The 70000-nt window shown below is 45.0% G+C and overlaps 3 protein-coding genes across 8 annotated transcripts; 1 reads left to right on the top strand and 2 right to left on the bottom strand.

The window, feature by feature from the left end:
- Positions 1-7624: 7624 nt before the first annotated feature.
- On the bottom strand, positions 7625-11666 carry LOC115171631 (WAP, Kazal, immunoglobulin, Kunitz and NTR domain-containing protein 2-like). Its single transcript, XM_029728624.1, has 3 exons — positions 11182-11666; positions 10242-10558; positions 7625-9907 (listed from the first exon to the last, which is right to left on the bottom strand). Exons 1-3 carry the CDS (start codon positions 11398-11400, stop codon positions 8698-8700), a joined length of 1746 nt encoding a protein of 581 aa, XP_029584484.1. The 5' UTR covers positions 11401-11666; the 3' UTR covers positions 7625-8697.
- An 8620-nt stretch (positions 11667-20286) lies between these two features.
- Positions 20287-26850, bottom strand: LOC115171630 (ankyrin repeat domain-containing protein 40-like). The gene is made up of 5 exons (XM_029728622.1): positions 26247-26850; positions 25591-25739; positions 24654-25262; positions 24165-24346; positions 20287-23220 (listed from the first exon to the last, which is right to left on the bottom strand). Exons 1-5 carry the CDS (start codon positions 26378-26380, stop codon positions 23077-23079), a joined length of 1218 nt encoding a protein of 405 aa, XP_029584482.1. The 5' UTR covers positions 26381-26850; the 3' UTR covers positions 20287-23076.
- A 13714-nt stretch (positions 26851-40564) lies between these two features.
- luc7l3 (LUC7-like 3 pre-mRNA splicing factor) lies at positions 40565-57418 on the top strand. Of its 6 annotated transcripts, XR_003871227.1 has the most exons (11): positions 40566-40812; positions 46785-46891; positions 47288-47432; positions 47591-47671; positions 49654-49758; positions 49928-50089; positions 50329-50666; positions 53955-54115; positions 54855-55090; positions 55251-55957; positions 56784-57418. XR_003871227.1 is itself a non-coding variant. In XM_029728621.1 (10 exons), the coding sequence occupies exons 1-9, from the start codon at positions 40714-40716 to the stop codon at positions 55055-55057; spliced, it is 1398 nt and encodes a 465-aa protein (XP_029584481.1). In that variant the 5' UTR covers positions 40565-40713; the 3' UTR covers positions 55058-55090; positions 55251-57418. The 6 variants fall into 6 exon arrangements, 5 of the variants coding, with proteins under 5 accessions (XP_029584481.1, XP_029584480.1, XP_029584479.1 ...); XM_029728621.1 differs by having other exon boundaries at positions 40565-40812; positions 47594-47671; positions 55251-57418; XM_029728620.1 differs by having other exon boundaries at positions 40565-40812; positions 53958-54115; positions 55251-57418.
- The last annotated feature ends 12582 nt before the right edge of the window (positions 57419-70000 follow it).

Genomic DNA, 70000 nt, shown 5'->3' with positions numbered 1-70000 from the left:
TCTCTCTCTCTCTCTCTCTCTCTCTCTCTCTCTCTCTCTCTCTCTCTCTCTCTCTCTCTCTCTCTCTCTGGGTATTACATCTTGACCTGGGCTGCATTACTGAAGTTGCCTTCTGTTAGATCTACTGTGTAGATGTGCATGCGTGTTCATATGAACAGATTAAACATTGACAGTGCTGCGTGTGTAGTTGGCTTCCATCAGACATGAAAGATCTTCACAGATGGGCTGTGACTGGAGTTCTATCTAAATGCAAAAGCCCAAATGAATCCCTGCCCAATCTCTGCCAGCAATATCAATCAAACACATGCATATATATCTGGTGTGGGCGATCTGACACGGCGTATCTGTGTGACAGTGTGTGGGAGAGAGACAGAGATATTACCTGTATTTGAATATGAGTATTGAGTATTCCATCTCCCTTTATTATACGTTAACATTCTATATATTACTATTATCCCTGTCTTTCCCCTTCTCCTTTTATATCCCCTCTCGCTTCTCTTGTTACCCTTTATCTCTTTTACCACAACTTCTCTCCATCACCCTCTCTCTGTTCCTCTCAGTGAGCGAGAGATAGATGGTACAGATGGGTTGTGGAGTGTGATATGCAGAGAGAGGAGGGTGGAGGGAGAGAGAGGAGGGTGGAGGTTGGACAGTGGCGGAAGGAGAGAGAGGAGGGTGGAGGGAGAAGGGAGAGAGAAGAGGGTGGAGAGAGGAGGGTGGAGGGAGGAGGGAGAGAGAGAGGAGGGAGAGAGATGAGGGAGGAGGAGGGAGAGAGAGGAGGGTGAGAGAGGAGGGTGGAGAGAGGAGGGTGGAGGGAGGAGAGAGAAGGGTAGAGAGAGGAGGGAGGAGGGAGGAGGGAGGAGGGAGAGAGGAGGGAGGAGGGAGAGAGGAGGGTGGAGGGAGGAGGGAGAGAGAGGAGGGTGGAGGGAGGAGGGAGAGAGAGGAGGGAGGAGGGAGGAGGGAGAAGGGAGGAGGGAGAGAGAGGAGGGTGAGAGGAGGGTGGAGAGAGGAGGGTGGAGGGTGGAGGGAGGAGAGAGTAGGGCAGAGAGAGGAGGGTAGGAGGGAGAGAGAGGAGGGAGGAGGGAGGAGAGAGGAGGGTGGAGGGAGGAGGGTGTAAAGAGGAGGGAGGAGAGAGGAAGGAGGAGGGAGGAGAGAGGAAGGAGAGAGGACAGTAGTAACCTGTGAGGGATAAAGTAATCAATGGAATAGTCAAGTGTAACAGTGTAGGTTCCGTCCCTCTCTTCGCCCCAACCTGGGCTCGAACCAGGGACCCTTGCACACATCAACAACTGAGACCCACGAAGCAACGTTACCCATCACGCCACAAAAGCCACGGCCCTTGCAACGCAAGGGGAAACCCTACTTCAAGTCTCAGAGCGAGTGACGTCACTGATTGAAATGCTATTAGCGCGCACCACCGCTAACTAACAAGCCATTTCAAATCGGTTACACTCACCCCCCCTTTGACCTCCTCCTTTTCCGCAGCAACCAATTATCCGGGTCAACAGCATCAATGTAACAGTGTAGGTTCCGTCCCTCTCTTCGCCCCAACCTGGGCTCGAACCAGGGACCCTTGCACACATCAACAACTGACACCCCACGAAGCAACGTTACCCATCGCGCCACAAAAGCCACGGCCCTTGCAATGCAAGGGGAAACCCTACTTCAAGTCTCAGAGCGAGTGACGTCACTGATTGAAATGCTATTAGCGCGCACCACCGCTAACTAACTAGCCATTTCACATCGGTTACACAAGCAAATAAATCACCCAGCTCATTTGATCTTTGGTGTAAGATGTGACTCTGCGGTGAAGAGACTACACACACACACATTCTGCTTGTACACACTATCAGAAGTACATAATAATATCATATCACAACTGATCAAGTTATAGAGAACATTAGATGTTGCCTGTCAGTGTAAATACTTAGTTGATTTGATACATGACTACTAGCATCACTACTATAACCTGCCACATTCTCTCTATACATGTTTAAATGAGCCACACACCTTCAAAGCAGTTGTATATCTCTGACAGTGACCCCAGGGGACTTTTCACTGTCTCGTCTGTGATGCTGCCACACCCTTTCAATCTCCCTAGGAATACCTTCACAAGCCACCAGCCAGATGATCCCACAAATGGCACCCATAGGAATCAATGTGCCAGTGCCACTCATAAACACACACAGGCACATATACGTGTGCGCACACACACACACACACACACACACACACACACACACACACACACACACACACACACACACACACACATGCACACATTCAAGTGTCTGTAAGTGTCCATAACAGTTTCTTTCACTGGGTTAGAGTATGATGGAGTGACACCAGATGGAGACAGAGAGAGGGAGGAAGAGAGAGAGAGAGAGAGAGAGAGAGAGAGAGAGAGGGTGAGAGAGAGAGGGAGAGAGACAGATAGGCAGAGAGAGGCCTATGACAACAGAGTGAGATTGCGAGAAAGAGAGAGAGAGAGAGAGAGAGAGAGAGAGAGAGGCCTATGGCAACAGAGAGAGAGATAAAGAGATACAGAGATAAGTTAGAGATAGACCAATGCCTACGGCAGCACAGAGAAAGACCTAAACAGATTGACATTCAGTATTACATTGCAGTTCTGATCCCACAGTGAATCCTGGCTCATACACCCATCTGACCCTGAATCCCCACGGCAGCCTGATGCTCAACCCACATGTTCCACAGCCATGGACAGTCACAAAGATCCACGTAGAGCCCTAGAATCAGACACATTACTGGCAGGTGTGTCATTTTAACCCACAGCCAATCAGAGACAACAATACTCCCTGTATTAGACAGAAACAAAGGACCTGATTGGAAGATGCCGCCTTATGCAGCTTAGGAAAAGAGAGGAGAGGACAGGAAGGGAACGGAAGGGAAGGGCAGAAGGAGAAAGGATGCTTTTTGGTATTGATGCGAGTGGAGCTTTCTGCAATAGCTGTTGCTATAATTCATGCTATATCAAAAGGTCCAAAATGCTTGATCTAGTTAGCTCATCCTGGCATTACAAGGCCTTCTTATAATGCTAAAAGATAGAACATTTCTGCCTGTGATTTAAACATGTAAAGAGTCCCCAACAACCGGATGTTCTGGGTTTCAGCTGATAGGAAAGAGAGCTGAGTGACTCCACTTCCTCTTTTGGAAGGTAACAAGGTGACACTCCATCTAAACTCCCCCTCCACATTTACTGGATTGGTTGAACATTGCAGAAGAGAACCTCCCCCGGCAGTTTTTTTTCTTCTAGTCAAGACCAGTATGTAGGGGATGTAATTTCAGGCGTTTATTTTCCACCTGCTACGTTAGGTTAGCAGCACATAGACAATAAATAAATAAGAGAAACAATCGTGTCCAGGACAGTATTCCTAAGCATAGTTCAGGACAGGTAAATAAATAACATACCGGTAGATGGACTGCTTGCATATTGTATGTTGTGATAATATAGTAAATATCTGAGGAGAACACGATGTTCAGTAAAAGTGATGCAGCTGTTTTGACTTTTGGTCCTGTGTGTGAGGACAGTATTTAGTAGCCTAAGGAAAGATTACATTATACTGCCATCAAGTGGACAAGAGGACTCATTACCAGTTGGCATGGCTGTATCACAGTTCACAATGTCCGGATCGCAATGCAAGAAAACATTCCATGTAGAAAGAGGCACCAAACCGAAAGGACATAGATTTACTCAAAGTCCAACTAGCTATCTAGAGTATTTCTATTGCCACATCCATTAATAAGAGTGAAGGTCTCAGACTCAGAAGTACCTTGCAACAGAACTCCTCTCATCTTCGACGGGTGACTCACGCTATGACATCAACACTATTCCCCAAATGGAACGGTGTGTGTGTTATGGACTAACTGCAACGGCAACAAATGGAACATCCAAACCTGATGAGCTGAACACTATCTACATTAGGCTGGAGTCTGCTAGGGGGATCTAGAGCAGGGTTTCTACTATCTACATTAGGCTGGAGTCTGCTAGGGGGATCCAGAGCAGGTTTTCTACTATCTACATTGGGCTGGAGTCTGCTAGGGGGATCTAGCTATCTACATTAGGCTGGAGTCTGCTAGGGGGATCTAGCTATCTACATTAGGCTGTAGTCTGCTAGGGGGATCTAGCTATCTACATTAGGCTGGACTCTGCTAGGGGGATCTAGCTATCTACATTAGGCTGGACTCTGCTAGGGGGATCTAGCTGTCTACATTAGGCTGGAGTCTGCTAGGGGGATCTAGCTATCTACATTAGGCTGGACTCTGCTAGGGGGATCTAGCTATCTACATTAGGCTGGACTCTGCTAGGGGGATCTAGCTATCTACATTAGGCTGGAGTCTGCTAGTGGGATCTAGCTATCTACATTAGGCTGGAGTCTGCTAGGGGGATCTAGCTATCTACATTAGGCTGGACTCTGCTAGGGGGATCTAGCTATCTACATTAGGCTGGACTCTGCTAGGGGGATCTAGCTATCTACATTAGGCTGGAGTCTGCTAGTGGGATCTAGCTATCTACATTATGCTGGAGTCTGCTAGGGGGATCTAGCTATCTACATTAGGCTGGAGTCTGCTAGGGGGATCTAGCTATCTACATTAGGCTGGTGTCTGCTAGGGGGATCTAGCTATCTACATTATGCTGGAGTCTGCTAGGGGGATCCAGAGCAGGTTTTCTACTATCATTGTCATTATTATGATGTTGCCAAGATTTCAGAGATCCATTGCGTCATATCATTGCTATGACATCATTGCATGATACCTCGCTGATTCTTCTGGCTGAGCAATTATGACAGAAGGATCAATTTGAATATCCTTTGATAGCATGAGTCATGGTCGAAATCCATGGGATGTAAATATTCCTACACTCGTTATGTACTTTTTCAGAATCAGTCAGTTTAAGAATCACCAGCTGATCCAGGTTGGATGTGATTGGTAACAGATGAGCGAACCACATTGTAACACCTGTAGCAGTTGTGTCTTGTGGCCCTGACATGTAACTCCTCTAAGTCATCAACAGAGGTCAGTGTTTCTACCTAGAATATAGGAGAGAAGAAAACTGCATTCCAGTGTTTATGTTTTTAAAACTGTAGCCTATACCCAAACACAATAAATATGATCTTTATATTAAGGAATGAGTCAAATAATGTGTAAACCATATCCAGGCTGAAAGCAGAGATGTTCTCATCAGAGCATATAAGACTAGACTAGTTTGAATGCATCCATCTTGAAAATAATCTATTGCCAGAAATGTGTTTTCAAAGTTGCCATGATTTTGTTTCCATGGCTACCAAGAGATGTGTGTGCTTCTAAGCAGAGCTTGTGTTATTATGGTCTGTTTGGTCTGTGGGTTCAAGGTGAACTTGAGCCTGACATCTATGTCTAGGTCCTGACTAGTTCCGTACGTAACACTTGTCAACAGCCCTTAATGAAAGTGGTCTTTTCCTCCTGGCCTCTTTTTCATTAGCAGCTTAGGGGGTCAGAGGTCGGCCCTATGCTGTGTGTGGGCCCTAGGGGGCAGACGGTTGAGGGGCCCACCCTGGGAAAACCTTGTTGACTCTTTATCCTTTATTTCCCTGTCCCTCTTTCTGATCTAGTCCCAGTCACAGTGTCAGCCCCGGATCAAGGCCAAGCCCCAATACGACTACTACCTACCTACCCCAGTCCCAACACTAACCCCAACTCCAGCCCCAGCCCTAACCCCAACTCCAGCCCCTAGCCGTAACCCCAACTCCAGCCCCCAGCCGTAACCCCAACTCCAGCCCCCAGCCCTAACCCCAACTCCAGCCCCCAGTCCCCAGCCGTAACCCCAACTCCAGCCCCCAGCCGTAACCCCAACTCCAGCCCCCAGCCGTAACCCCAACTCCAGCCCCCAGCCGTAACCCAAACTCCAGCCCCCAGCCGTAACCCCAACTCCAGACCCCAGCCGTAACCCCAACTCCAGACCCCAGCCGTAACCCCAACTCCAGACCCCAGCCATAACCCCAACTCCAGACCCCAGCCGTAACCCCAACCCCAGCCACCAGCCATAACCCCAACTCCAGCCCCCAGCCATAACCCCAACTCCAGCCCCCAGCCACCAGCCATAACCCCAACTCCAGACCCCAGCCACCAGCCATAACCCCAACTCCAGCCCACAGCCGTAACCCCAACTCCAGCCCCCAGCCCTAACCCCAACTCCAGCCCCCAGCCGTAACCCCGACTCCAGCCCCCAGCCGTAACCCCAACTCCAGCCCCCAGCCCTAACCCCAACTCCAGCCGTAACCCCAACTCCAGCCCCCAGCCGTAACCCCAACTCCAGCCCCCAGCCGTAACCCCAACTCCAGCCCCCAGCCCTAACCCCAACTCCAGCCCCCAGCCGTAACCCCAACTCCAGCCCTAACCCCAACTCCAGACCCCAGCCCTAACCCCAACTCCAGACCCCAGCCGAAACCCCAACTCCAGCCCCCAGCCGTAACCCCAACTCCAGCCCTAACCCCAACTCCAGACCCCAGCCCTAACCCCAACTCCAGCCCCAGCCGTAACCCCAACTCCAGCCCCTAACCCCAGATCACTACCTACCCCAGCAACAACCCCAGCTCCAGCCCCTAACCCCAGACTACTAGCTTTATACCCTAGCCCAGGGACCAGCCCCAGCTTCAGCCTTTTACCCCAACTTAAGCCCCATCTCCAGCACTACATCCTAGCTCTAGCCCTTTCCCTTTACCCCAGTCCCAACCCCCAGCCTCCAGCCCTGGCTTCAGCCCAGCCAACCAGCCAAGTCAAAAGTTCAAATTCTACCTTAAACACAGCCCAGTCTGTGGGCCTACCACCTCCCCCCGCGTCGGGTCAGAGCGTGGCTGGAGAGAGAGCGCTGAGATGACAGAGAGACAGACTGCAGGGTGCCCATCTGATGGAGAGAGAGAGAGAGAGAGAGAGAGAGAGAGCATGCATCACTCCATCCCAACTCCACTTTGCTTTCCCGTCACCGCCCCTTTATCTAACCCCTCACTTCCCCCTCTCCCCCCTCCGCATAGCTCCTTTACACAGATGTGTCCAGCCGAGGGTGAGAGAGAGATGGCCTACATCCATTCCTCCCCCTCTCCTCCCCCCTTCCGTCAGCCCCTCACACATGAAAGATCTGAGGGCCAGTGGGTGATGGGTGGAGGATGGAGGGCCCAGCCAGACCCAGACACAACACAGGGCCGGCCAGGCTGCTCTCTTCTCCGTCCCCCTGGGCTCAGCAGCCCTTCACAGCTGGGCTGGAATGTGACCTGCTCCAGATTTAATGCCAAACTTGGCCCTTCATGTGAAGGGGGGATGAGGAAAGGGGGTGGAGGAAGATAGGGGGCTGGTATAAACTAGAAAATGACACGCACACATGCACAATTACACTTGCATGTGAACATACAAATACACACAGACACAGACAGACAGACAGACAGACAGACAGACAGACAGACAGACAGACAGACAGACAGACAGACAGACAGACAGACAGACAGACAGACAGACAGACAGACAGACAGACAGACAGACAGACAGACAGACAGACAGACAGACAGACAGACCACCTGCTGTCAGTCATTTTACAGGTATAGAAGCATAGTGCAACACAGAGATAAGAAGTGGATATTCTTTCAAAGTGTCATTTTTATTTCTTTACCATTGTGTTACGAACATCTTTATCATTTGGATTTACAAAATAACATAAAATAAGTCTGTCCATTATTGAATTGGATGTATCTCTAAAAGGAGAGGATCAAAAATAAATATGATGTTAAGAACAGAAGTTCATATACTGTGTAAGCAATCATGAACTACAAAGTGGTTTCTAGTGAAATCAAAAGAGTTGTTTGATTCCACGAGCTTTACATTACATTATCGTGAGCTCAAGCACTCAGAATATATATTACAAAACGTCTCTTTCAGGATACCATAGATACTTTAAGTCAACATAATATAACATTCATATTAACCAAGGCACAGAGTAGCTATCTGACAGGCATTAGTACATTCATGCCAAGATAATATATTTGAATTTAAAATATTATTCAAAGAGACATTTTAGTTTAACTAAAATATTTCCAAGGTAAGCGCTTGATATAAGTCACCACTAAGAGCTATATACGGACAATTAACTCTCCTTTCAGAAAGTGAATCCACACAAAGTATAAATATGTTGTTGTTTTAAATATACCTCCAGCCATTTCCATAGTACATAGGAGCCCCAACACTTAATGTCCAAACTTCAGAGTAAAGGAGAGAGAGAGAGAATCTGGAATCAGCTAACAGCAGCCGTCAGCTGAGGAAATCATGGATCTTCTAGATATCCACTGTATATGGGGAACATCAGAGTGAAGGAGATAGCCAGTGGAAAATATGACAAAATACATACAAAATGTGACTTCTGTGGAAACTAAAGAGAAAGTCATGGGTAGGGAAACAGCTTGTCGGATCAGTGTTAAGGTTTTGGTTCAGTCCCCACCTTCAGGAGAAGGAGAAAGCAATAATCAACAAAAGCCATCATCCGGCTACTGAATGGTAAGAAACTTTGAAAAGGTCCCAGTCTACTCTTCTAGATATCTTCCCTACTGGATAGTGGGGAAATCTCAGACAATAGCTACTACTGGATGCTACAACCAGTTTGCTCTTCTTGATATAGACAGCTCTTGTACAGGATAGTGGGGATCTCTCAGAGAGTAACTACTGGTTCGTTGGGAACTCTTTGAGAAAGTCACAGGTCTTCTTGTGAATGACCTCTCGGAGCTTCCTGACCCTGCGTGCGGTGGAGCTCCCCACGAAGCTGTCGGGCTGCAGCACGGCCATGCCGTTGTGGACGTCTCCCATGATGATGAGCTGCCCGTTGGCCGTGGTGATGTTGGGGCACGGGCAGTTCCAGTCCATGTTCATCAAGGTCACCTCCAAGGGTTCCTGGCCGAAGAACTTGAGGCCCATTTTCTCGTCCTTTAGGATCTCCTCCACGGTGATCAGGGCGTGGCCCGAGTCCTGTTCTTCAGGCAACTCTGTCACTCGCCCCAGGATGATGAAGTCGCTCTTGCAGAAGCTGGTCACCATCTTTCCCCGTGGTTTACACATCTTACAGTTATGGTTCTTCAGAAAAGGACACATCTCCTCACAGGCCTCTTTGGATTCAAAGTTGTTTTCATTGCCTCCACAGCCGCCCCAGATGAAGGACTGGCACTGTTTGAGGGTGCTGCTGTAGGCCCAGCGGGGCTCGTAGGCCTTACAGGGTCCCTGCAGGCTGGGGAGGGAGCAGGGAGCCGACAGCTCTGCCCCGCACGACAACATGCATGTCTCATAGCTGTCAAAGTGGTTGCGGTTCTTGTTGCACTGGCTGTAGGTGAAGGTGAAGCAATTGTTCCTCTTGGCTTCGTAGTACCAGCTCATGCTCTCCTCCCCACAGTCGTCACTGTCCGGCCCCTTCAGGCACTCTTCGGCGGGGAACGGGAACGGGTTGGTGGCATTCCCTACCTCACCCTCCTTCCGGCCCGTGTCTCTCTGGATCACCGACAGGGGGTAGTGGGAGGTCACAGCCCCCCCCAGGTTCTTGGCCGTGCAGGTGTAGATGCCGGCGTCCTGTTGCTGGGCATTGTAGATGACCAGCTGGCCGATGTTGGTGACCACTACGTTCCCCTGCATGTGATTGGGCCTCATCACTGTGTTCTCCTTGCCCTCCAGCTGCTTCTCCCAGGTCACTTCCGGACTGGGCTTACCTGACACTTCGCACAGGAAGCTGGCTGTCTCGCCCACGAACACAGCCTGCTGAGTGGGGTTGCTGAGCATCATTGGAGGATGGATGTCGGCCGGGGGAGTGGTCTCCAGGAGGGCAGTGGTTGGCCGCAGGGTGGTCTCCATGGGCAGCGGGCTGGTGTTTGGCCAGGTGAGGTGGTACCTGCAGAGGTGATGTCAGAAAGAGAAGAATAGATTAGTTACCACAGTAATGTAATCCGCCTTGAGCTGGGTGTGTGATAGACAAAGGTTGGTACAAGAAACTGAAATGCAGAGGAATACATCTCATACAAATGCAGAAATATAGGGTTATTATGTCTACAGTTATAATTCAGAATCCCATCTATTAATTTTCAGTTCCCGTTACCATAGAGATGGATATCAACATAACAAAGCAGTCATAGTACAACAAAACAGTAAACACCGCAGTCTATTCATAACTTTTCTATTAACATGTGATTAATATGGGAGTCTATACATAGATGTTTCCTGTTTACCTGCAGGTGACCACAGAGATAGAGATGCCCTTGGAGCAGGCCTCTGCGTCCATGTAACACTTATTGTAGTAGGTCATACCATCTGAGGCGCATGTGAAGTGGGGCTCTCTCTCACACCGGTCCCGGCACTTACACACGGGCTGGCCCTCCCAGATGTCACACTCGGAGCCCTGCTGCGTACACATGAACTTGTCACACTTGACCCCTTTTGGCATGCCAACCGGCCCCTTCTTGCCCTTAATGTCCATGTAGCGCGCCGCCACACAGCTCTTGTTCCCACACACGTTGTTGCAGCATTTCTCAAAGTTTTCACAGTCCTTGGGGGTGATAGGGGATACATGGGAGGTGTTCTGTTAGCATGTTTCACTTCATTATGCACTCAGGGAACATATAGGATGATAAGGAACTTGAGAGTGATGCATTTTCTAATGTAATGAAACAATACTATGCAATGTGAGGTTGGTATTGTAGGCTACACATTTTACTTGCTTACTTCTCAATATCTCATAATGCAGAGTAATAAAAGTTATTAGAGTCAATAGTCATAGGTGGCAGGTAGCCTAGCAGTTAAGAGTGTTGGGTCAGTAACTGAAAGGTTTCTGGTTCGAATTACTGAGCTGACTAGGTGAACAATCTGTTGACAGCAAATGTAATATCGTGGGCATATACACCAGTGTCTGCTATTTCCAAAAACTGTGGTCGATGAACAAATATCTGATTGACGGAGATATTCAATCTAATTCAAAGATAAATGCAGAAATAAACAACAGAGGCAATGTGGTCACAATTGAATTTTAATGACCAAAAACAGTGCGCCTTTCATTCCACCTTTCATTCCATTAATTAAATTGCAGAAACTTTATGTAGAGAAACTTTTGACAGAATAAAGTGTCCCCTATTTGTCTCCAGCCCGCGAGGAAAACTGATCCCAGAAACTCACCCGGTCCAACTCGCACTCGCGCATACAGGTGCTCATGGCGTCCACCCACAGGTTGGGGTTCATCTCGTTGGGGCACATGCCCGCGTGAGAGTACACCACTTTGTTGGGCATGGACATTGGCATCGCTTTCACCCTCACACAGCTGTCTATGATCAGGAGCAAGACGTAGCACTGTCCAAAGAGAAACCAGATCCATCGAGGAAACAACATCCACCACATATCCAGCGCGTAACGGGACTTTCACAAGGATCCCGAAGAAATGAAACAAGATCCGAGGAGCGTCGAAGTTAGCTAAGTTTTCCCGATGAGTGCAACAATATTAAATGGTCATAAATAACAAAGCCAAAGGGTGAAATTAAGTTGATGTAAAATGTGATAAAACGGTCAGGAGGACGTGTGGTGAGTGCGGAGTGTTGCTGCAGTGAAGAACTCCGTCAGTCCGCTGGTCAATGTTTATTAGTCTGGAGAGATTAGGTGGTATTTGAACCCTATTACTTAAGATCTAACTACATGAATTACAGTGGCTAGTCTACCCCGACAGCAAATTCCAGGCGATTTACAGTTCTGATGAACATATTAAAAAGTCCACAACAGCAGCAGCAGCAGGCTCGAGCAGGGACCGCCGGCAAAATACCTGTGCTGTGCGCGTCTGGTGCGCAAGGCGCGTGTGACACCTTTTCCCCCTTTGTGTAAATAGTTGGAACACCTTCATTGTAGCCCACTATGCAGTACTGTAAATGTGGAAAACATACTGTGGTAACATGAAAACAAATTATATTCATACTGATATAAGTATTTTTATATTAACACAATATTTACTCTTATGTTGATACACATTTAGATATTTGGATAATAATATCTAAACCGTTAACTATCTGGATCAATATGGCCTTATTGAACACCATTGCATAGTGCTGTTTTCAACCATTCCCAGGAGTGGGTTTACATCTTCAGAGATGAATCAGTAAAACTATGTGGAATAAGCTTAATACATCCGTAATACTTGTCTGGGGAAGGCAAAGGGTTGAATTCTTGGAGATCTTTGCTCTGAGACTTCTCTCCTGCTACTGTAGGTTATATGATACTCGGTGGCATGTAGCCTAGCAGTTAACGCATTGGGCCACTAACTGAAAGGTCGCTAGTTCAAATCCCAGAGCTGACAAGGGATGTGCCCTTGAACAAGGGACTTAACCCTAAAATGCTCCAGGGTCGCCATAGACAATGGTTTACACCACTCTCCAAGGGTGTCTCAGGGAGAGTTGCGATATGCAAAACACATTTCCTGTTCACAGAGTTGTGATATGCAAAACACATTTCCTATTCACACATGCATATAATACACACTTGTACATGTGTGAAATAGGACAAATATAAGCACTGACCAAATTATGATGACTATTGTAGGTCATACTATACTGCATGTACAGTGTGAATGGGTCACACTATTGGTCTCCTGGTGATGGCACCATACCCAGTGATATTCTTCACAGACACAGTATTTTGTCACCAAGCTTGGGTAGGTTACTTTCTAAATGTAATCAGTTACTAGTTACCTGTCCAACATTCTTAATCAGTAATTTAGCTTTTGGATTACCCAAACTCAGTAATGTAATCTCAATACTTTCAGTTACTTTTGGATTACTTCCCCCTTAAGAGACATTAGAAGAAGACAAAAAGGATACATCAAATGTATTTGGTGTGTCATCATAGTGGTCTCTGACGTGTGGTCAGACTCCCTCAGCTGCAACAAACTTAAACTTGCTCCTTTTTTAATGCTGAATTGAATGTCATTGAGAAAACAGATAGATGGCATAATGTATTTTTTTCACAAACACCCTCTCTGAATTTTAAAGTAATCCAAGAAGAAATCATCTAGTTTTTGTTTAAAGTATCTGTAATCTGATTACAATATGTTTGCTGGTAACGTATTTTAAAAAAGTTTAAAAAATTGAAATCAGATTACAAGTAATTTACATGTAACCAGTTACTCCCCAACCCTGTTTGTTATCCTAGGGTCAAAGGTTTGTATTGAACTCTGGAGAATGCTCACACATCTCCCTACTCGGCCACTGATGAATATGCCTCATGATTATGGAAACATCAGCAACACTTTGATCCTCTGTCATAAGACCTGTATAACACTGACAGAACATTGGCATGACACGTTATAAACAGTCAACAGAGGACTCTATGAAAAAATGAGTACACAATGTTTGGAAGTGTTGCAAAAGAACAGCCTACCTTAAAAACAACTCACTTTCTGCCTAATTTCCATTTTCCGAGACCTCTCAGTCCATCTACTATCACTGTTCTGAGCATTACTTCCACAGGATGTGCTGAGGGGAGGACGACACATAACAATGGCTGGAATGGAGTAAATGGAATGGTATCAAACACATGGAAACCATGGAAACCATATGTTTGATGTGTTCGATACCATTCCATTTATTCCTTTCCAGCCATTACTATGAGCCTGTCCTGTGGTTAGTTCTGAAAGAAAGAGGGTCCATGATGTTCACACTTAGAGAGGTACAATAGGATCTTTCCCATAGCTGTCAACCCAACATTTTATGGGACATGGATTGAGTGGTCTGTATGCATGTGTAAATCTACATCAGTCTCTCTCCATCCAGTCTCCTTCCAAGTGGAGCCCCTGCTGTGTCTAAGAGGCCCAGGCCCCTGCAGCTCTAACTTCAGTCAGAGCCCTCACTGACCCACTGACCAGGCACACTGGCAGACTAGCAACCTGCTGCTCACACACACAAACACACACATACAGACTCCACACATGTATGCACACACATTCATATATTCCACAAACACACCCATACATGTGCATATACAAAGCACACACACACACACACACACACACACACACACACACACACACACACACACACACACACACACACACACACACACACACACACACACACACACACACACACACACACACACACACACACACACACACACACACACACACACACACACACACTAAAACACAAGCTAACACACTAACGCGTGCAAGTGCACATATAGACACACAAACACACACACTACCATAATCCGAGCAACAGTACAAAGTGATCCCTTTTCTCACAACATGCATTCAGACATCTTGGGTTTGATGCCTCCTCACCCCCAGTCTCCCCCTTCAGCCCTCACCCCTGGGAGGTGGAGACCCCAACATTCCCACCAACGCCGACACACGAAGGCTTGAAAACATGTCACATATTGAATAACGATTTCCAGAGAACCCCTCCAAGCACTCTGACACCCTCCCTGCATTCAGCCTATATGTCTTGTCTGCAAACAGTCCTTTTGACCTTCTGTGAGGACTTTGCAGCCTCTCTGAACCTTGTCCAAAACAAGCACAATGTTTTTTCGATCACTTATTTAATCTTATCCAAACCCACGCAATTTCACAGTATGGAGACATGATAATAAAACAGTCACATACATATTCTATAAGTTCCTGTGTGTTTTGGTGTTCTTACAAAGGATTCCATTTCCTGTTTAAATAAACAGGGGTGTGAGGTGTTTTCTCGTACTGTCTTTCCCTTGTGCTGGCAGTACTCCATCAATCTAAAAGCAAAAAAGCTGAAATCCATAAACATAATGAAATATATCTCACTGAAAACCAGCGAAGTAAACTAGACAATATTTCAAAATTCCCCAAATTGCGTTATTTAACAGCTTGATATAGTGTGATTTGTAACCAGCAATACAATCACAACCACCACACAAAGCCACAAGTCCCTCACGCCTTGGTCAACTCAAGCCAATAAGGTCCAGATGGGGTGATGTGTGATGTGACCTCCTGTCATTCTGAGAAAACACCTACATCTGATACAGAATCTGTTCTTAACCTGTTCCTACCTAGGTTCCCTTCTCGCCACCCTGACCTCTCATATACGGGAACATTTTACACATTTGCCAGGACAAGATTAGATAGTTAATCGTAAATGACATAATAGTGCAGAGGCTGCCAGAGCCATAATAACGCTCTATAGGGTTATTATAGAATACAGAGTCACGGGACAAAGGATAGATTAGCATCCAATCAAGAACAATTAGTTCAGTTTAACCAAACCTCCAATAATTGGCATCTTTGAGTTGCAGTCTGACAGATGGGGATATGGGGATGTTAGTGAGAGCTTTATGAGGGATGTGAGGGAACATTGCTTTGTCCTGTAAAAGCATGAGAGCCAACTGCTAAGTCAGGGTTTGATTGGAGTTTAACTGGAATGGGACTATCCTCTGGAAGTTTCAGTTGTCTCTTGGTCAGACTCACCAGTGTACTACCACAAACTGTCCATTTCAAGGTAGCAGAACCACCCACCAACCCCCTCCACTCATGCCCGACTCCATCTCTGATGGGTGTTGAGGGTGACTTCCACACAGGGTGTTTGGCAGGGTAGACGTTGCCTGGTCCGGGGGCAGTTGAGCTGGGTCTGTTTGGGACCCCCCCTGCCTGTCACCCCCACATACACATACTTGACAGGCTCAGGGGAGGCTGGGCTGTTGCTGCTGATCTGATAAGGCAAGGTCAACATCTAAGCTGTCTCACACACTCTCCCTAATCAATGTAACTAAGCGTGTTTAGCAGTAGCACCAGCACAGTCAACCACAGCAGACCAGACTTGGACCAGACCAGGGCTCAAAACTCAACATCTTCCTTCTTCAAATCAGCATCATTATCTGGACCTGATTAAACATAGCAGATCAAATGTCACAGACGTGACACAATCTGTTATTTGAGCCTAGATATCTGGGACATTGTTTGTAGTGAATGGGAACAACTTACAAGGAAAAAATGTTGATTGTGAATTGGGTAAAAATTATGCACCAATGAAATACCATAGCAATGTTCTGTAGGGTTGCCATGTACAAATGAGGATAGGTTGGCATCAGACTAACTTCCACTGCTACTGATTGACTCTAGGTCATCTGGGGCAGCATCTAAGCTGTCTCATACTCCCTTATAAATGTTGTTAATCAAAATGAACCTGGTCAAGGACTGCCTCGGTCAAGGCTGGTCAAGGGCTTCACTATCTACACTAACTTTTGAATCAGCACCTAATTCTGTGATTTTTATCTACCATCAACCAGAAAATGACCTGTGACCAAGCTATACAAAAGGGTTCTTCGGCTGTCCCCATAGGAGAACCCTTTTTGGTTCCAGGTAGAACCCTCTGTGTAAAGGGTTCTACCTGGAACCAAAATGGTTCTTCAAAGGGTTCTCCTATGGGTAAAGCCAAAGAACCCTTTAAGGTTCTAGATAGCACCTTTTTTTCTAAGAGTTTAGCGATGCAATGCAGTAATACCTGATTATCTCCTTGAAGCTGTGACCAGTATAGCACCTGTTTCCCACAGTGATGTACCAGTCCTCAGAAATACACAGCTGGCTTAGAATGTGCCCGAAATGTTTTTCCATTCCTGCCTTTTTTCTTTTTACAGTGGGTTTACAATGTTGTATGTGCATTTGTGCAACAGCTAAGTAGCTCTGTGCTTTATCCCCCGGTGAATGGCACGAATTGCATGAAAACCATGGTGCAGGGCCACAGTCCAAACCCATTGCTTGAGGTACCTGCGAGTAACGTCGCCCTTTTCCTCCGTTCCTGCGGGGAACTTATCCAAAGTTTCTGACCCTAAAAGCTCTTAGGAGCCTTGGCCATGGAAGAGCTAGCCACTGGCTTTGCAGATGGTTCTGTCTGGGTAGGGACTGAGGGCTGTTAAAAAACAATGAAGGTTGCTGGTTCTAATCTTATTAATGTGTCTGACACCAAGACAAAGGACAGGAACGCGTCCAGCCTCAGCAGCAGCCTAAGCTGATTCCTAGACCCTGACCCAGGGAGGAGGCCAGACACATGGTGGCTAGTCACGGCAACGTGTGTACACACACACACACACACACACACACACACACACACACACACACACACACACACACACACACACACACACACACACACACACACACACACACACACACACACACACACACAGAACATGTATGAAGGTCAAACACCCAGGTACATAGACTTAACTACATGCGTGCACACACATATCCGCCCGCCCTGACCAAACAGGCAGAGGCTAGACATGTAGCAAACAAACACACATACAGAGACCTACTTACCTACGCACATACACACACCTACAAGCACGTCAGCACACAAATATCACTCCGTTAAGTGTCACTTTCCAGCCGGTTGGTATTACGCAACTAGTGCCTTGCTCTTGTGTCAGTTGAACAGGCCTTAAAACATCTGCTGACCACATGAGGAATATTTTCATTCCTTTTCCAACCAGCTTCGCACATATTTGGGGGCAGTGTGGCGATAGCTTACTCACTGTTTGTGTTCTTTAAATTAGGAAGAGAACATAATAACATTCTTGCACTCTTGAACATGGGCTTTTATAGTACATGTCAACACTTATACAGACAGGGTACAGCGTGTGCAGGGTCAAGAGTGTGTGGACCGGCTGAAAACAAAGCTGTACACAACTAGCTGTATCAGGAACAGCCAGTAAAGACATCTGCTCCTGTCACCTAAAGGATTTCTGCTCCTGTCACCTAAAGGATCTGATCCTGTCACCTAAAGGATTTCTGATCCTGTCACCTAAAGAATTTCTGCTCCTGTCACCTAAAGGATTTCTGCTCCTGTCACCTAAAGGATTTCTGATCCTGTCACCTAAAGGATTTCTGATCCTGTCACCTAAAGGATTTCTGATCCTGTCACCTAAAGAATTTCTGCTCCTGTCACCTAAAGGATTTCTGATCCTGTCACCTAAAGGATTTCTGATCCTGTCATCTAAAGGATTTCTGATCCTGTCACCTAAAGGATTTCTGCTCCTGTCACCTAAAGAATTTCTGATCCTGTCACCTGTAGGATTTCTGATCCTGTCACCTAAAGGATTTCTGATCCTGTCACCTAAAGGATTTCTGCTCCTGTCACCTAAAGGCTTTCTGATCCTGTCACCTGTAGGATTTCTGATCCTGTCACCTAAAGAATTTCTGCTCCTGTCACCTAAAGGTTTTCTGATCCTGTCACCTAAAGGATTTCTGATCCTGTCACCTAAAGGATTTCTGCTCTTGTCACCTGTAGGATTTCTGTCCTAGTCACTTGTAGGATTTCTGTCCTAGTCACCTGTAGGATTTCTGCCCTAGTCACCTGTAGGATTTCTGTCCTAGTCACCTGTAGGATTTCTGTCCTAGTCACCTGTAGGATTTCTGTCCTAGTCACCTGTAGGATTTCTGTCCTAGTCACCTGTAGGATTTCTGTTCTAGTCACCTGTAGGATTTCTGCCCTAGTCACCTGTAGGATTTCTGTCCTAGTCACCTGTAGGATTTCTGTCCTAGTCACCTATAGGATTTCTGTCCTAGTCACCTAGGGCTGTTCAGTTCTAGCTTTCTGTTATGAGATTCTACTCCGACTAAAGCAGCTGTGTTATTTTGAGACCCCACTCCCACCTGTACTAGGGGAAGCAGCTGTGTTGTGTCAAAGTCCCTGAGGTCAATCTACACATCAATCTACACATCCAATCATTCTCTTGGAGCTTCACCAGTGAGACTGGAGAGAGGAATAAGGTATGTCTGCCACTGAGCCACGGTAGGAAGGAAAACAATTCCCATGCTTGTTTCTGGTTACCAAGGTCACCAAAAGCCACGTTTCTAGATAAAGGGACCTTGAAAAAACTTTCAGCAGCGTTAGTGAAGCATCACTTTGATTACGGATGCACTACCTAGTACAGTAGCTCCCCCAAGTTCATCAAGAACAAGTTAGACAGCTCCAAATAAAATGTCAAGGGTAGTTCTGAATCTTAGTCATCGGGCTCATGTTGGTCCGTCTCAGCTCAGTGAACTACAGTGGCTATCAGTTGATAAAAGGATCCCGCAGGGTAAGCTGGCATTGGCCCATAACATCGTGCATGGTCATGTATCCCAGTATCTAAAAAACTATTTTACTGATGTTATGTATTATTCAATTGTTAAAGAAAATAGTATTTTTTTGTTGTTGAGCAAACTGCCACTGTCAATGGGCTGGAAGAAATAAAGAGATTTAGAGTGGTTGATGACTAGGCTGTTTAAAGTTGAACAAATGAATGACTTTTCGACTCCTAAATTGTGTGTGAACTAAAGTGATGTATGTGCTTCTGTAGGTTTTCTACCTTCGTCTGACACCACACTGAACTAGTCTTCTTCTCAAACCATCTGCATAAAATCTTAAACCAGGCAGAATCATGTTTTCAGAGGTATCTAGACTATGTACAAAACATTAGGAACACCTGCTATTTCCATGACATAAACTGACCAGGTGAATCCAGTCGAAAGCTATGATCCCTTATTGATGTCACCTGTTAAATCCACTACCGTCAGTGAAGATGAATGGGGTTGAGACAGGTTAAAGAAGGATTGTTAAGACTTAAAACAATTGAGACATGGATTGTGTGTGTGCCATTCAGAGGGTGAACAGGCAAGACAAAAGATTTAAGTGCCTTTGAATGGGGTATGGTAGTAGGTGCCAGGCACACCGATTTGAGTGTGTCAAGAACTGTAACCTTGCTGGGTTTTTCACAGACAACAGTTTCCCGTGTGTATCAAGAATGATCTACCACCCAAAGGACATCCAGCCAACTTGACAACATGGGCCAGCAGCATGTGTGGAAAGCTTTTCACCTTGTAGAGTCCATGTCCCGACAAATTGAGGCTGTCCTGAGCACAAAAGGGGGTGAAACTCTACAGTATATTAGGACGGTGTTCCTAATGTTTTGTACACTGTGTATCCTATTGTAATAACACCCCCCGACTCCCAAATCAATCTAGTTAAACAGTTTTAAAGCTTCATATAATCATGCTTTTTGGATGAAATTTAAGCATGTTTCATTTGAAATAATTTACTTTGGGAGGAGAGCAAGGCAGTGAACAGTTGCACCACTGCATTGGCATGGTTGATTCATGTCAACACTGACTTATCTACACCCTCTGGTGGATCTTAGCAGAAACAGATGAGGTTTCATTTCAGTTCTCTGCCATATTCAGAATTACCATCTCATCCTTTGATATAACCACCAATTTCAGACAAAAGGAAAGATTGATCAAGTTATCCACCATGCTTTATCAAAGAACAGGTACAGGTCTTCACAATCAAACAAGTTAAACAGTGCCTATAAGGAATTTATCAAAGGTACACAGGACATATAAAAATATCAGACTCTGAATGCATAGGTTAAGTTACTGTATTCTTCCTCTAGAACATAAGCAATCAATCAGTACAATGTTAGTCATCCATTTGCACATAACTAGTATTCATTCTGGAACACTGGTGCTCTTTCACTGGGCACAAAATGGCCATAGGCATTTCAAACATCATCGTTCAGCTTCTTCAACCAGGTACCTCTCGGTCTCGTGGCACAAGTTAGGAATACAAAATTCTCTGGAGAGTCCATTTGACATGTTCAAGTTAGTCTTGTATTTCTTCAACATTTACACTCAACTCAACCCATTCAACACAGTAGATACTGTGGCTTTACACTTGGTTTCATCCTAGCTGCAACCTACCTTCACTTTCACCCCCATTGATAAACACTTTCCATACTTGTAGGCATCGATACAAACTAAAGACATTTCTCATTAAAAAAGGAAATGACAAATTAATAAAAATATATCATATTTAAACATACTAAGACAGTCAGAGCTTAAGGAATACATTTGAACGGTAAACAATGAACGGTTTTGTTAGTAACTGACTGTTGATTGTTTATAAACTTCTGTAGTGGGGCACTGACTGTACCGTTGAACTGAATGTAATGTTAACCAGCATAAAGAACTGGTAGGACATGTTAGGGTCTTAGTCTTCCTCTGTGAGCAAATGTGTTTGTCACAAAGCATTTTAAGCAGTAATCTCTTCAATCAATGCACTCTCATTCAGCTTCAATACTAACGTTTGCATTCTCGTGTATGAATCGTCATTTATACTCAAACAAATAAGCAGCAAACACCACAACTTGACAAAAGTAAAATGTCAGTAGGTTAAACCCAGGAACCCCTCAAGAACTAACATTTGATCTCTAGCTAGCTTACATGTTAATGTAGGTTATATGTTTAAAACGTTCTCACAGAGCAGTATGAATTTGTGTATTATGACAAATGCACTGTATGATAGAAGCAACAGCTTGGGAAGAATTGCTGGGAAAAGTGTTATGGAAGCACTCAAACATAACAGCTGTGTCAAACTTTTGAAACGGAAACAATCCTTTCAATCTGTCCTTTGCCCACGTCATTCAGTTTGCTCCGAAAAACTAAAAACACATTTCATACAGCAATTCAAAAATAGGACATTTATGATTGATAATCTATTGTGGAGAACCAGACAATGTTTCTGGCTAGGTTTGTATTTGGTTTTGATCTAATCACAGTAAATGGAAGTATCTTAAGTGAAGCGATCCAGAAACGGTTTAACATACTCATTTTAGGGGAACCTCTACTTGAGCTGGAATATACTTCCCCTAATGTGAACCTAGCGGATTCTGCTTAAATCAATACCTGAACTCTATAGGAACGGTCTACCATTCAATTCATTCACAGCTGAAAGTGTCAGTTGAATATTATACCAAATAACTGTTACATTGAAAAGAACCCCTCACAAACAAACATTCAACCAAACTGTAGAACATTTAAATATTGCCCCTTAACCAAATACATGTTCATCTAAATGAGTTTTGTTTCAGCAAGTAAACGTTAAAACAATAAAACTAAATTCATAGAGCAGGCGCGATGAAGAATCTTCCCACATTGGGTGTTTGATTGAAATCCAGACGGTGTTTGTGGAGCTAGCTAACCGTAGCATCTGTTAGAAGGCTGTTATCTTCCAACTGACCAAGAGAGTTCTTTAAGAAACAGACCCACTGTCTTAACAATACGGATGAAACTTGAAGCATCTGTTTCCTTACTAAGCACATAACAACAAACAGTTCTACGAAACTAACAAAAACTTCTCAATTGGCAAGAGACAACACTCACACCCACTCCCTCTTAGATGATCAAACCTCAGTAGCACACAGCAACATCTCTGGAAATAGCTCCATCAGGCATCCACTTAAGAACAAATAAACAGGGTAGTGTGATAACATGGGCAACCACTGAAGGAAAAACTGGAAATATCACTGAAGTGTGGGAATATGACAGAGTGTGTGTGTGTACAGTCTGCAGCATGTGTGTGGATGCCAGTTGGAACGTCGGCAGCCACCTGTCATGTCCACTAAGCAAGCGGCAGTACTGCATGTCGCTGTGTGCAAGTCAGCTGTGTCGCAACAATGTACTAAGCCGCCCATGTTGGACTAATAAGAGCCATAGCTCTATACCAGAAGAGCTGTTCAAATGGCCTCTACTCTTCTCAACCCCCTCATCATCCAGGAGCCAGGTCCACAGTACATGTATGACTAATGCCCAGTACAAAGGGATCCATGTACAGCCATCTAGGAAGACTGTCACTGTCCCTCAACGCCAATGTTCCACTGTAGCCCGACAACACAAACTAGAGGGAGGAGAGAGAGTGGGACAGAGGGAAGAGAAGAGGGGAGAGAGAGGGAAGGAGGCCCAAATTCTTCAGTATAGAACTGAGGACATGATGCATGAGTAATTGGTTAGCGAGCGCTGCATGGGGACAGACTGGCAGGGAGCAAGGCAAGGACAGGCAGGGCGACCACGTTACCTAGCTAACACAACAGGATTTTTAAACAAACCCCAATAACGCTGGCTGAACGACACCGGATCATAATGCAATGAAATTGACTAATAACGATAGTGGCTATTACGGCCAATAGAGAGCTAGTAGGGTCCACATGGACATCAGGGTCTGTCTGGGTGTCTGTCAGTCCTGTTGGTCTTTAGTAGGTGAGTCTGGAGGCCTTCATGTTGTAGCAGGGTCTGTCAGTGAGGCCTCCTGCCCCAGAGAGGAGTGCCAGGCCCTCAGCCTTCTCCAGCACCACCTCTAACTCCTGGAAGTCCTGCAGCCGAGCCACGTCTTTGTCCTGGGAATAATAAAGTTACATTCAATAAAACATCTTTATTGTCCACAAAATGGCCAATTGTTTGAAGTGATTATGGTAAAAAAAATCAGGGGCATAAACGGTTCATCACACACAGGACTTACAGACATTAGGTGGGAGGATAGAAGAGACGTAAGTGTGTGTGTGTGTTTCACAGTCTTAGTCAACAGTTGTTCTGGGATTACATAATGTGACAACAGCTCCCTTCATAACTGGATGGGTGACATTGTTTTCATATCAAAACCACCCATGCAGTGCAAGATGGGACTACCGTGTGCCATGGAACACAATGTAGCTCATATCAATTAACTTGCAAACATTATAAATCAACCCAAAAGTTTGTAACCATTGTGACAATGTACATTTTCTGTGGCCCAAACTCATAAGAAAAGAATAGAGCTGTACACACTCTCTCTCTCATGCAAATGATTTATTAAAATGGTAATAATGGGTGACCATCATTCCATCATCAAGCAGCCGTCATGATCAGGGTTCCAACCTAACAGAACAGCGTGGTGCTCCAACCTAACAGAACAGCGTGGTGCTCCAACCTAACAGAACAGCGTGGTGCTCCAACCTAACAGAACAGCGTGGTGCTCCAACCTAACAGAACAGCGTGGTGCTCCAACCTAACAGAACAGCGTGGTGCTCCAACCTAACAGAGCAGTGAACTGTTGGGCCTACGAGGTGTGTCTAGGAGTGTTCCTGCCTGCCCTGCATCTTTTATTAGTGGTGTCTGGCCCTGCCCTACCCCGGCCTGCTCGCTCCATTGAGCTGGTTAGTGGAGTGGAAAGGTAGCTGCAGCCTCAGGGTTCACAGTGCTAGTGCTCAGCCACTAGTGTTATAACCAGCCAGTTTGAGTACCAGAGCCACCCGAAACATCACCCTTCCGATGCATGTGTGTGTGTGTCCCTGCCATTAAATACCTTTCGTAGCATGGTGTTGGGCAGCTTGCGGATCTTCTCCACGTGTTCGGCGCTGATGTCCAGCTCGCGGCAGCACACCCGGAGCAGCGAGCGGTAGGTCAGCTCCTGTCTGTCCAGCTCCACCTCGATGAAGTCGTTCTCCCGCGCGTTGGGGTTCTGGATGCGCACCTTTAGGACCAGCTCTGGGAGAGACACACAGATACACCAATGAGATTACGCTAGCTACTTCAGTGTGTGAGATGCAGTAGAGAGAACATTCAGTATCTGGGCACATTCAGGCACACACACGGGAAGAAAGCATTGGATAATGGGTCTGAAAGTGCAGAGTGGTGATAAAACAGGCTCAACATGCAATGGGATTAGCTCCAAAAAAGCTCTGCTGTTGACTCAAATCAATGCTTGAACACCACAACATTAGAGACAAACAGACGTCACACAACATCAACAGCACAACATCAACAGCAAACGCGGTGTGGCGACCGTCCTTACCTTGCACATTGACAGGGAATGTACTGGTAAAGAAGAAAGGCTGGAAGGCAGGCATGTTACCCCCAGCACCCTGGCCACAGTTGAGCTGCTGAGGGAGGGACTGCTGCCGGGTCATAGATGGGTTAGCGTTAGCCACCTGGGCTTGGCTGCTACTGCTAGTGGTGCTGGTGCTGGGGGAGGGCAGGGGAGGAGAGCACACAGGCCCATTATGGGCCACCGAGTGTGGGTACTCCCCATGGTTGACCAGGTGGGGCTCCATGGAGAGGTCCATAGGCAGGCCTCCATTGACAGTGAGAGACGAGGTGGGGCTCAGCGACACTCCGTTCTGCTGCTCCAATGGAATGAAGGCCCCCTCCCTCGGGCTCGGGGTGTCAGAGAGTAGGCTCTGCGGTTGCTGAGGCAGCTGTTGCTCGTGGGTGGGCGACAGGGAAGCTGAGTCGCTGTGTGGGTCATCTGATGAGTGGTCTCCATTGCCATTTTGGGTCAACTGTGCCAATATGAGCTCAGCCTTGTTGTCCATCTTACTGTACATGAATGGTGGGTTGGACAGGTAGTTTGGGATGATTGGCAACTCAGGCTCCTTGATTTCAGGCACTTCCTCCTCCTCAACTGTGAAAAAAATACATAAGACTCTACATTGAACTGGGGGAGCCTTGAACATTGACATGCTCAGAGCATGCTGTGAAAACCAAAACATAGCAGGTCCTGGCAGGAGCCTCCATCTATGATCATTACCCAAACTGTGACCCCTAACTATGAGCAGGTAAAACAATTAACTGGCAATGAACTAGTGCTTAGGGGTGTCATTAGTGCTTCTAATAGTCATTATACCCAAAATACAGCTATTATACAGATATTACATGAACATGTTTAAGAGAATTTTAACACAAAAACAGTAATAACTGGGAGAGTGGTGATGTGATGATGGGACATTTACCTCCTAACAGTCTTCTGATTTCAGGCTTAGAGGTCAGCTGGACAGCCAGCTCATCTTTAGCAGTGAGGATCTCTTGGTCAGCGCCAGAGTTCAGCAGGTACGACACAACCGGTTTGTGGTTTCTCTTGCATGCCCAATGCAAGCATGTCCTGAATAGGAGACAATGAATAAAGTAAGTCTCTGATCTGCTCTGGAATGATTCATAATGTTGATGAAAGATTGATTGAGTCATCATCCTGCAATGTCAAACAGCCAATGTGGGAACAGTCATTGTGAATGATAAAGTAGTTACTGGAGGTAGATCCAGATGAAGTACAGTGTTCACCGACTTTACCTACGCAAATACTTGCACCCTGCAGCCAACATTTACTAGTTCATTTTTATTGTCATCATAGTCAAACTTGAGAACCCACGCAGGGGTATATTTGCATCACTTGCAGTTAAAGGAGATTCCCATCTAGGCATAATTGGATAACACACTATTCTTCTTAGGCCAGCATGAAATGGTGACATTTGACATGCCATTGCATAGAGCACGTTGCCAACATTGCGCAGGCAGCATTTTAACAATCAATCGATAAATAACATGTAAGGACAGGTGATTATAGATCAACTTAGATTTAAGTTCGATATATATATGTATTAGACACACTTACCATCCGTTTATTTCGTTTTGAGAGTTGACATTTACTCCGCTTTCCACTAAAATCCGCACCTCGTCGATGTCTCCAATCGCAGACGCCTCTCTCAAGCGCTCTTGCAATTCCTTATCCAACGATGTCGTTGACATTTTGTACAAATGATTAGCTAACTTAACGAGATCATGGGAGACAATAATGACTTTACAGGTCGTAAGAGGGTGACGCCTTGGTCTGAAAATAGCTGCTTAATTGCACTAAAAATAGCCGGCGACTAGGGGAGTGTTGTTAGCTAAAAAGCTAACGTTAACTGACTAGATAGCTAGCTTTACAGCTACTAGGCTCGCGCAAGATTGTTGATGTCCGTAACGTTAAGCTTGTCAGGAACAATATGTATCAAAGGACACCATGAATGGTCAGCGGTTAGTTTAATGTAATATGTTGTTGCTGCACCGGCTTGTCAACTCTTTTAAATTAGTTTTGAAATTAAAAGTCCATTACATTGTAGCTGTGCCGCGCAAAGGCTCCGACGTGCGCTGTCAACTATTCCTCCCATATCGGGGACAGATTTGAACGTAACAACAGTGAGAAGAAAGTTGTATGTTCCTCCTTGCAAAATACGATTTATTTTAATTAGCTCTCGTAATAATGAATGTTACAATAACCCATGTGTTGTGTTGACATTTATTTACCTTGCACATTCATGTTTGAATGTTCAACGTACACTGTTTTGTGCAATATGTCCATGTATGCTACTTTTGGAGTCAACGAGTAAACTGTCCAACAGGTCTAGTTACAGATTTTCTGGACGATATTCCGAAAATATTTGGTGTGTGTGTTTAAAAGTACACAAATTGTGGACACAGTACTTACTGAGAGCACCTACAGCATCCTTGCTTTGTTCATTCCCACAAATAAGCAATTTTCTTCCCCCTTGAAATCGTCTATATTGTCTTCAACCAAAATCATCATTCTAATTTTTCAGACTCAAAACTTTATAGCTTGACACCACAGTAGACTTTGACCTCATCGACTTAGTAGCATTATAATCAAGGGTGAGAGACAATGATTTACAGTTATACCTTTTTCAAAGTTGTGGTCAATCAACTTTATTTGATTTCAGACTGATTTTGTGTATCAGAAAGTATGTAATGTGGGGGACCTAGCCCAATCATGGACTAAAGCAGCCTAACATCACTCCTTATAGTCCAAGGACATTACATGTTCTGTTTAAAGGCTCATTTGGCTCTGGAAGTTAAAGCAGCCAAATACTCCCATCTAAATGTGAATCGATACTCAATTGCAGAACAGTTCTATAAACATAAATCCCTGTACTTTCATATCACATAAAAATAATTTCACTACATGAAAAATACACATCTACTGTAAACTTGTTTTAACTAGGTATAACACAGTTGCAGCTAACAGTATTTTTCAGTGACAACATGTTTGTGGAATCTGTCTTCTGTTTACACACAGGCGTCCAGAGATGCAGATAGCTAATTAACACAAGTCCACCCGGGCCTTGTTCGAAAGGATCAAAACCGCAACGTATCAAGGGTAAATTGTGACTGACTGACACAGAAATAATAATGAGTCTATATTTATGATGCGAGGTGATTTGTATTTTTTTATTTTTTATTATTATAAATGTATTTTTTATTAACAACAAATCATTACAGGAAGTACAAGTATATATAAATACTATACAAAGGACCTTTGGGCTAGGGGGTACAATATCACATTACAATTACACAAGGACCTTAAGGGACATACATGCACTTATTATTCTAACAGCTTTTTTGTTAGTAGAGTATTTAATTGTCTTAAAATACAGTTCAATTTATTTTTGTAAGGTAAGAAAATGTGTTTTGTTTGTAAATTTACATTTGTGAATATGAAATTTGGCCAAAAGAATAATGAAATGAATTACATAAAATTGTTTCAGCTTATTTCTATCATAGGTAAAGAATCCAAGCAGTTCATCTCTCCACAATAGTGTAAACTCTTCATAAATGTGTTCAATTGTAAATCTACTGATGTCTTGCCACAGATTCCTTACATGAACACAATGACAAAAAAGATGCAACACAGTTGATGTTTTCCTTAAACTTCTTCATATAGTGGTTGGCAGGATAATATTTATGAATAATTTTAAAGGAAACTTCCTTAATTTTGTTAACAAGTAGGTATGTGTGTGGCAACATCCAAACTTTTTTCCAACAGATATTATCAATAAATCCATTCCAATAAGGCATGACATAAGGTATAGATACAACATCCTGCTGAAACAAGGTTCGTATCGCTCTGTTGTTGAATGGACCAAAAGAGAAACAAATCTTTCCTACTGATGAGTCAACAGGGTCAACGGAAGGTAGGCTCTGAGGGTCAGGTCTTGACACGTTCCTGAATAATGAAGCAACACGTGTGGGAATGGCATTTAAAGCAATTGCAAAATCTTTAGGTGTTACAGGGACCTTGTAAAGTGATAAGAATTCCTTATAACTGAGTAAAGGACCCTCTGCATTTACCAGTTGGCTCACCAATAGGATATTATTTACCAGTTGGCTCACCAATAGGATATTATTTACCAGTTGGCTCACCAATAGGATATTATTTACCAGTTGGCTCACCAATAGGATATTATTTACCAGTTGGCTCACCAATAGGATATTATTTACCAGTTGGCTCACCAATAGGATATTATTTACCAGTTGGCTCACCAATAGGATATTATTTACCAGTTGGCTCACCAATAGGATATTATTTACCAGTTGGCTCACCAATAGGATACTATTTACCAGTTGGCTCACCAATAGGATATTATTTACCAGTTGGCTCACCAATAGGATATTATTTACCAGTTGGCTCACCAATAGGATATTATTTCGGAACCAATGTTCTAAAAACAAAGAAGCATTTTTATACAATATGTCCCGATTATTCCATACATAATATCTGTGTGGAGAAAAATTATGCTTATAAATTAAGGACCATGACAAGATGAAAAGCTGAAAGTTTCACTGGAACTTTGTCAATATTATAATTGCAAAACAACATGAAGTTAAGGCCACCAAAAGTAGAGAAGACATGATGAGGAATAAAATTCCACATAGAAGTGGGTCTTCTTAGGATTTGTTTTATCCAATTGATCTTAAAATTATTATTTAAGTTAGTAAAGTCCAGAAAATTCAGCCCACCATATTCATAAGTGTTCATTTCAACAGTTTTCCTAACGTAATGGGTACGGTTTTTCCACAGAAAGTTGAAAAGCATCTGGTCTATCTCCTTCCTTATTTTACCGTCAAGATATAAAGATAGAATGCCATATATTAATCTAGAGATACCTTCAGCCTTGGTTATTAGGACTCTTCCTTTTAAAGATAAGTCCCTCTGTAGCCATTGATTTAGCTTCTTCTTGGGTTTTTTAATAAGAGGGTTAAAGTTTAGTAAGCCTCTAGACTTCTTATCCTTTGTAATGGTTATGCCTAAATATGTAAGTTATTTTACTGGAATACCATAATATGAAGGTGTCACACAATCTTTGACAGCCATGAGTTCGCATTTATTAAGGATTGCATCACATTGATTGATATGGGAAATGGTTAGCATCTTTCAGAAAAAGTGTAGTATCATTTTCTTTACCAGCTATGGGAATAGCTTGTACAGGACTTTTATTTAAAGAATTTGTAAGAAGTTGGGTGATAAAAACAGGTACAGAGAGATAGGACAAATTTGCCTAATTCCTCTCTTTAACTCAACTCTAGGTGAGGTGCCATATTTCAATTTGATAGAGCTGTTACCATTTGTATGGAGAGTCTTAATAGCCTTACAGAAACCCCACCCACAACTACATTTCTCAAGGGAGTGGAAGAAGAACTGATGCTCTACTGTGTCAAATGCTTTATAAAAATCTAAAAATAATATGAAGCTATCCTCAGTTATTAGGTCTGAGTAGTCAAGTATGTCTAATACTCGTCTGATATTGTTAGAAATATGTCTGTTCCTTATAAAGTGTCACGATTCCCACCGACGGTGGCGCCCCCTCCTGCTCGGGTGGCGCTCGGCGGTCGTCGTCACCGGCCTATTAGCTGCCACCGATTCCCTTTTGCTTTTCCCTTTTTTTAAATTTATACACCTGTGGTCAATTAGCCATTAGAGGGGCTATTTAGTTTAGCTGGCCCGCTCCTTGTCGTGCGGGATTAATTGTTGTAATCGAGTTCGTGTCGGCTTGGCATTGTCATACCTTATATTTATTCCCCTGTGTTTGGGAACTTTGTTTTTCTCTCAAAGTGTTATTAAAAAACAACACTCCCTGTGCTTGTTGCTTCCTGCGCCTCATTCCTCACACCACGACTACCAACGCTGTTACAGAATCCCGCACCACTATAAAGGCATGGAATCAGTGAAAGCAGCGGGCACTCCTCTGCCCTCGATGGAGGAACGCGTGCTCCACCACACGACAGTCCTACATCGCATCGGATCGGCAATGGACCAGATGATGGAGAGGATGGACCGATGGGAGAGAAGTGGTATCCTCTCTCCACCTCCACCTCCCCCGATACAGCCATCTTCGCCTCCCATGACGTCTGGCTCTGGCGCGCTTCGTTTGGCGCTCCCGAGGGAGTACGATGGTGCGGCGGCTGGGTGCCAGGGGTTTTTGCTCCAGCTTGAGCTGTACCTGGCCACCGTCAGACCTGCTCCCACAGGAGAGGAGAGCGTGAGTGCCCTCGTTTCCTGCCTGACGGGCCGAGCTCTGGAGTGGGCTAATGCGGTCTGGAACGGTCCAGACTCGGCGAGGGACCACTACCCAGAGTTCACCCGCTGCTTTCGGGCCGTGTTCGATCACCCTCCGGAAGGAAGAGCGGCGGGTGAACGGCTGTTCCACCTCAGGCAGGAGACGAGGAGTGCTCAGGACTTCGCGCTGGAGTTCAGGACCTTGGCTGCTGGGGCGGGGTGGAACAACAGGGCCCTCATAAACCACTACCGCTGCAGTCTGCGGGCGGACGTCCGCAGGGAGCTGGCCTGTCGGGACACAGCTCTGTCCCTGGACGAGCTGATAGATATGTCCATACGTCTGGACAATTTGCTGGCTGCCCGCAGGCGTTCGGAGAGGGTCCTGCCCGTTCCACCCCCGTGCACCCCCGCCCCTACCCCTATGGAGGTGGGGGGGCCGTGCCAAGGGGTACCGGAGGAGGTGGCTCCTCCTGCACCAGCTGTGGTTGGAGAGGACACACGGCCGACCGGTGCTGGAGGAGCCAGTCTGGGAGTCGAGATGGCAGGCAGAACACTTCTCGGTCATCTCAGGTGAGTCAGCACCAGACTCACCCAGAACCCCCTGTTGGTCACGTGTTTTTACCTGTTTTGTTTACTAAATTTTTTCCCTCTTCCCAGCATAGGGCGCTAGTCGATTCAGGCGCAGCTGGGAATTTTATGGACCGTGGACTTGCCATTAAGCTGGGCAATCCGCGGGTGCCGTTAGATTCCCCCTTCCCCGTGCACTCCCTAGATAGCCGACCATTAGGGTCAGGGCTGGTCAGGGAGTCTACGGTGCCACTGGACATGGTAACGCAGGGGAATCATATGGAACGCATTAGTTTTTTCCTTATTGATTCGCCTGCGTTTCCGGTGGTGCTGGGGGTCCCCTGGCTAGCTGGTCACAATCCCCGTATTTCGTGGAAACAGGGGGTTCTCCAGGGGTGGTCAGAGGAGTGTTCAGGGAGGTGTCTAGGAGTTTCCATAGGTGCCACGTCGGTGGAAAGTCCAGACCAGGTGTCCACCGTGCGCATTCCCCCTGAATACGCCGATTTGGCGATCGCTTTTTGTAAAAAGAGGGCGACTAAATTACCACCCCATCGACAGGGGGATTGTGCGATAGATCTCCAGGTTAACTCTGCGCTTCCCAGGAGTCACGTGTACCCCTTGTCACAGGAGGAGACAGCGGCTATGGAGACATATGTCACGGAATCCCTGGGACAGGGGTACATTCGGCCCTCCATCTCACCCGCTTCCTCGAGTTTCTTTTTTGTGAAGAAGAAGGAGGGAGGTCTGCGTCCGTGCATTGATTACCGAGGTCTAAACGCTATCACGGTGGGGTTTAGTTATCCACTACCTCTCATCGCTACGGCGGTGGAATCATTTCACGGAGCACAGTTCTTCACAAAACTGGATCTCAGAAGCGCGTATAATCTGGTGCGTATCAAGAAGGGAGACGAGTGGAAAAGGCCATTATGAGTACCTCGTCATGCCGTATGTGTTGAAAAATGCTCCAGCTGTCTTTCAATCCTTTGTTGACGAGATTCTCAGGGACCTGCACGGGTAGGGTGTGATTGTCTATATCGATGGCATTCTGATATATTCCGCCACCCGCTCCGCGCATGTGTCCCTGGTGCGCAAGGTGCTTGGTAGACTGCTGGAGCATGACCTCTACGTTAAGGCTGAGAAGTGTGAGTTTTCCAAACGAGTCGTCTCCTTTCTGGGTTATCGCATTTCCACCACGGGGGTGGTGATGGAGTGTGACCGCGTTAAGGCCGTGCGTAATTGGCCGACTCCAACCACGGTGAAGGAGGTGCAACGGTTCTTAGGCTTTGCCAATTACTACCGGAGGTTTATCCGGGGTTTTGGCCAGGTAGCGGCTCCCATTACCTCACTGTTGAAGGGGGGGCCGGTGCGTTTGCGATGGTCGACGGAGGCGGACGGAGCCTTCAAAAAGTTGAAGACGCTGTTCACCGACGCACCCGTGTTGGCGCATCCGGACCCGTCTTTAGCGTTCGTAGTGGAGGTGGACGCATCCGAGGCTGGGGTGGGTGCCGTGCTATCACAGCGCTCGGGTACGCCATCGAAACTCCGCCCCTGCACTTTCTTTTCGAAGAAGCTCAGTTCGGCGGAGCGTAACTACGATGTGGGGGACAGGGAGTTGCTAGCGGTGGTCAAAGCTCTGAGGGTGTGGCGGCACTGGCTTGAGGGGGCTAAGCACCCCTTTCTCATCTGGACCGACCACCGAAACCTGGAGTACATCCGGGCAGCGAGGAGACTGAATCCGCGTCAGGCGAGGTGGGCCATGTTCTTCGCCCGGTTTAGGTTTACCATCTCCTATAGACCGGGTTCCCTGAATACTAAGGCCGACGCGCTGTCCCGTCTCTATGACACGGAGGACCGGCCCATCGATCCAACTCCCATCATTCCAGCGTCTAGGCTGGTGGCACCAGTGGTATGGGAGGTGGACGCGGACATCGAGCGGGCATTGGTGTTGGAACCTGCGCCTGTGCAGGTGCCCGTGGGGCGCATGTATGTGCCGCTCGGTGTTCGTGATCGTTTGATTTGGTGGGCGCACACGCTACCTACTGTGGGTCATCCTGGTGAGGCGAGGACAGTGCGGAGTCTAAGGGGGAAGTACTGGTGGCCCACCTTGGCTAAGGACGTGAGGTCCTATGTCTCTTCCTGTTCGGTGTGTGCCCAGAGTAAGACTCCTAGGCATCTACCGAGAGGGAAGTTACAGCCCCTCCCCGTTCCACAACGACCATGGTCGCACCTGTCCATCGACTTCTTGACAGATCTTCTCAGGGGAACACGGCAATTCTGGTGGTTGTGGATTGGTTCTCTAAGTCCTGCCGTCTCCTTCCATTGCCCGGTCTCCCTACGGCCCTGCAGACTGCGGAGGCCCTATTTACCCACGTCTTCCGGCACTACGGGGTGCCGGAGGACATTGTCTCTGTTCGAGGTTCCCAGTTCACATCCAGGGTCTGGAGAGCATTTATGGAGCGGCTGGGGGTCTCGGTCAGTTTGACCTCCGGTTATCACCCCGAGAGCAATGGGCAGGCGGAGAGGGTGAACCAGGAGGTGGGCAGGTTCCTGAGGTCGTATTGCCAGGACCGGCCAGGGGAGTGGGCGAGGTATATTCCCTGGGCTGAATTAGCCCAGAACTCACTTCGCCACTCCTCTACTAACATATATATATATCACCCTTTCAGTGTGTGTTAGGTTACCAGCCGGTCCTGGCACCATGGCACCGGAGCCAGACCGAGGCTCCTGCGGTGGAGGACTGTGTTCAGCACTCCAAGGAGACCTGGAGAGCCGTCCAGGACTCATTAAAGGAGGCCAGTGCGCGGCAGAAGAGGAGTGCTGATCGCCACCGCAGTGAGGCGCCCGTGTTCGCACCGGGAGACAGGGTCTGGCTCTCGACCCGGAACCTGCCCCTCCGCGTGCCCTGCCGGAAGCTGGGACCGCAGTGTGTGGGGCCCTTCAAAGTCCTGAGGAGGATAAACGAGGTGTGTTATCGGTTGCAACTCCCTTCCTATTACTGTATTAACCCCTCGTTTCATGTGTCTCTCCTCAGGCCGGTGGTAGCTGGTCCCCTTCACGAAGACATCGGGGGTCCCCGGCGTACAGCATACGGGCCATTCTGGACTCGAGACGCCGGGCGAGGGGCCTGCAGTACCTCGTGGACTGGGAGGGGTACGGCCCGGAGGAGAGGTGCTGGGTGCCGGCGGAGGACGTCCTGGACCCATCCATGTTGAGGGATTTCCACCACCTCCGTCCGGATCGCCCTGCACCTCGCCCTCCGGGTCGACCTCGAGGCCGGTGTCGGCGCGCTGCGGGAGCCGCGCGTCAGGAGGGGGGTACTGTCACGATTCCCACCGACGGTGGCGCCCCCTCCTGCTCGGGTGGCACTCGGCGGTCGTCGTCACCGGCCTATTAGCTGCCACCGATTCCCTTTTGCTTTTCCCTTTTTTTAAATTTATACACCTGTGGTCAATTAGCCATTAGAGGGGCTATTTAGTTTAGCTGGCCCGCTCCTTGTCGTGCGGGATTAATTGTTGTAATCGACTGTCTGGTTCGTGTCGGCTTGGCATTGTCGTACCTTATATTTATTCCCCTGTGTTTGGGAACTTTGTTTTTCTCTCAAAGTGTTATTAAAAAACAACACTCCCTGTGCTTGTTGCTTCCTGCGCCTCATTCCTCACACCACGACTACCAACACCGTTACATAAAGCTAGACTGTGTTTCATCGATGATTGCATCCATGACTTCTTTAATTATTTTTGCAAGTAGTAAGGCTAATATCTTATAGTCATTATTAAGAAGACAAATTGGACACCAGTTATCGATGAGCAGCACTTCTTTTTTAGGCTTAGGTATCAGTGTTATTAACCCATGACTCATTGTAGGAGGGAGAACATTGTTTTTAATACTCTCTAAAAAGACTTCAAATAGGAATGGAGCTACTTGTTCAGAAAATAATTTGTACAATTCTGATGTAATTCCATCAACACCTGGTGATTTATTGTTTTTTAGATATTTGATAGACTCCATAATCTCTTCAACTTTGATGGGTTCATCACACTGTTTAGATTCTATATCACTGATAGAGTGAACATTATTCAGTGAGTCAAAAAACATATATATGGATTCCTGACAGTACGTAGGCTATACAATTTCCTGTAAAAGTGGCGAGGCTATAAAAGTAGCGAGGCTACATACAGACACCGGTTAGTCAGGCTGATTGAGGTAGTATGTACATGTAGATATGGTTAAAGTGACTATGCATATATGATGAACAGAGAGTAGCAGTAGCGTAAAAGAGGGGTTGGCGGGTGGTGGGACACAATGCAGATAGCCTGGTTAGCCAATGTGCGGGAGCACTGGTTGGTCGGCCCAATTGAGGTAGTATGTACATGAATGTATAGTTAAAGTGACTATGTGTAGATGATAAACAGAGGTTGGGGGGGGGGGGGGGGTAGACAATACAAATAGTCCGGGAGCCTTCTGGCTTGGCGGTAAAAACTGTTGAGAAGATGTTTTGTCCTAGACTTGGCACTCCGGTACCGCTTGCCATGTGGTAATAGAGAGAACAGTCTATGACAGGGGTGGCTGGGGTCTTTGACAATTTTTAGGGCCTTCCTCTGACAACGCCTGGTGTAGAGGTCCTGGATGGCAGGCAGCTTAGGCCCAGTGATCTACTGGGCCGTACGCATTACCCTCTGTAGTGCCTTGCGGTCAGAGGCCGAGCAATTGCCGTACCAGGCAGTGAGGCAGTGATGCAACCAGTCAGGATGCTCTCGATGTTGCAGCTGTTGAACCTTTTGAGGATCTTAGGACCCATGCCAAATCTTTTTAGTTTCCTTAGGGGGAATAGGCTTTGTTGTGCCCTCTTCACGACTGTCTTGGTGTGTTTGGACCATTCTAGTTTGTTGTTGATGTGGACACCAAGGAACTTGAAGTTCTCAACCTGCTCCACTACAGCCCCATCGATGAGAATGGGGGTGTGCTCGGTCCTCCTTTTCCTGTCATCCACAATCATCTCCTTTGTCACGTTGAGGGATAGGTTATTATTCTGGCACCACCCGGCCAGGTCTCTGACCTCGTCCCTATAGGCTGTCTCGTCGTTGTCAGTGATCAGGCCTACCACTGTTGTGTCGTCTGCAAACTTAATGATGGTGTTGGAGTCGTGCCTGGCCATGCAGTCGTGGGTGAACAGGGAGTACAGGAGGGGACTGAGCATGCTCCAGTGTTGAAGATCAGCTTTTCAGATGTGTTGCTACCTACATTTTTTTTACATTTTTACATTTTAGTCATTTAGCAGACGGTCTTATCCAGAGCAACTTACAGTAGTGAATGCATACATTTCATTTCATTTCATTTCATTTCATGCATTTTTTATTTTTTTTGTACTGGCCCCCCGTGGGAATCGAACCCACAACCCTGGCGTTGCACACACCATGCTGGCGTTGCAAACACCATACTCTACCAACTGAGCCACAGGGAAGACCCTACCCCGACTACCTGCGGGCGGCCCGTCAGGAAGTGCAGGATCCAGTTGCAGAGGGAGGTGTTTAGGCCCAGGATCCTTAGCTTAGTGATGAGCTTTGAGGGTACCATGGTGGTGAACGCTGAGCTGTAGTCAATGAATAACATTCTCACATAAGTGTTCCTTTTGTCCAGGTGGGAAAGGGCAGTGTGGAGTGCAATAGAGAATGCATCATCTGTGGATCTGTTTGGGCGGTATGCAAATTGGGGTGGGTCTAGGGTTTCTGGGATAATGGTGTTGATGTTGGTGTGAGCCATTACCAACCTTTCACAGCACTTCGTGGCTACAGACGTGAGTGCTACGGGTCTGTAGTCATTTAGGCAGGTTGCCTTTGTGTTATTGGGCACAGGGACTATGGTGGTCTGCTTGAAACATGTTGCTATTACAGACTTAGTCAGGGACATGTTGAAAATGTCAGTGAAGACACCTGCCAGTTGGTCAGCACATGCCCAGAGCACACGTCCTGGTAATCCGTCTGGCTCTGCAGCCTTGTGTATGTTGACCTGTTTAATGGTCTTACTCACGTCGGCTACGGAGAGCGTGATCACACAGTCGTCCAGAACAGCTGATGCTCTCATGCATACCTCAGTGTTGCTTGCCTCAAAGCGAGCATAGAAGTGATTTAGCTCTTCTGGTAGGCTCGTGTCACTGGGCAGCTCGTGGCTGTGCTTCCCTTTGTAGTCTGTAATAGTTTGTAAGCCCTGCCACATAAGACGAGCATCGGAGCCAGTGTAGTATGATTCAATCTTAGCCCCATATTGACGCTTTGCCTGTTTGATGGTTCGTCGCAAGGCATAGCAGGACTTCTTGTAAGCTTCCGGGTCAGAGTCCCGCACCTTGAAAGCGGCAGCTCTACCCTTTAGCTCAGTGCGAATGTTGCCTGTAATCCATGGCTTCTGGTTGGGGTATGTACGTACAGTCACTGTGGGGACGACGTCCTCAATGCACTTATTGATAAAGCCAGTGACTGATGTGGTGTATTCCTCAATGCCATCGGAAGAATCCCAGAACATGTTCCAGTCTGTGATAGCAAAACAGTCCAGTAGTTTAGCATCTGCTTCATCTGAACACTTTTTTAGAGACCGAGTCACTAGTGCTTCCTGCTTTCATTATTGCTTGTAAGCAGGAATGAGGAGGATCAGGAGGCAGAGCTTTGTACGTGTTTCTGTGTGTGGAGTACAGGTGATCTAGAATTTTTTTCCCTCTGGTTGCACGTTTAACATGTCGATAGAAATTTGGTAGAACTGATTTAAGTTTCCCTGCATTAAAGTCTCCGGCCACTAGGAGCGCCACTTCTGGGTGAGTGGTTTCCTGTTTGCTTATTTCCTTATACAGCTGACTGAGTGCGGTCTTAGTGCCAGCATCTGTCTGTGGTGGTAAATAAACAGCCACGAAAAGTATAGCTGAAAACTCTCTAGGCAAGTAGTGTGGCCTGCAATTTATCACAATATACTCTACTTAAGGCGAGCAAAATCTAGAGACTTCCTTAGATTTCGTGCACCAGCTGTTGTTTAAAAATATGCACAGACCGCCACCCCTCGTTTTACCGGAGTGTGCTGTTCTATCTTGCCGGTGCAGCGTATATCCCGCTAGCTGAATATCCATGTCGTCATTCAGCCACGATTCCGTGAAACATAGGATATTACAGTTTTTGATGTCCCGTTGGTAGGATATTCGTGATCGTACCTCGTCTAATTTATTGTCCAATGATTGCATGTTGGCGAGTAGTATTGACTGTCACGGCAGCTTTCCCAGTCGCCTTCTCCGGGTCCTGACCAGGCATCCGGCTCTTTGTCCTCTGTACCTGCGTCGCTTCCTCTTGCAAATAACGGGGATGTCGGCTCTGTGGGGTGTTTGGAGAATGTCTTGTGCGTCGCCCTTGTTGTAGAAATAGTGTTATTTGGATAGTGTTATTTGTAGAGTGAAATTTCTCAAGTCTAAAGGAATAGGATGAATTCTGTTCTCCCTCCTCAATCCATTTTTTCCTAGATCTAATAAAGGCTCCTTCTGCTTTTAATCTATATATATTATCCAGTTTATTTAATCTCTATATATATTATCCAGTTTACTTAATCTCTATATATTATCCAGTTTATTTAATCTCTATATATATTATCCAGTTTATTTAATCTATATATGTTATCCAGTTTATTTAATCTATATATGTTATGCAGTTTATTTAATCTCTATATATTATCCAGTTTATTTAATCTATATATATTATCCAGTTTATTTAATCTATATATATTATCCAGTTTATTTAATCTATATATGTTATCCAGTTTATTTAATCTATATATGTTATCCAGTTTATTTAATCTCTATATATTATCCAGTTTATTTAATCTATATATGTTATCCAGTTTATTTAATCTCTATATATTATCCAGTTTATTTAATCTATATATATTATCCAGTTTATTTAATCTCTATATATTATCCAGTTTATTTAATCTATATATATTATCCAGTTTATTTAATCTCTATATATTATCCAGTTTATTTAATCTCTATATATTATCCAGTTGATTTAATCTCTATATATTATCCAGTTGATTTAATCTATATATATTATCCAGTTTATTTAATCTACATATATTATCCAGTTTATTTAATCTATATATATATTATCCAGTTTATTTAATCTATATATGTTATCCAGTTTATTTAATCTATATATGTTATCCAGTTTATTTAATCTCTATATATTATCTAGTTGATTTAATCTATATATATTATCCAGTTTATTTTGTAACTCAATCAGTTCCATCTTCTCCTCCCACTGAGAGGCCGACTGGGGACCTCTGAAAAAGGTAAGTTATCTTAATGATCACCTTTTCCTCCTCAGCTCTTCTGGTTTTAGCAAGATTACTACCATATTTTCTAAGGTATTTGGACACCTCAAATTTAAAGAGCTCCCAGATGTTTCAATAAGATTTTTCTTCACAAGCCCTTTCCCAAAAGTGTGAAAGCAGATCTTTAACCTCAATTTTAACTATATCATTATTTAATAACGAGCTATTTAGCTTCCAGTATGAAGCTCTACCAAGGTTAGTATAAGGGCTAAATATTTTGATATCAATGTGCGAGGTGATTTGTAGATCAGTCAGTCGGCAGTCCTGCAGTCATTTTGATGCTCTCCAACACGGCCTGTCTTCCATCTGCTCTTGTAAACAATCACTGAAATATGGCGGTGTGGGAACCTTAACCCTGACAAAGGTTAAATTGATACACACCTTTATAGGGTTAGGGTTAAGGTTCCCACACAGCCATATTTCAGTATATATAATTTATCGGTGATATGAAAGATAAGATTCTTATGCTTCTAAAACCTTACTGCAAGCGATGCTAGTTAATGTTCAGACCAAGCGTCAGGGCTCTTAATAAACCCCACACAGAATACGCCTTCGCCCAATAACTCTTATGTGGGAGTCATGATGATCAAGGGCTTGTGGGGGACCGTGAGTGGATGCTACAGGACATCCTAGCAGAGGGTGGCGTAATTTCTCACACGGTTTCAGGTTCTGCAGACGGCTGCGCAGTGGGTAGCGACTGTTGCTGAATGCGAACGGCTGCCATTTTGATCTGAAATAACTAGGATCTGTATTTCTTTGGCGCAATAATAAATGGTTTAACTTAGTAGATACAATAGGTTTTTGCTTTCAGTTTTGAGGCAAAATGCTTTCCGCAGCCCAGTTACTCGATGAGTTGATGGGTCGAGACAGAAACTTGGCCCCCGACGAGAAACGATGCAACGTACGCTGGGACCACGAGACCGTAAGTTAGCCACTTTGTTAGCTGTAGCCAGCTCGCTGGAAACAATTTCGTCCGGTTCTTGTTTTCAGTGAGTCGTTTTATAGGTAGGTAGCTAGCAAACTGACGTATATATTGTTGTGTTTGCTTAAACGCAATAGCTGGCAACCTACATGATGCTCGCTAGTTAACAGCATCCTAACTAGATATAAACCAACGACCGCTAGGGTCGGGTGTTAGCTAGCTAGTTAGGTAAGTTAACGCGTTAGCTACAATTGAGGACAGCATGTTCCTCCCAGGCCCAACCCCCTGACCCACGAATCCGCATTAAACTAACGACCAACACTTCCCCTGTACTATAACTAGGTAGATCATGTTATATAGTAGTTAATGAGTAACTTCGCCAACGACAACATACGAGTTTGCTAATGACGGCTAGTTACAGGTCCACTGACAACTGGGCTAGCTAGCTTGCTAAATAAAAACAAGTGGGTACTTTTAACGTTATTTGCAGACATCAACAGAATGTGAAACCGTAATGGAGACAAACTAACGTTGGCTAGCTGCGAATTTCAGTCGATATTGACATTTGTATTGGCTCAAAGTTAGACATTAGCTAGCTTAGTAACCTTATGCTATGTCGTTGTCAATGTAACGTTAGCTAGTTAATCAAGTTGCATGAGTTTTGAGTCAAATCACATTTTATTGGTCGCATACACATATTTAGTAGCTGTTATTGCGGGTGTAGCGAAATGCTTGTGTTCCTAGCTCCAACAGTGCAGTAATATCTAACAATATAACGTTACACATCTAAAAAGTAATGTAACTTACAGTGCATTCGGAAAGTATTCAGACCCTTTGACTTTTCCCACATTGTTACATTACAGCATTATTCTAAACGTGATTAAATTGTTGTCCCCTCAATCTACACACAATACCCCATAATTACAAAAAAGTGTATTTTTGCAAATGTATTAACAATAAAAAAACGAACATTTACACAAGTTTTCATGGCTTCTGAGTAGCGCACCGGTCTAAGGCACTGCATCTCAGTGCAAGAGGCGTCACTACAGTCCCTGGTTTGAATCCAGGCTGTACTACATCCGGCTGTGATTGGGAGTCCCATAGGGCGGTGCACAATTGGCCCAGCGTCGTCTAGGCCGTCATTGTAAATAAGAATTTGTTCTTAACTGACTTGCCTAGTTAAATTAAAAAATAAGTATTCAGACCCTTTACCCAGTACTTTGTTGAAGCACCTTTGGCAGCGATTACAGCCTCAAGTCTTCTTGGGTATGATGCTACAACCTGTATTTGGGGAGTTAATCCCTTCAATGCAGATCCTCTCAGGCTCTGTCAGGTTGGATCGAGAGCTTCACTGCACAGCTATTTTCAGGTCTCTCCAGAGATGTTCGATCGGGTTCAAGTCCGGGCTTTGGCTGGGCCACTCAAGGACATTGAGGCTTGTCATGAAGCCACTCCTGTGTCGTCTTGGCTGTGTGCTTAGGGTCGTTGTCCTGCTGGAAGGTGAACCATCGCCCCAGTCTGAGGTCCTGAGCGCTCTGGAGCTGAGCGGTGCCTGCTTTCCCCCAGATGTGACGCTTGGCATTCAGGCCAAAGATTTCATCAGACCAGAGAATCTTGTTTCTCATGGTCTGAATAAGAGATGCACAATATATCGGTGAACATATCGTAATCGACCGATATTAGCTAAAGATGCCAATATCAGTATCGGCCCGATGTCTAGTTTCACACCGATGTTTAAAAACCGATGTCAAAGCTGCCGTGCATATCTATATAATGTAGGTAATGACGTAATGACACCACGTAAAATGTTGTGCAGCACAGCATCCCTAACCGAGCCCACAATGTCTGCTGTGTGGATCGAGCAGTCAACAAGTTGAGCAGTCATTTGAAAGAGTAAGACATTTTCTGTGAGACAACTCAAAGGCAAAATCCATTAAAGCCAAGACAATAGAATTCATTGCCCTTGACAATCAACCGTTCTCTGTTGTGGGGGATGTTGGCTTTCGCCGACTGGTCGAGCACCGGTACACACTACCAAGCTCGCTATTTTTCAGATGTTGTCCTACTGGAGTTATACAGTAATAGCGTCACTGCTATTAGCTTCACGACATACATAAACTTAGCAAAAAAAGAAACGTCCCCTTTTCAGGACCATCTTTCAAAGATAATTTGTAAAAATCCAAATAACTTCACAAATCTTAATTGTAAAGGGTTTAAATACTGTTTCCCATGCTTGTTCAATGAACCATAAACAATTAATGAAAATGCTCCTGTGGAACGGTCGTTAAGACAGTAACCGCTTACAGACGGTAGGCAATTATGTCACAGTTATAAGAACTTAGGACACTAAAGAGGCCTTTCTACTGACTCTGAAAACAAAGAAAGATGCCCAGAGTCCCTGCTCATCTGTGTGAACGTGCCTTAGGCATGCTGCTAAGGAGGCATGAGGACTGCAGATGTGGCCAGGGCAATAAATTGCAATGTCTGTACTGTGAGACGCCTAAGACGGCGCTACAGGGAGACAGGACGGACAGCTGATCGTCCTCGCAGTGGCAGACCACATGTAACAACCCCTGCACAGGATCGGTACATCCGAACTTCACACCTGTGGGACAGGTACAGGATGGCAACAACTGCCCGAGTTACACCAGGAACGCACAAACCCTCCATCAGTGCTCAGACTGTCCGCAATAGGCTGAGAGAGGCTGGACTTGGGGCATGTAGGCCTGTTGTAAGGTAGGTCCTCACCAGACATCACAGGCAACAACGTCGCCTATGGGCACAAACCCACCGTAGCTGGACTAGACAGGACTGGCAAAAAGTGCTCTTCGCTGACGAGTCGTGGTTTTGTCTCACCAGGGGTGATGGTTGGATTCGCGTTTATCATTACCCCAAGGCCTGTACTCTGGAGTGGGATCGATTTGAAGGTGGAGGGTCCGTCATGGTCTGGGGCGGTGTGTCACAGCATCATCGGACTGAGCTTGTCATTGCAGGCAATCTCAACGCTGTGCATTACAGGGAAGACATCCTCCTCCCTCATGTGATACCCTTCCTGCGGTACCCTTCCTGCAGGCTCATCCTGACATGACCCTCCAGCAATGCAATGCCACCAGCCATACTGCTCGTTCTGTGCGTGATTTCCTGCAAGACAGCAAAGACAGTGTTCTGCCATGGCCAGCGAAGAGCCCAGATCTCAATCCCATTGAGCACGTCTGGGACCTGTTGGATCGGAGGGTGAGGGCTTGGGCCATTCCCCCCCAAAAATGTCCGGGAACTTGTTGGTGCCTTGGTGGAAGGGCGGGGTAACATCTCACAGCAAGAACTGGCAAATGGTGCAGTCCATGAGGAGGAGAGGCACTGCAGTACTTAATGCAGCTGATGGCCACACCAGATACTGACGTTTACTTTTGATTTTGACCCTCCCCTTTGTTAAGGGACACATTATTCCATTTCTGTTAGTCACATGTCTGTGGAACTTGTTCAGTTTCTCAGTTATTGAATCTTATGTTCATACAAATATTTACACATGTTACGTTTGCTGAAAATAAACACAGTTGACAGTGAGAGGACGTTTCTTTTTTTGCTGAGTTTACTATGGATGCCGTTTGGGTGTTTGCGTGTCGAAGTTACTGTAGCACTGTCAAAGCTGTACAAAAAAGTCTGCAAACACCGGCCACGAACGATGTTTAGAATACCACGGTGGTAATAAAGCATAATTTGTTCGACCGCAGCTTCTGGGGTACCTAGCTAGTACCAATACATCCAGCCTGAAAACAATGACCAGTAGAAACTGCGGTCATTTTCATTATTCTTAGCAATGATTTAGGAATCCTTGTAAGTATTAGCTAGGTTGCCACTTGTTGTTCGCCTATTGAAAATGAACATCAGTTCATGAAAAAAAAAAATAGCCACCTACTTAACCCTGTTGCCACAGCTAACATTGTAAGCAGCCAGCCAGCTTCATCTGGCTCGTGAAGCTGGCTCGGAATGGGTTATGTGTTGTGAAGCTAGCTACAATAAGGATTAGGCACACTAGTGGAATTTGCGGTTTTCCTTCAAAATAAAAGTATGCCATTGACAGTGACTCAAATGATAACAATAGTAGAATTATGCAATACTTTTATTTGAAGGCTAACCGCAAATTCCACTATTGTGCCTAATCCTTATTGTGGCTAGCTTCACATACAGTGAGGGGAAAAAGTATTTGATCCCCTGCTGATTTTGTACATTTGCCCACTGACAAAGAAATGATCAGTCTATAATGTTAATGGTAGGTTTATTTGAACAGTGAGAGACAGAATAACAACAAAAAAATCCTGAAAAACGCATGTCAAAAATGTTATAAATTGATCTGCATTTTAATGAGGGAAATAAGTATTTGACCCCTCTGCAAAACATGACTTAGTACTTGGTGGCAAAACCCTTGTTGGCAATCAGAGGTCAGACGTTTCTTGTAGTTGGTCACCAGGTTTGCACACATCTCAGGAGGGATTTTGTCCCACTCCTCTTTGCAGATCTTCTCCAAGTCATTAAGGTTTCGAGGCTGACGTTTGGCAACTCCAACCTTCAGCTCCCTCCACAGATTTTCTATGGGATTAAGGTCTGGAGACTGGCTAGGCCACTCCAGGACCTTCATGTGCTTCTTCTTGAGCCACTCCTTTGTTGCCTTGGCCATGTGTTTTGGGTCATTGTCATGCTGGAATACCCATCCACGACCCATTTTCAATGCCCTGGCTGAGGGAAGGAGGTTCTTACCCAAGATTTGACGGTACATGGCCCCGTCCATCGTCCCTTTGATGCAGTGAAGTTGTCCTGTCCCCTTAGCAGAAAAACGCCGCCAAAGCATAATGTTTCCACCTCCATGTTTGACGGTGGGGATGGTGTTCTTGGGGTCATAGACAGCATTCCTCCTCCTCCAAACACGGTGAGTTGAGTTGATGCCAAAGAGCTCCATTTTGGTCTCATCTGACCACAACACTTTCACCCAGCTGTCCTCTGAATCATTCAGATGTTCATTGGCAAACTTCAGACGGGCATGTATATATGCTTTCTTGAGCAGAGGGACCTTGCAGTCGCTGCAGGATTTCAGTCCTTCACGGTGTAGTGTGTTACCAATTGTTTTCTTGGTGACTATGGTCCCAGCTGCCTTAAGATCATTGACAAGATCCTCCCGTGTAGTTCTGGGCAGATTCCTCACCGTTCTCATGATCATTGCAACTCCACGAGGTGAGATCTTGCATGGAGCCCCAGGCCGAGGGAGATTGACAGTTCTTTTGTGTTTCTTCCATTTGCGAATAATCGCACCAACTGTTGTCACCTTCTCACCAAACTGTTTGGCGATGGTCTTGTAGCCCATTCCAGCCTTGTGTAGGTCTACAATCTTGTCCCTGACATCCTTGGAGAGCTCTTTTGTCTTGGCCATGGTGGAGAGTTTAGAATCTGATTGATTGATTGCTTCTGTGGACAGGTGTCTTTTATACAGGTAACGAGCTGAGATTAGGAGCACTCTTAAAGGGAGTGCTCCTCATCTCAGCTCGTTACCTTTATAAAAGACACCTGGGAGCCAGAAATCTTTCTGATTGAGAGGGGGTCAAATACTTATTTCCCTCAAAATGCATATCAATTTTATAAAATTTGACATGCGTTTTCTGGATTTTTTTGTTATTCTGTCTCTCACTTTTCAAATAAACCTACCATTAAAATTATAGACTGATCATTTCTTTGTCACTGGGCAATTATTACCAAAGCAAAGGTCACTAGCTACTAATCTTGTTCATCAGTGAGATTAGGCTAATCAATGTTTGAAGATGCATGTTTGATAGACGATCCATGTTGCATTTCCCAACCAGTTTGCAAGCAACATTTTTGGCAGGCCCGGCATTGAAGAGGTTTTGTGGCTTCAGTATTTCCCAAAATCATGCATCTGTTGGCTCACTAATGGCGTGGCTTATCCTTTCTCCCTTCACTTGCAGACCTGTAAGTACTATCTCTGTGGATTCTGCCCTGCAGAATTATTCACAAACACCCGGTCTGACTTGGGTCCCTGTGAAAAAATCCACGATGAAAACCTTAGGAAAATGTAAGTTTTACTTTTTTCCCCATCACTTTTTGTTGTTTGTGTTATAATTAAGCAATAAGGCCCGGGGGGGTGTGGTATATTGCGAATATACCACGTCTTATGTCTGTTCTTAGGGACGACACAACGCAGAGTTCCTGGATACAGCCCTTAGCCATGGTATATTGGCCATATACCACACCCCCTCAGGCCTTATTGCTATTATAAACTGGTTACCAATGTAATTAGAAAGTAAACAAGTCATTTTGTATTATACCTGTGGTATATTTAAGCTAAAAGGCCTGGGGGGGTGTGGTATATGGACAATATACCATGACTAAGGGCTGTTCTTAAACTAGTATCACATATCTATAGCGTATAACAGGTGTATAACTCCCTTTTCATCCCTATGTGCACCAGGTATGAGAAGAGCTCCCGGTTCATGAAGGAGGGCTATGAGAGGGACTTCCTGCGCTACCTGCAGTCTCTCCTGGCCGAGGTGGAGAGGAGGATCCGCAGGGGCCACGCCCGTCTGGCCCTGTCGCAGGCCCAGCAGGCCGCAGGAGTAAGAATACCTATAGATATACTCAGTCAATGCTCATAGGTTCGCCACTATAGAGAACACAGAACTCAACATGGAAACCTAGGCCAACCCTTGTATTCGGGTTTGTCATGTTCATCAATGTTGTTAGATTATGCTGACTGGACCTTCTCTTTCTCCAGCAGGGGCCTGGTGGTCCTGTGGGGAAGAACGAGGAGAAAGCTACAGTCCTGACAGAGAAGATCGAGGACCTAGTCATGCAGGTCAGCTGCCTGGGTTTACCAAAACATTACATTCCACCATCGAGCACATATACAGTTGAAGTCGGAAGTTTACATACACTTAGGTTTTAGTCATTGAAACTCATTTTTCAACCACTCCACAAATGTCTTGTTAAACTGTAGTTTTGGAAAGTCGGTTGGACATCTACTTTGTGCATGACACAAGCAATTTTTCTAACAATTGTTTACAGTCAGATTATTTCACTTATAATTTACTGTATCACAATTCCAGTGGGTCAGAAGTTTACATACACTAAGTTTAAACAGCTTGGAAAATTCCAGAAAAGGATGTCATGGCTTTAGAAACATCTGATAGGATAATTGACATCATTTGAGTCAATTGGAGGTGTACCTGTGGATGTATTTCAAGGCCTAGTTTCAAACTCAGTGCCTCTTTGCTTGACGTCATGGGAAAATCAAAATAAATCAGCCAAGACCTCAGGGAAAAAAAATGGTAGAGCTCCACAAGTCTGGTTCATCCTTGGGAGCAATTTCCAAACGCCTGAAGGTACAATGTTCATCTGTACAAACAATAGTACGCAACTATAAACACCATTGGACCACGCAGCTGTTATACCGCTCAGGAAGGAGACGCGCTCTGTCTCCTAGAGATGAAGGTACTTTGTTGCGAAAAGTGCAAATCAATCCCAGAACAACAGCAAAGGACCTTGTGAAGATGCTGGAGGAAACGGGTACAAAAGTATCTATATCCACAGTCAAACGAGTCCTATATCGACATAACCTGAAAGGCTGCTCAGCAAGGAAGAAGCCACTGCTCCAAAACCACCATAAAAAAGCCAGACTACGGTTTGCAACTGCACATGGGGACAAGGTTCTTACTTGTTGGAGAATTGTCCTCTGGTCTGATGAAACAAAAATATAACTGTTTGGCCATAATGACCATTGTTATGTTTGGAGGAAAAAGGGGACGCTTGCAAGCCGAAGATCACCATCCCAACCGTAAAGCATGGGGTGGCAGCATCATGTTGTGTGGGTGCTTTGCTGCAGGAGGGACTGGTGCACTTTACAAAATAGATGGCATCATGAGGAGGGAAAATTATGTTGCTTCAATATATCCACATCTCAAGACATCAGTCAGGAAGTTAAAGGTTGGTCGGAAATGGGTCTTCCAAATGGACAATGACCCCAAGCATACTTACAAAGTTGTGGCAAAATGGCTTAAGGACAACAAAGTCAAGGTATTGAAGTGGACATCACAAAGCCCTGACCTCAATCACATAGACTATTTGTGGGCAGAACAGAATAAGTGTGTGCGAGCAAGGAAGCCTACAAACCTGACTCAGTTACACCAGCTCTGTCAGGAGGAATGGGCCAAAATTCACCCAACTTATTGTGGGAAGCTTGTGGAAGGCTACCTGAAACATTTGACCCAAGTGAAGCAATTTAAAGGCAGTGCTACCAAATACTAATTGAGTGTATGTAAACTTCTGACCCACTGGGAATGTGATGAAAGAAATAAAATCTGAAATAAATCATTCTCTCTACTATTATTCTGACATTTCACATTCTTAAAATAAAGTGGTGATCCTAACTGACCTATGACAGGGAACTTTTACTAGGATTAAATGTCAGGAATTGTGAATCTGATTTTAAATGCATTTGGCTAAGGTGTATGTAAACTTCCGACTTCAAATGTACATGGACCCTACACTACCGTTCAAAAGTTTGGGGTCACCTAGAAATGTCCTTGTTTTTGAAAGAGAACCACATTTTTGGTCCATTAAAATTTTAATCAAATTGGTCAGAAATGCAGTGTAGACATTTTTTTTCTTTTCTTTTTTTCTTTCAAAAACAAGGACATTTCTAAGTGACCCCAAACTTTTGAACTGTAGTGTACATGCATCTATCATGTGAAGGCCTACATTCATGCAGGACACATACTCTGGAGTGAGTATGTTGTTTTCTATGACAACAAAGTTGCCATTTGTATGTGCTGTGTTCAGATCGAGGAGTTGGGCTCTGAGGGCAGAGTGGAGGAGGCCCAGGGGATGATGAAACTGGTGGAACAGCTAAAGGATGAGAGAGAGCTGCTCAGCTCCACCCCCTCGGTGAGTTACTCCCGGTTCTTTCTCACTCCATCAGCATTGATCAACTCAGTTATCTATTTAGTAAGCCTTTTGTATGAATTCAATGCCGTGAACTAAACCTGGGGATGAATACATTTTTGGTTGAAAGTGCTGTACTTCTAAAACTAAAAGTCATCCTGATTGATTCCAGACGATTGAGACCTTTGCGGCCCAGGAGAAACAGATGGAGGTATGTGAGGTGTGCGGGGCGTTCCTCATTGTGGGAGACGCCCAGTCCCGGGTGGATGACCACCTGATGGGCAAGCAGCACATGGGCTACGCCAAGATCAAGTCCACCGTGGAGGAGCTCAAGGTAAGTCCTTAGGTTTGAAGGATTGTTCACTCCCAAGTCAATGTTTGTTTGTCAAGATTCCATATATGCCATTTGTTGTACTGTATGCTTTAATACCCATGAAAAGGAAGTATAATTTAATCATTTTGACTGTTACTGTTTTGAAAGACCAGTATGTTGATATTGCTGATACAGAAAAACATTCGGTCATATAATTGAATTGTTGGTGATAAGTCATGAATGAATGATTTTCTGTTAAGGAGAAGTTAAATCGGCGATCCGAAGACCCCGCCGGAGAAGACAAGGGTGAGCTAGAAAGCAAGGACTGGGAGCGTGAGAGGGAGGAGAGGGAGACTAAGCGCAAGTTGGAAGAGGAGGAGAAAGAGAAGGAGAAGGAGAAAGAGCGCGAGAAGGAGAAGGAGAAAGAGAGGGAGCGAGTGAAGGAGCGGGAGAGAGAGAGGGAGCGAGAGAGGGAGAAGAGAGGAAGGAGGAGCCACTCGAACAGCCGCCACTCCAGCCGGGCGTCAGACCGTAAGAGGAGTCGTTCCCGGGAACGCCGGCGGTCCAGGAGCAAGGAGAGGGAGCGCAAACGTAGCAGGTACTGTACTGTATGGCACGTAGACTAGTACTGTATGGCACGTAGACTAGTACTGTATGGCACGTAGACTAGTACTGTATGGCACGTAGACTAGTCTTATGGCTGATTCGCACTATAGGCCGACCCCCAAATGTACTATGCTGGCTCGTTCATTTTCTTTTCAAATTGTCTTTTCCAGCACGGTCCCAGTGACTATGGTGGATGCTTGACCCATAAGTCTAAACCGGGGGAGGGGGTCTACTAAGCTATAAGGAATTGTGTTAACTTCTTGGGGCTATGTGGGACGTTAGCGTGCCACCCGTGGCGCACCCTATCAACAGCAGGTGCATTTCAAGAGCGGCAAATTTGAAACCAAATAAATGTCAAAATTCAAATTTCTCAAACATACAACTAACTTACAGCCTTTGAAAGATAAACATCTTCTTAATCTAACCACGTTGTCCGATTTCAAAAAGGTTTTACGGGGAAAGCATAAAGTTAGGTTATGTTAGGAGAGTACATTGACAATAGCTGTGTGTAATGCATTGTCGATTCAAAGACAGGCGTCACCAAAACCATAAAATCAGCTAAAATTATGCACTAACCTTTTACAATCTCCATCAGATGACACTCCTAGGACATTATGTTAGACAATGCATGCATTTTTAGTTCTATCAAGTTCATATTTATATCTAAAAACAGCGTTTTACTATGGCGTTGATGTTCAGGAAATCGTTTCCCTCCAATACCGGCAGTCAAGTCATGACAACAAAATAATTAATTAATATTAGAAAACATTGGTAAAATATTATATTGTCATTCAAAGAATTATAGATTTACATCTCTTGAATGCAATGGACTTGCCAGATTTAAAATTAACCTTACTGGGAAATCACACTTTGCAATAATCTGAGCACTGCGCCAGAAAAATACGCATTGCGATACAGACTAACCGCCATGTTGGAGAGATCTAAAATCGAAAATACTATGTAAATAATCCATTACCTTTGATTCTCTTCATCAGATGTCACTTCCAAAGAATCCCAGGTCCATAACGAATGTAGTTTTGTTCAAAAAAGCTCATCATTTATGTCCAAAAACCTCCGTGTTGTAGCACATGATCTAAGCCAGCCGGACTTCACTTCACTTCCCGAACGGAAAAAATATATTTACGTTCGTTCAAACATGTCAAACGTTGTATCGCATAAATCATTAGGGCCTTTTTTAACCAGAACATGAATAAAATTCAAGGCGGACCATTGGGTTCTCTTTTAAAACGTTTCGGAATGAGAGTACCCACCATCAACTCGCGCGCAAGGTGTCTAATGGGCCATCACCGTTCCAAGGCTCTTCTTCAGTCAGATCTCACTGTAGAAGACTCAAAACACTTTGTAAAGGCTGGGGACATCTTGTGGAAGCAATAGGAAGTGCCAAAACATTCCTCACCCCCTTTGTTTTTCAATGGTATAGGCTTAAAGTCAATTCAACACATCAGGTATCCACTTCCTGTCAGAATCTGTCTCAGGGTTTTGCCTGCCAAATGAGTTCTGTTATACTCACAGACACCATTCAAACAGTTTTTGAAACTTTAGGGTGTTTTCTATCCATATATAATAAGTATATGCATATTGTAGTTACTGGGTAGGATTAGTAACCAGATTAAATCGGGTACATTTTTTTATCCAGCCGTGAAAATACTGCCCCCTATACCCTAACAGGTTAAGGTCATACCAAAGATCATTTTGCTATTTGATTTGGTATTTTAAGACCCCTTGTATCCCCCCCTTTTTTTATGTTAAGTAACGTATTTGATTAAAACATTTTTTGGCCTTACTGCTATTAGCCTATACAAACGCATTGAATAACAGATTCACTACATTGAAGAACAAATAGTCCCAAAAGACATCTAAAGGAAGTTTGTTCTAAAGTGTCTGTCCTACATCTGAGAGCTTATTATTATTATTTTTTTTTTTTAAACATGTATTTAACCCCTTATTTTTGCCAATTAACAGTCTCCATATATACTTCCATAAATGTTTTCAACTGGTACGGGTGGTCCTTCAGACCAGTCTTGAGGCCTGTGGGCGTCTTAGAGCAGAACATCAGACATGTTCCTGAGAGTCTCACCTTTACATATTAGTGTGTACCCCAAACTGTTTGGACGCTACAGACAGAAGTTGGCAGTTTGGCTGTAATGACTTCTGACGAGTCCCAAGACGCTTGTGGGGATCGTAGAGAAAACGGAGAACACCATCGTGTTCATGCCAGTCTCATCTTTCCATAGAGGGGTCATAATAGTTCAGATGCTACAGACGATTTTGTGAGAAGACCGATTTTTAGGGATTCTCATGGTCTGACAAACACCGCTCTAGCTCTGTCACCTTTCACCACAGATGGGATGTCTCATGGTCTGACAAACACCGCTCTAGCTCTGTCACCTTTCACCACAGATGGGATGTCTCATGGTCTGACAAACAGCGCTCTAGCTCTGCCACCTTTCACCACAGATGGGATGTCTCATGGTCTGACAAACACCGCTCTAGCTCTGTCACCTTTCACCACAGATGGGATGTCTCATGGTCTGACAAACACCACTCTAGCTCTGTCACCTTTCACCGCAGATGGGATGTCTCATGGTCTGACAAACACCGCTCTAGCTCTGTCACCTTTCACCACAGATGGGATGTCTCATGGTCTGACAAACAGCGCTCTAGCTCTGCCACCTTTCACCACAGATGGGATGTCTCATGGTCTGACAAACACCGCTCTAGCTCTGTCACCTTTCACCATAGATGGGATGTCTCATGGTCTGACAAACACCGCTCTAGCTCTGTCACCTTTCACCGCAGATGGGATGTCTCATGGTCTGACAAACACCGCTCTAGCTCTTTCACCACAGATGGGATGTCTCATGGTCTGACAAACAGCGCTCTAGCTCTGCCACCTTTCACCACAGATGGGATGTCTCATGGTCTGACAAACACCGCTCTAGCTCTGTCACCTTTCACCGCAGATGTGGAAGTGTTACATAGGCGGATGCAGTGGATTGAGACACATCCATTGCAAAAACAACATATCTACCTTAATCTGAAATATTTTTCTGGATATATTATTATTCTAATTAGTTTTCCGTGGGGTGCGGACATCGACCTTAGGGGGTTAACCAGCCCAGTACAGCTCTGCCTGGCCCTATAATGTTAATCAGGGATCACAGTTCATGTGTTTGTGAAAAACTCTCAGTCATTGAAAGTTCCACTGCTCTGCTCTTGAGTGTGTCGTGGATTAACATGTGTCCTGTGTTTTCCACAGAAGCCGGGACAGGGACCGGGAGAGGCGGCGCAGCCGGGAGCGTTCGGACAGGAAACGGCGCTCCCGCAGCCGGGAGAGGAAGAAGTCCCGCAGCTCGGAGCGCAAGTCTCACCGCCACCGGAGCCGCAGCCGGGACAAGGACAGGACGTCCAGAGACAAAGGTGAGACATGGACGAATTGGCACATTCAAACACATTTAGAATAATCACAACTCAGATCTTGCAGGTTTCTTGCAGCAATAGCAGGGTTTCTTTCTGAATCTAAAAGGTGGTGGGCGTGGTCCATCCGTCGGCGTGGCTGAATTTTAGAGAACATTTTAGAGGCGGTGTAGAGAAACGTTTGAATTTAAGTAAATTTCTTAGTTATCCAAATTTCCCCATTGAGCTGCTAGAAAATGTTTGTTTTAAAGCTAATTTCCTGCAATTCTATTCATTTTGCCATTGCTAATGCTGTGTTCTTTTACTCAAACATAAAATCAATACTGCTAAATTCATATCTTTTTTTAAAATTCTCCTTTCTTTTGGTGATTGTTAAATCTCAGACTATAAAAAAAATATTATTTATTCTAAATACTTTATCTGGTTTGACGTTTAAGTTTACACTGAAAGCGGTTTCCATCCCTAAAATGTATAAAATAAATATATACTTTTTTACACTGTTTGGACTTAGGTGGCCTAAAAAACACTTAGGCGGCCCGCCTAAAGATTTAAATGGCAGAAAAATCCCTGACTAGACCTTTTACCCACGTTTGGTTGAGTGACTCCACACTTGTGATTGAGCTGGTGATGCAACAACATTTGGACCATAATGGTCCCTACCGAATTCACAAGTGTGATCTGAAGTGTGTCCTACTCTAGAAGTCTTTGTCATGACTCTGTTTCATACCTCCATCCCTCCCAGAGCGTAAGGAGCTGGAGGAGAGGAGGAGCAGCTCCAAGAAGGACGAGGTGTTAGAGGAAGACAAGCCTTCCTCTGACGTGGCCAAGCCTGGGCCCGTGGAGGCTGAGGCTCCTGCCTCCACTCTGGGCCTGGCCCTTCTGGCCAGGGTCAACGGGGCTGCTCAAGACGACCTCCATTCTGAAGGTGACACTCAGTCCAATTAAAACTGATCTGATAGGACCTCAGATCAGGCTCAGGTAAGTGCGCCCTCCCCCGTCATCCTGGCTCTCAAAACACATACCCCTCCCCCATCTTCCCTCTCAAACCTCCCCTCCTGTTCTCCTCTCCCCCGTTTACTTTCAGTTCTATTGCCTTTGATTTGTATGTTGTATCTTTATCCTGTTGTTTTGGATATAGTGCATCGTAAGTATGCACTGAAGATGGAGCTAGACCGATGATGAGAGAAGAAGGTAGAAACAGAGGTCACAAAGCCCAGAGGGAAAGACCAGTGTAGTCCTGAAAAACATACCTGGAGGTACCCCTCGTTTTGTATCGGTTATATACATGCATACATATTATATATCTCTATATTTTGTCTATTGGACAAAAATCTCTTCCAATTTTAAATCCAAGCATATCTTTCTGACTGTATTGCCTCTTGTATATTTTTTTTCTCTTCAGTGATGGTGGCCGTAACCATGTCTTTTCATTTGTCGATTTTCATAGCCTATATTGAACGTATTAAAGTGACTGTTTGTCTAGATATGTGGACATGTATCCACACATAGACACTGCATTTTACAGATACTTTAAAAGTAAAGTGAAGCTATATATGGAAGGATCCGTACTATTTATTTGACCTACTGAATGCACAGTCTAAAACCATTTTTCTTCTCCCACTGCCATGGATATTGTGTTCTATATACAGCTCTCTGTTCTCTGATATGTATTGTAACACAGTGTGTTGGTTAGCATTGGGCTGATGATGGAAGGGTAGGGGTTAATGAATGATTGCAGCTGACTTCCATACCTCACACAGCGTTGGTGTTGAGTGAGTGAGCGACCTCATGAAAGAAAAAGGCAAATTAATAAACCCTCAAGGATCAAACTGTCAAACTATTCAGGTACTCACCCAGGTACTCCTTTCTCTACCCACATCAATTTCTACTGAATGCTGTTGCCTGTGAGCCTACTGCTCTTTATCATGACTAAAGCTTGATGTGTATTGTTTTTGTTTCTCCTTTGTTTTTTTGTTTTTGTTTTTTTCTTCATCTTTTAAAGATGTTGTTTTTGTGAAGTATTTATTATCAGGAAGTGATGATGATGATGATGATGATGATAAGAGGTACAGGTCAACTTGTTTGATATCCTCCAGCTGTCTAATTTAATTAGATTTGATACTTATTAGTGAACCTGCCTTTCAAGACTTGAAAGTGTACCAATTTATATTATTTACATGCTGTTGATAGATTATATCTATCATCCAACTAACATTCCTCAGTTTAGGTTTGTCTACAGTTCATTTTATGGTAAAGGGGATATCAAGCAGGTTCCATAATCTCAAAATAGGATGGTTGAAACTTTTTAAAGTTGAGTTCTATTGCCTTATACTGTGTCCCAAACTGAGTGTAAAGAGCAGGGTGGTCATCGTCAGCTAATGTCCACTAACATTAAAGAGCTGTTGGAGAAACGTCCACACAATGCCAGGATGTTCCCTGCTCCAAAAATGCAATTTAGTTTTCCCCAACGTTTGCTAGTGTTAGTTTTAGTTTATTTTCCAGTTCGTTAGATTAGTTACCATTCCTCTATGTGACATGTCTGTAGGGGGATTTCTATGAATGAGAAAGATATCTGTATGTATAGTTGATGATAACAGCTTGTGGCTGCTACAAGTTGTGTTACCAGGATCTTTGCTAATGTGTCACCTCTTTGACCGTTTGTGCACCCCAGGGGACGCTGGGAAATCTGGAGGAGGAAGATCTGAAGACCACCTGTCACTCCACCCTGAACCTGTCTCTGCGCTGCTTAAAACAAGGTGAACCACAGATGTAGTGGCTTATTAAAACAACAGTGACATCTGAATCACAACAAAAGACACGTGTGTGTAAAGGTGTCCTCTGTCCTCCTGTTGTTGTTGTTGTTGTTTGAAGATCACATTTTTAGCGCAGGACCAGACAGTCTTCATTCAGTTTTCCGTTGTATTTCTTTCCTTCATCGTTTCTGATATAAAGGACCTTGTCTAGTAGCTGCTGAGGTAGAATGGTACATTAAGGCTTTTATCTATGTTCTGTTTCTCATGCAGTTTTTATGACAAATAAAAACCGTGCTTGTTTTGGTTTGTAATGTCAGGTTTCCACTCTTTCACGGTTCGACTTTTTTTGGGAAATCAGTTGTAAAATCAGTTTGGAAAGTGTTTGTACAATGTTAGTCAGGAGCATCTTTCTCCTTCCCACCCACCAGATCTCACACCCACTGACTGATCTCTCTAGCCCCTTACTGTAAAATATAGTGAGATTTAATTGAGCTTTTTTTGTTCTGATTTTTAAACCTGTTCATCTTGATCAATAAAAAGAGCTTGAATGATGTCTGTGGATTTGTTTGACTCTTGTTAGGAGTGCTGATTTAGGGTCAGTTTTGCCTTTTAAGTCATAATAAATAAGAGGTTGGAACTGATCCCGACAAATCAGCATTTCTACTCTGAGATGCTTTGTGAATACAGACCCCGGCTCATTAGAATCTACTTCAGAGGATGAGCCCCACTGGCTCTGTATGAAACCCAGAGATTTTCATTAATCAACGGTAGCTGACTCTCACCCCATCTTTGTCTCTATCACTTGCACTGTCTTTTTGGGGTGGCAGGTAGCCTAGTGGTTAAGCAACTGACTAGGTATTCCCTGTCTACCATCCAGCATCAAGATAGGAGCTAGATAACTGAGGGAATTTGGTCTGATTATGGTCCTAATAAGGATACCTTACCAGCCTCTCGCTCTTCCCTGGATCACACTTTAGGGCCGACCTGAACCCCACTGTGCTGGCTCAGATATTGTCTTTTCACACTCCTTTCCAGCACGGTTCCAGCAACTACAGTAAATGTGTAACCAGGCCAGCCCAATAGCCTACAGCTTGGCTCAGTCTGGCCTTTTTATTAGTGTGATTTTGGCTTTTCAGTCTCAGAACTGACCTTGTCAACCCAGCAGGCAATTAGACAACGCAGCGGGCGGTTCCAGACCTGATCAGAGCAGTGTAATTAATAATTAAGGGTAGTGGGGTCAGTGTACAGGCTGGGTTTGTGCCTGCCTCCTGTGGCTGGTCTGAGTGAGCACTGGAGCCCAGCCAACTGCTTAAGGATTAGTGCCAAGGTCTAAGTGATTGTACTGGGTGTAGACTGCACCTGCCTCTTCCAGAGGGGAATTGGGTCTAGGGCTTGGAGTTTTCCCAGGTCGGGTCTTGTGGTCAGAAGGAATGTTTTAGCCCGACTGATGATAAATCGTGATTAGGGCCAGAAGGTTTCCCTAACCAAGTGACCTGCAGGCCATAAAGTAAGAATATTTGATTAAACAATTCAAAACCGTATCTAATAACACATATTAAACACTGATAGCAATGGTTTTATCACAGAGACAAGGGCCGGAATCATAAACTCAGCAAAAAAAGAAACATTTTTCAGGACCCTCTTTCAAAGATAATTTGTAAAAATCCAAATAACTTCACAGATCTTCATTGTAAAGGGTTTAAACACTGTTTCCCATGCTAAACAATGAACATGCACCTGTGGAACGGTCGTTAAGACACTAACAGCTTACAGACGGTAGGCAATTAAGGTCACAGTTATGAAAACTTAGGACACTAAAGAGGCCTTTCTACTGACGCTGAAAACACCAAAAGAAAGATGCCCAGGGTCCCTGCTCATCTGCGTGAACGTGCCTTAGGCATGCTGCAAGGAGGCATGAGGACTACAGATGTGGCCAGGGCAATAGATTGCAATGTCCGTACTGTAAGACGGCGCTACAGGAAGGACAGCTGATCGTCCTCGCAGTGGCAGACCACGTGTAACAACCCCTGCACAGGATCGGTACAACCGAACATCACACCTGTGGGACAGGTACAGGATGACAACAACTGCCAAATTCTGGCCCTAATTACATTAAAATGCAAATCATTTTATAACATTTTTGACGTGTTTTTCTGGATTTTTTGGTTGTTATTCCGTCTCTCACTGTTCAAATAAACCTACCATTAAAATTATAGACTGATCATTTCTTTGTTAGTGGGCAAATGTACAAAATCAGCAGGGGATCAAATACTTTTTTCCCCTCACTGTGTATATATATATTCTGTTGGTGGTGAGAAATGTGTATAATAATTTAAAATGAAAAACTCGTGTTGAATCAAGTGTTTTTTGTATCAGTTCATAAACCATGGTTTATGCAATGTGCCTTTTAAAGGCATTGTATTCTAGGTAAACACTGCAGATGTGGCTTGGATTGAGTCCCGGCCAAGGTTGTAAATTTGAAGACTGAAATGTCTTGGTAAATCTCCCATACAGGTTCTGAAGTCTGGCCCTACTACATTGGCCCTGGTCCACAGAGCTAAAAGCTTTGGCTGACTCTCCCCCGCTGCAGCACAGTAGAAGTGATGAGAGCAGGTGTGCTGCAGTTTGGAACGGAACGTCAGTATCTCGTTCAACTTGTTTCACTGCTATGCTTTAACCTCGGCAGGGTATGAGTAAATAGTATTTAAATTCTGTTTTAGTGGTCAGATCACTGTTCTCCAGAAAAAAGTAAAGGACCAAATTGCATTGCTGTTGTAAAACAGCCTACATGTAAATGTGATGTCATAGGAGTTTTACCAGCCCAGAGGCTCCAATGCAACGTCATGCTTAGTGTTTTCCTGTTTGAAGTAGTCGTGTATGTGCTGGTTGTATTACCCAATATTTGCAGCAGGGGTCAGTGTGCAACTGTCTGCGCTGTGTCACTTTCACCCCAAAGGCTTTAGATGTGCCAGAGCATGAGAGGGGAGTGTGTGTGTCTGTGCTAGTGAGTGTCACACAGTCATTTACACACACACTGGAGCATTGAGAATAAGATCACTGACATTTGACCAGTGTCACACACACACTACTGTATGTCAATAGCCTGGTATTTCTCCCACCTTAACCTTTCTGCATGTCATTAGGACCCTGGTATTTCTCCCACCTCAACCTTTCTGCATGTCATTAGGACCCTGGTATTTCTCCCACCTCAACCTTTCTGCATGTCATTAGGACCCTGGTATTTCTCCCACCTTAACCTTTCTGCATGTCATTAGGACCCTGGTATTTCTGCCACCTCAACCTTTCTGCATGTCATTAGGACCCTGGTATTTCTCCCACCTCAACCTTTCTGCATGTCATTAAGACCCTGGTATTTCTCCCACCTTAACCTTTCTGCATGTCATTAGGACCCTGGTATTTCTCCCACCTTAACCTTTCTGCATGTCATTAGGACCCTGGTATTTCTCCCACCTCAACCTTTCTGCATGTCATTAGGACCCTGGTATTTCTCCCACCTCAACCTTTCTGCATGTCATTAGGACCCTGGTATTTCTCCCACCTTAACCTTTCTGCATGTCATTAGGACCCTGGTATTTCTCCCACCTTAACCTTTCTGCATGTCATTAGGACCCTGGTATTTCTCCCACCTCAACCTTTCTGCATGTCATTAGGACCCTGGTATTTCTCCCACCTTAACCTTTCTGCATGTCATTAGGACCCTGGTATTTCTCCCACCTCAACCTTTCTGCATGTCATTAGGACCCTGGTATTTCCTCAGGGAGAGGGGCAGAATGAAAGAACAGAGAAAGAGGGAGAGGGGACAGTCATGAACAAGTGAAAATGACAGGGAGCGATAGAAAAACAGATGGAGAGAGTCAGCCGGATGTGAGGCATAAATAACTTGAGTGAAAAAGGATAATGGGGATGGATGGTCATCTCTCTCTGCCTTCCCTCTTTCCCCTCCTTCCCTCCCTCTCTCCCTGTCACATGCACACACATAGTCAGTAGCGTACAGGTGAAGGTTGAGTGGGAGAGCCGTCCATAGATTGTATCAGAGGGTCATTCATCAAGTGACAGTAAAAGCAGTAATGCATTGTCACTCGACTGTCTAATGACCCTGACTCCATCACACACACACACACCTACTATGTCACCTGCCAGTCATCTAGTAGTGAGGCCAGAGGACTCTCCTCCAGAGTCATGTATTACCTTTTGTCTGAGGCTGCTGTTCCACTACTACCCATTATCACATATCATTATCACTCTCATTATCACTTGTGCCTGTGAAACAGCTGGCCTACTCTTGCACATAAAAGGCTTTTAAAACCGACTGACAGGTAAGATGTTCCATAATGCTTAATTTATTGTAAAAAGGCAGGATAAACCAGGTAAAAATGACAAAATGGATGGCTAAAACTGGCTCACCATACACATACACAATAATCTCTCAAACTATAACACACCCTCTGTTAAAAGTGGTTCCTTCAATAATTAGGTCTGAGGGACCACACCTGTGTTCAAACAGCTACTCAATTAACTAGCGAATCAGGAGCTACATAACCGGTTAACACGGAAGAGGTGCAATTGACATTGTAGCTATAATATTGCATGGAATAATGAATGGTTAACATGATAGGGATTCTGCATACATTTTGTTTTATCCAATAAATAAGCAATAGACACAATTAAAACAATGTCCTTGTAGTGAAAGACTTACTCCTTCACACCTAGTACTGTAACGCATGGTGGATAGAGCATGAAAGTACACCCTCTCAGTCTCTCACACACACACACACACACACAAATGGGCATTATCACCTTCGTTATTACCACTTAATACCATTAGTACTGTAACATGATGGTGGAGTGAGACTTGGAGCATCAGAGAGACCTCAGGACACCAGGTGATGGTAAGAGGCTGTAGGTGATGTTTACTGTACTGTACCTCTGTCATAGTAACACAGCAGAGGAGACTGGTTGCAGGGGAGACTGGTTGCAGGGGAGACTGGTTGTAGGGGAGACTGGTTGTAGGGGAGACTGGTTGCAGGGGAGACTGGTTGCAGGGGAGACTGGTTGCAGAGGAGACTGGTTGCAGAGGAGACTGGTTGTAGGGGAGATTGGTTGCAGGGGAGACTGGTTGTAGGGGAGACTGGTTGCAGGGGAGACTGGTTGTAGGGGAGATTGGTTGCAGGGGAGACTGGTTGTAGGGGAGACTGGTTGTAGGGGAGACTGGTTGCAGGGGAGACTGGTTGCAGGGGAGACTGGTTGCAGGGGAGACTGGTTGCAGAGGAAACTGGTTGCAGGGGAGACTGGTTGCAGAGGAGACTGGTTGCAGGGGAGACTGGTTACAGGGGAGACTGATTGTAGGGGAGACTGGTTGTAGGGGAGACTGGCTGCAGAGGAGACTGGTTGCAGGGGAGACTGGTTACAGGGGAGACTGGTTGCAGAGGAGACTGGTTGCAGAGGTTAGATCAGAGTGTGTGTGGTACTGTTACTACTGCTCTTTTCTGAATTCCCCTCCCTGCCCCCCCCTCTCTCTTTCTCCTTCCCTCTAAGCAGATGGCCCCTCCACAGGAATCAGGCCCCACACAGGCTCTGAGTAAAAGCCCAGCAGCTCTCTGTTTCTCTCTCCTCCCTCCCTCTTTCTTTTTTCATTCGCTTTCTTTCTCTCTGTGTGTGTTTTTGCTACGTTTGCAGTTCTGCCTGCCTAGCCATAGCTCCAGACCCAGGAGCTGCAGAGGCAGAGAGGGAGGAGAGGCAGCCAGTGAGTGGAGTCCAACCCAGCTTCAAAGCCTCGTCGTGGGCTTGATGCTCAGGATGACATCCTCCCTCACGCCGCCTCCACTCCTCTCACAGAGCACAGGAGAGAGAGGGATGGAGAGAATAAATGAAAGAGTGATAATAGGAATGAAAGGGGTGAAGAGAAGGGAGAGAGACATTTGAGAGAATGAGAGTTGGACGAGAGAATTCAGGACTGACAATGAAAGGATGACTGCCTACATCACTCTCAAAAAGCAAAGGGAGAGGAGCGAGGGATATGGAGAAAGAAATGGAGAGAGGATGTCCTCACTTCCACCCACCCCATCAGGAGAGAAGAGAGAGGGATGGAGTGAGATGAAGAGGAAAAGGAGAAATGCAGAAAGAGGGGGATGACTAGGATACAGAGAGATATATAAAAATGATAAGCAAATACTTCAGAAACACAAACTGAATGCCCGGGATGTCATTTTTTTTAAATGACAGAGATTAGAGAGATGGGAAAAAAACAAGAGGGGAGTGGAGAGGGAATGGAGAGGGAATGGTGGGTTGAACTGCCTGCTCTCAGGCAGGGAGGCCTAGCTGGGTTTATGTGTAAATGGTTGGATGTGTTATTCAGGTGAAATCTATTTCACCTCACCAGAGAGGCTACTGACACACCAAGGAGCTACCGAATCGTACTCCGCCAGCGCAGGGAACACTATCTCCATGACAACCCCTCAAACTGACCTCCCATAATCTGTACCATAACAACCAGCCGGTGCAACAACCCAAACATGACGGTAAAATAAAAATAGCACAAACACTAGTCTCCCTCTCATTCTCTCAGACAGAAGGATAAGTGGAAAATAACTAAGAAAGAATGCACATTGTTAAGCCCACTGGGTCGGTTAAGTGCGGTGCTGACAGAAAAAGTTATCCCAAACTAAATTCACTGCAGCATATCTGGAGTTATGTGTCCAAATTACCACACCTCACTGCAGGTAGGAGCAGAGTAGTAAAGTGTTATCGAAATGAAGTTGCAAGTGTCACTGCTCTACTTCCATGCTTACCTAGTATTTTTGTAAGGATCAGAGGTTGTCTGTGATATTCAACCAAAAGTCATAACCAGATCATTTATAAATACTGCCCATGCACCTGTTTTTAACACTAGCCATGGAATGCTTCACATCACGTTTTGAATGACAACACTGCAGTGTAATAAACAATGTTATATGCAGAAGTCGAAACCAGACAATTTATGAATAGCCTACTGTCCATACCCTCACAGTCTTCTCATTACAAGTGCTTGATTGATGGAATATAACCATGATTCTCTTAGCTGTGAATCAGGATCGATGATCCCATCCAGGGTCATGGCTATTGATCACCTATCACTTCTGGTGCTCACTGATTGATATCAGGACAATCCAATTAGTCAATATTGATATGAGATTCTTCGATCAAACCATTAAAGCAGGGGTCGGTAACAGGCAGCCTCGAGCCACAACTGTCCCAAGTGATTTGTTTTTGGACCCCCAATGTTTTGGGGGATTTTAGTTTTTGGTCAAAAAGACTGTAAAATCACCCGTAATTCAGCAAAAATATATATATATAATTTAGAAAATCTGTTTCCAAGTATTCCCACAAATTAAAAGAAGAGATATGAGATTGTGTCTCAATGCAATCAAGGTATGACATTATTGTTATTTTCAAATACAAACTCTTTTTGGGCTTAGTTGTGGTCAATTTGCAGTGTGCAAATTATTATAATTATTTTCCGGACGCCGACCACCCACTCCAACCAAAATCTACCTGCGGCTGAATCTTGCCTACCTCTGCATTAGGTTACACATCAAACCACTAGAGGTTAGGTTAAACACCAAACCATTAGAGGTTAGGTTAAACACCAAACCATTAGAGGTTAGATTAAACACCAAACCATTAGAGGTTAGGTTAAACACCAAACCATTAGAGGTTAGGTTAAACACCAAACCATTAGAAGTTAGGTTAAACACCAAAACATTAGAGGTTAGATTAAACACCAAACCATTAGAGGTTAGGTTACACACCAAACCACTAGAAGTTAGATTAAACATCAAACCATTAGAGGTTAGGTTAAACACCAAACCATTAGAGGTTAGGTTAAACACCAAACCACTAGAAGTTAGATTAAACATCAAACCACTAGAGGTTAGGTTAAACACCAAACCATTAGAGGTTAGGTTAAACACCAAACCATTAGAGGTTAGGTTAAACACCAAACCACTAGAGGTTAGATTAAACACCAAACCATTAGAGGTTAGGTTAACCACCAAACCATTAGAGGTTAGGTTAAACACCAAACCATTAGAGGTTAGATTAAAAACCAAACCATTAGAGGTTAGATTAAACACCAAACCATTAGAGGTTAGATTACACATCAAACCACTAGAGGTTAGATTAAAAACCAAACCATTAGAGATTAGATTAAACACCAAACCATTAGAGGTTAGGTTACACATCAAACCACTAGAGGTTAGATTAAACACCAAACCATTAGAGGTTAGGTTAAACACCAAACCATTAGAGGTTAGGTTAAACACCAAACCACTAGAGGTTAGATTAAACACCAAACCATTAGAGGTTAGGTTAACCACCAAACCATTAGAGGTTAGGTTAAACACCAAACCATTAGAGGTTAGATTAAAAACCAAACCATTAGAGGTTAGATTAAACACCAAACCATTAGAGGTTAGATTAAACACCAAACCATTAGAGGTTAGGTTAAACACCAAACCATTAGAGTTTAGGTTAAAAACCAAACCATTAGCGGTTAGGTTAAACACCAAACCACTAGAGGTTAGATTAAACACCAAACCATTAGAGGTTAGGTTAACCACCAAACCATTAGAAGTTAGGTTAAACACCAAACCATTAGAGGTTAGATTAAACACCAAACCATTAGAGGTTAGGTTAACCACCAAACCATTAGAGGTTAGATTAAAAACCAAACCATTAGAGGTTAGATTAAACACCAAACCATTAGAGGTTAGATTAAACACCAAACCATTAGAGGTTAGGTTACACACCAAACCATTAGAGGTTAGGTTAAACACCAAACCATTAGAGGTTAGATTAAACACCAAACCATTAGAGGTTAGATTAAACACCAAACCCTGAGAGGTTAGATTAAACACCAAACCATTAGAGGTTAGATTAAACACCAAACCCTGAGAGGTTAGATTAAACACCAAACCATTAGATGTTAGGTTAAACACCAAACAATTAGAGGTTAGATTAAACACCAAACCATTAGAGGTTAGGTTAACCACCAAACCATTAGAGGTTAGGTTAAACACCAAACCACTAGAGGTTAGATTAAACACCAAACCATTATAGGTTAGGTTAACCACCAAACCATTAGAGGTTAGGTTAAACACCAAACCATTAGAGGTTAGGTTAAACACCAAACCATTAGAGGTTAGATTAAACACCAAACCATTAGAGGTTAGATTAAACACCAAACCATTAGAGGTTAGGTTAAACACCAAACCATTAGAGGTTAGATTAAACACCAAACCATTAGAGGTTAGGTTTGATATTCAATATGCAACACATTCATGCTGGTGTTAGCTAAGTACCAATCAATAATTAGGGGTTAATCAAAGTGCTTTTAGGTGTGATTCTATGTGGATGTTTAATCATATCTCACACAATATAATATCAACAGTGTTATATGATGTTATATCATTTACGATGACTAAAACTTGAACAGACTTTCTAGCAAAGTAATGGGATATATTTTAGAGACCGGGTCGAAAGTGTTTATGATTGTCAATGACGGTGCTCAGGCTGTAATGTTTTTCACGTGCTCTACACTCTTCCCACACGTCTTTCTCTCGCAACCTCCTCTCCTCCCAGGAACTGTGCTGCGATGCAATCTTGATGACACAGGCGACACACTTCCATCTCATGCATTATTCATGATCTGATTAACTAGACGGCTCATCATTATGGTCACTGGAAATGCCCTGTCCCAGTTCAAACAAAAAACATGGGTTTTATTTTTCCTTTAGATTGAGGATGAGAGAGAACATTAGCGCACCCAAGGGAGGTTGGCGTTGCTTGGCGGAATGCAACAGCATAACAAGATAACAGGATAAAGAATTACGACGGACATCAAAGCACCAGGGAAATAAATGCTGAAAAGTAGTGCAGCTTGACACAATACCAGGATGAGTCTTCAAAGAGCAGATCAGTTTACCTAGAAGGCTGGGGCGGTGGTACTGTACGTCACTGCTGAGCAGAACATTACATGTAAAACACATACATATACACGTGCACATATTCCATGGGTAACCATGGTTAGGCCAAGCATAACAGGTCATTGCATAGCTATGGAAAATGGTTGATGATATACACATTGAGGTGTGATTCCACCTGGATGTCTAATCATATCTCACAGTGTTCCTCTAGAACCTATATTCCTATTTTAGTCATTTAGCAGACAGTCTTATCCAGAGGGACTTACATGAGCAAGCAATTAGGGTTAAGTGCCTTGCGCGCACACACACACACACACACACACACACACACACACACACACTAAAACCAGCACAAGAAAACACCGTAATGAGTCTCAGCGGTACATAAAGCTAGGATTTTAGGATGAGTCCACAGTAAGCCAAGCTCATACAGTCAATCTATATACATAATACTCTCCCTCCACTCCCCACTTGGCCCTGCATGTCTCAGGCATGTTTTGCACTAGAGCGAGGACTGGAGGTGTAAATCTTTGAAAGACCTCTTATCCTCTCAGACCTTTCCCCTGGTCTAGCAGGCTGCTGCTGTCTGCATGAGCAATACATCTGCAGTATACACACGTCAACCTGTGCTTTGAGTGAAGACTGGGTGAGGGATGTTACACACACATGCATAAATGAACGCATGCACACACAAACACCACCAGGCATTAATACACTGTACCCAGTAACAAAGTAAAAGGGTGGGAGGTCTAGGTGGGAAGCAGGGGGTGGTAGAGATGTTATGGGGTGGAGGTCTAGGTGGGAAGCAGGGGGTGGTAGAGATGTTATGGGGTGGAGGTCTAGCAGGGGGTGGTAGAGGAATGATGGGGTGGAGGTCTAGCAGGAACTGGTAGAGGAGTTATGGGGTGGAGGTCTAGGTGGGAAGCAGGGGGTGGTAGAGATGTTATGGGGTGGAGGTCTAGCAGGGGGTGGTAGAGGAATGATGGGGTGGAGGTCTAGCAGGAGCTGGTAGAGGAGTTATGGGGTGGAGGTCTAGCAGGGGGTAGTAGAGGAGTTATGGGGTGGAGGTCTAGCAGGAGGTGGTAGAGGAGTTATGGGGTGGAGGTCTAGCAGGAGGTGGTAGAGGAGTTATGGGGTGGAGGTCTAGCAGGAGGTGGTAGAGGAGTAATGGGGTGGAGGTCTAGCAGGAGGTGGTAGAGATGTTATGGGGAGGAGGTCTAGCAGGAGGTGGTAGAGATGTTATGGAGTGGAGGTCTAGCAGGGGGTGGTAGAGATGTTATGGGGAGGAGGTCTAGCAGGAGGTGGTAGAGGAGTTATGGGGTGGAGGTCTAGCAGGAGATGGTAGAGGAGTTATGGGGTGGAGGTCTAGCAGGAGGTGGTAGAGGAGTTATGGGGTGGAGGTCTAGCAGCAGGTGGTAGAGGAGTTATGGGGTGGAGGTCTAGCAGGAGGTGGTAGAGGAGTTATGGGTTGGAGGTCTAGCAGGAGGGGGTACAGGAGTTATGGGGTGGAGGTCTAGCAGGAGGTGGTAGAGATGTTATGGGGAGGAGGTCTAGCAGGAGGTGGTAGAGGAGTAATGGGGTGGAGGTCTAGCAGGAGGTGGTAGAGGAGTTATGGGGGGAGGTCTAGCAGGAGGTGGTAGAGGAGTTATGGGGTGGAGGTCTAGCAGGAGGTGGTAGAGGAGTTATGGGTTGGAGGTCTAGCAGGAGGTGGTAGAGGAGTTATGGGGTGGAGGTCTAGCAGGAGGTGTTAGAGATGTTATGGGGAGGAGATCTAGCAGGAGGTGGTAGAGGAGTAATGGGGTGGAGGTCTAGCAGGAGGTGGTAGAGGAGTTATGGGGAGGAGGTCTAGCAGGAGGTGGTAGAGGAGTTATGGGGAGGAGGTCTAGCAGGAGGTGGTAGAGGAGTTATGGGGTGGAGGTCTAGCAGGAGGTGGTAGAGGAGTTATGGGGAGGAGGTCTAGCAGGAGGTGGTAGAGATGTTATGGGGAGGAGGTCTAGCAGGAGGTGGTAGAGGAGTAATGGGGTGGAGGTCTAGCAGGAGGTGGTAGAGGAGTAATGGGGTGGAGGTCTAGCAGGAGATGGTAGAGGAGTTATGGGGTGGAGGTCTAGCAGGAGGTGGTAGAGGCGTTATGGGGTGGAGGTCTAGCAGGAGGTGGTAGAGGAGTTATGGGGTGGAGGTCTAGCACGAGGTGGTAGAGGAGTTATGGGGTGGAGGTCTAGCAGGAGGTGGTAGAGGAGTTATGGGTTGGAGGTCTAGCAGGAGGTGGTAGAGGAGTAATGGGGTGGAGGTCTAGCAGGAGGTGGAAGAGGAGTTATGGGGTGGAGGACTAGCAGGAGATGGTAGAGGAGTAATGGGGTGGAGGTCTAGCAGGAGATGGTAGAGGAGTAATGGGGTGGAGGTCTAGCAGGAGGTGGTAGAGATGTTATGGGGAGGAGGTCTAGCAGGAGGTGGTAGAAGCGAAAAGGGGTGGAGGTCTAGCAGGAGGTGGAAGAGGCGCTATGGGGTGGAGGTCTAGCAGGAGGTGGAAGAGGCGCTATGGGGTGGAGAACCAGCTAGCCTCTTTTGGATCGGGGCTCCAATAGCCTCCATTGATCTTCTCATCCTGGAGCAGAGATCAGTCACCAGGGCCAGCTCCAGGCATAAACGACATAAGCGGTCGCTTAGGGCCCCCGGGCGGAAGGGGGCCCTAATAGTAATAAGTGAGAGTGAGAGTGAGACTGTTAGTCAGTCTCACTCAGATATCATTAACATGGCATAAGTCACAGCAAAATGTTTATTTTATTTTTCATCTCATCTTCTCTCTGCATTATTGGGAAATTGTTAAGTAACTGCATTGGTAAGTAAGCATTTCACTGTTGGTCTACACCTGTTGGTCTACACCTGTCGTTTTTGAAATTATTTGAAAAAAGATTTTGTATTATCATATGAAAAAGAGAATCAAATATTTGGCAATGTCTTTCTGTTCTCCCCTCCTCCTCCCCCCTTTAAAACTTCAACATTTTTATGGTCAATGCATGAGATGAGAAGCAGGTACAGGGAGTGAACCATTTAAAACAGACAGACATAAAACGAGCCAGGGACAGCGTCTGGACATAAACACGACACGACAAACAATGCTACTACAGGGAACAACACAGAGGAGCAGACATATT

The sequence above is a fragment of the Salmo trutta genome, chromosome 32 (assembly GCF_901001165.1).
Source record: "Salmo trutta chromosome 32, fSalTru1.1, whole genome shotgun sequence".
In the NCBI taxonomy this organism is placed as follows: domain Eukaryota; kingdom Metazoa; phylum Chordata; class Actinopteri; order Salmoniformes; family Salmonidae; genus Salmo; species Salmo trutta.
This window is presented reverse-complemented; position numbering and strand designations above follow the sequence as displayed.

Bases quoted from the DNA above. Each gene is read 5' to 3' on its own strand.
- LOC115171631 (XM_029728624.1), bottom strand. From the start codon at position 11,400: ATGTGGTGGATGTTGTTTCCTCGATGGATCTGGTTTCTCTTTGGACAG. The intron at 10,559-11,181 runs GTGAGTTTCTGG...ATCACCCCCAAG, and splicing joins GCGAGTGCGAGTTGGACCGG to GACTGTGAAAACTTTGAGAA. The intron at 9,908-10,241 runs GTAAACAGGAAA...TCACCTCTGCAG, and splicing joins ATCTCTGTGGTCACCTGCAG to GTACCACCTCACCTGGCCAA.
- LOC115171630 (XM_029728622.1), bottom strand. From the start codon at position 26,380: ATGTCAACGACATCGTTGGATAAGGAATTGCAAGAGCGCTTGAGAGAG. The intron at 25,740-26,246 runs GTAAGTGTGTCT...TCTCCTATTCAG, and splicing joins CAAAACGAAATAAACGGATG to GACATGCTTGCATTGGGCAT. The intron at 25,263-25,590 runs GTAAATGTCCCA...TTTTTTTCACAG, and splicing joins AATCAGAAGACTGTTAGGAG to TTGAGGAGGAGGAAGTGCCT.
- luc7l3 (XM_029728618.1), top strand. From the start codon at position 40,714: ATGCTTTCCGCAGCCCAGTTACTCGATGAGTTGATGGGTCGAGACAGA. The intron at 46,892-47,287 runs GTAAGTTTTACT...TATGTGCACCAG, and splicing joins GATGAAAACCTTAGGAAAAT to GTATGAGAAGAGCTCCCGGT. The intron at 54,116-54,854 runs GTGAGACATGGA...CATCCCTCCCAG, and splicing joins CAGGACGTCCAGAGACAAAG to AGCGTAAGGAGCTGGAGGAG.